This window comes from Hermetia illucens, chromosome 4 (genome assembly GCF_905115235.1).
Source record: "Hermetia illucens chromosome 4, iHerIll2.2.curated.20191125, whole genome shotgun sequence".
NCBI classification, from domain to species: domain Eukaryota; kingdom Metazoa; phylum Arthropoda; class Insecta; order Diptera; family Stratiomyidae; genus Hermetia; species Hermetia illucens.
Window position 1 is genome coordinate 32,622,059 of NC_051852.1, and position 63,421 is coordinate 32,685,479.

Genomic DNA, 63,421 nt, shown 5'->3' on the forward strand with positions numbered 1-63,421 from the left:
TCACTGTCAACACGCTTACCGGGCAAAACGGTCAACTGAAACTGCTCTGTATTAACTGGCGGATACACTACGGGATGCCACAGAAACAAAAGAAATAGCATTGTGTGCGGTGTGGATATCGAGGGAGCATTCAACAACACATCTTGCACAGAGATACAAGACCCCCTGAGCCGCAAAGGAGTGGGAAACACCCTGGCATTCTGGATGGGCAAAATGCTAGAAAGCAGGCAAATTGAAGTACTGATAGGCACAAATTGTATTGTCATGAACAATACTCAAAGACTGGCTTGCGTGCGTATCAGTGGGGCAATGAGGACATGCCCAACGACATCCCTGGAGGTCCTTCTGGGATAAACCCCTCTCTATCTATACATGCAGATGCAGACAAGGAGGGCAATGTTCGGGATGGCCGATAGTATGAGAGAGGCGGGAAGCTGCCTAAATCGAAAGAAAATTGATATTCTTTCTAGGTGGGATACCAAGGTATAACATGACAACGAGGTTTCACTTCGATAAGAAGTTTGAAACACGTTGGAGTAACAAGGCAAACTGGGAAAGCGTGGCTGCGATATACGGCTTAAGCCAACAACTGATTACTTCAAGATCATTGTCCTGTGCAGTAAGTCCCTATGGTGAGACATATCGAGCGGAACAATTTTTGTAAGTTGAAATAGGTTCTGTTGGCTGCCAAAAACTGGGGTACATTTCATCGTCGTAGCTGTTATCGGTTCTGATTCTCCACCATTTTCAACGGTTGTAGTCTGGGTGCCAGTTTTCCTACGGCTACAGCATTTCCACGATAATATTTTGTGGCCTTTTTGTGAACGGTAGACTTAATATCTTCTGGGTCTTCATATATACAATCACATTTAAGGTGAATGGGAGAATCACCCAACAAAAATCGGAATTGCTACTCCATATGTAAGATTCGCGGGGGGTTCTACTTCACCTTTACCAACCATTACCCTTCATTGTTTTTCAGTGACTCTCCTCTCATCGCTCTTCGATATTCATTATCTTTTTTCCGGTAGATTGAGTTTCCTTTTCTCGTCCTCCGTCTACCATACTTACCAGAAGATTCATAGTACCTTACGATACCAAGTGCACCCTTTTATCAACACTAAGCGGGGGAACATGTGCACCCACCTCCGACGGTAAGTGGCAAGGTGGAGCAAAACACTGCTGGCGCGAGCAATCTGCGACTTTATGCCAGGCCTGCAATATTTGGGTGTCCGTCGTACTATCGATACGCTGGTGTTTGCCGCTTTCTCGAAGAGACAACGTTAAGAAAGGATTGTACCTCGGTTTTTAGAGAGTTTTGCAGAAGCTGTATTTCGTTCGGATAAAGTCAAAGACAAATCCACTGAAATTACTCTTTACGAGGTAATTCGCACGGTTGAACGGTTGCTACATACTAGAAAATATACCTTAGCTACTTTCCAGGACATTGAGGGAGCATCCAACAACGTTAGATCCAAAGCCATCAAGCAGGCTCCAGAATAGCATTGATGTGGGATCTAACGCACTAGATAGCGTCCATGCTAAGAACCGGGATAGTCCACTTTGATTTGCTAGGTAGTCATGTAACCAGAGATGTAACATGTCCCTCAGTGGTGTTCGTGAGCTGAGCACTAAGAATGCACTCCAAAGCCTTCTCTGCTTGTCCTAAGAGGCTACCAAAAGGGATAGGAATTGGTGAGCTAGCAACCTGCAATTTCCAAACTTTATTGCTACGTTTCGTCATAAACGCGTCGGATTGGAACTGATTCCACGCCGAAGATCTTTGGCCATCCAAAACGGAATATAATTGGTTTCTGGCATGTGTGCACACTCCTCGGCAGCGGTAGCGAGGGTCCTTTGAATGCTCGCTTTCTGCAACTTGAGCAGAAATTCTAGCAATATAAACTTGACATTCTGGGCTTAAGCGAAGTAAGATGGTGGAACTATGGAGACTATTCCTCTCTCTCTTCCGGTAATGTGCTTTTCTGCTCTGGAAAGCCAAATGGTAGCAGACGTGAATCCAGAACCGGGTTGCTTCTGACAGCCACCGCAAGGTGCGCTTTCTTGACCTGGAAGACTTCTAACTGCAAGATTCCGGTTCAAATTATTCGAGCAGAGAGCTTGCCAGGGTCAGTTCAGTTTTAACCGACCGACATTGTGCGAGTAATCAGATCAGCCACTTTGCGATCAGCAGTAGATTCAGGAGTTGTCTCCTGGATGTGCGTAACATGCAAAATGCTGAATTCGGCCTCGAAAAAGACCACCATCTAATGGTCGCCTACGTTCACTTGCATATTGGATTCTCCACTTCTCGGAGCGTTGCGGAATTGTGACCCCCTAAGTTCAACATTCATCCCTTTTATGCCCAACTGTTGCACGACAGTGAAAGAGCTATCTTGTTGATCGAAGAGCACAAATGCTGGTAACTCACCCCAGAATATCAATGAACAGCCGCCATCAAAAACTCTCGGGTACTACACAGATCATCGGCTACGTCCCAAACGGGTATCATAAGATCCGGCTGACTGCAGAATCTTGGAATGGATCGATGAACGGAAGGAGTTGAAGTTTCGACTGATTGCTGCAAGGGGTGGTGGGCGTGACGCGCGAACTCCAATACCGTGCGAAATCCTGAGATGTTCAGCGCAGTGTATGCCGTTGTAAGGGATAATTCGCTATTTTGCTGGTCAAAGAAGCGGAAGATGCCTCAGAGCGTAATGATTTCAGAAATTATATACCACATCACGAAAGAGTTTTCGATGATTCTGTGAAGAACGTCAGCAGTCGACTTCTCATCCACGATACTGAGCAACTGAAAAGGCGGATAGAACGCTTCACCACGGTTCTTAACTGTATCACATGAGGTTACTCCTCTTGTGAATGGAATGGCTAGTCATCGTAATATTCGAATACCGACTCCAAACAGAAGAGACATCATTTTGATCATTAATGTACTCAAGCGGAGTAAAGCCGCTGGACGTGATGCTCTCCCTGCACTGCTAATTATCGCTGCGCATGTTGTTACTGCAGATCTGCTATTTTGACTTGTATGGAAATCTTGAAAATACGAGGCCTTTCGCATAGAAGGGAAGACGGGGGTGATCGTCAAAGTTCCAAAGTTCCCGTTTTAAGCGTGAAAATTGGAGCGATATCTGCGTGCTCCATACCATCGCTATGATAATAAATAAAATAATCCTAAAACGCATCGAAGAACATCTCGATAGGTTGATCGACAGAGAGCTTGCTACTTTCCGCTTGGCATCCTCCTGCATTGACCCAACAACACCTTACGAATTACTTTGGAAGAGTTCGCGCAATTTTGATCTTTGCAGCACCTGCTCTTCATCAATTTCGAGAGAGCGACATATGATGCCGCAAAATATCGGAGCATTTTCAGTCCGCCAGGGTTGTATCCTGTCACCGATATTATTTCTTCTTGTTATCGGTGATGTTCTTCATACTGCCTTGTCCGAAGAACTTGAAGGAGTTCAATGGACGGTACGTGACATCTTTCCTCGAACTCCTACGACTACACCGATGAGATCTGTTCAATTGCTCGCCGGGTAATAGACCTTGGCCAAATGGCCCTGGATTTGGAGAGAAAAGTAGAGTTAGACGGAAGATAAACACAAACAAAATCAAGGTTCCCAGTCTGACCATTGCGCTCTCGCTATCTGTGTTAATGGGCATCGAAAGCGTCGAGCAATTTGTAAGGAAAGCATAATGAGCGGCACCGGACTGGATATCGCCCGACGCATTAAGAGCGCGAGATCCGCATTGGCTGGCTTGTCTAAAATCTGGAAACACAGTTATCTCAACACCAAAATTAATTTGAACATTTTCTGTGCTAGTGTAGGATGTAGGCTGAAGGTAACGCATGGAAAGTGAACCACGACTGTTACTCAAAAGCTCCATGCTTGCCTCAAATACCTGTCAGCGTCGTATCATCGGAGTGCGCTGGGCTGACAATATCTCAAATAAAAACTTGGTCGACACGCAGGCTTAGCATTTGTATGCAATATGATAGGAAGGCGACAGTGGCAGTGCATAAGTCACTCATTAAGGAGGGGTGACAATTGCATTGCGGGCTCAGAATCCATTCTCCAAAATGGCCGACGAGTGGGTCGCCCCAAGTGCACTTGGCGCAGAACAACAGAGGAGGAGTGCAAACTTCTCGGAAAGTTGTGAAGGGGGGGGGGGGGGCGGGGCTGAAGCGCATTTCAGGTAGCCACAAACGCTGGCGCTCCAAAAGAATAGCTTGAGGATGCCATGGAAGAAGGGGAACCTCAAAGGCCGCGCCTCACAATACGTCTGAGGTAGGAGGAACAATGATCGGGAATGAGATCCATCGTGGATCCTTCCTTTCGGTCGCGCCACTCGGGTCCGAAGTTTCGCAGCTTCACGCGCGCGTCCGAGACGCTATTTTCTTTTTTTTTAACTTCTCTTTCCAGTTCAACCCTCGTGATGTTTTTTCAGTAAACTCGCAAGAATCTCTCTTTTTGTGGAATTTTCAGGATCCGGTTCGGACAGGACACGTGAAGAATTCCTCCACATTCCCAAGCCTGACTAGCGCAGAGGCATGCAAGCCCATGTCGAGGGCGCACTTCGATGGAGCTTCAATATTGGTGGGGGGCCTGCACTGTCAATTTGATCACCTTTGTAGATTTTTGGGATAGCTCTACGCTTTTGATCATCTCCCAATACAGGATGGTGATAGACCATCGCACAATCTCATTTAGTCTTAACATTACCGGTGAACCAAGTTTAGCGGGAGCTGAATACTTTTTATATTAATCCACAATGCGTTTGGTGGATAAATTGTTCGTAATATCTTTTCATGCGCTCCAGAGTTTTTGTATTTATTATTTTGGGAACTGCAGTAAATTCGAAATACCCTATTAGGCATGGCACTTAATGTAGACACCTTTCTTGGGATTTTTCAAAAAACAAATCAAAATACTATTATTCTACACTATCCTTCCATGCAATGTCGTCCGTCCTGTTGCTCTCTATGGTTCTGAATGTCAGCCGATTATAAAAGACAATGAACGGCGTCTTGCGGTAATGGGAAGGAAGATGTTGCCTTACACTAGTGGCGTGACACGTTTTGATCATATCCGAAATGAGGATATCCGCGATCGATATGGGGTTGCGCTGATCGTAGAAAACTGCAAAAGAGGCGTCTTCGATGGTATGGTCACGTAATTTACGCTAACAAGAATTCCCTTGCCAAGATTGGTCTGAACATCGAAGTCGATGGTAAACGACGAAAACGCCAGTCGAAATAACGGTGGCGTGATACGCTGAATGAGGATTTAAAAGCCTCGCTATTGCATCCAGATCAGGCATTTGATAGAACCAAATGGCAAAACCGATCACAACGAGCCGACCCCGGTTGTGAAACGGACAACGGCTGAAGAAAAAGAAGAAGATTTCTATTAATTGAGAATGCATTAGTTTACAAGATTTTCTAATCCATCTAATTTAAAAAGAATGTTTTACAACTGAAAAACTGAGAAATTAAAACTTTATCGCTTCTGGGTACCTCATTTAAAAATGAATTTTGCTTCAATGTTTACCCTTGCTCCACTTTCAACGTTTTTCTCTTCCTTCTCTTAAACCTCACCTCCTATGGTTTCTATCTGATAAATCTTTATATAAAACGCTCCAAACATTCAGTAAAAGTTGAAAACCTACTTCAGTAGTTTAAACGATAAATCGAACTGCATCCCCTTAAACCTCACCCCAAAACCCTTTCGTATCACATTCACATGTCTAAAGTGTTCATGTCACTTACTTTGATTGTAAAACTTATATTGAAAGCCACTTCCGGGATGGTCATATATTGGTGTACTTTGGTCACTTGAAGAGTGAACCCTTGTTATCTTGACCGAAGGGTATTTTCGATTGAATATGGACACGACACAACTGTTGCTCTCTAACTTTCTCCAAGATTATAGACTGAGGATACGACAGAAGAATACGAGAAGGGGAGCTTCAGGAAAGTGTCTTTCAACAATCGGCCGGGATGTCTCCGAGGGAATGTCCATGATTGAATTCTTGAATGAGTTAAATTGAATGTTTTGAAATGTAATTTCGGAGATTTTGAATAAATTTACAGGAGTCTTCGTTGCCAGGGTGGGTTGCACATGTATCTCAGGAATGAGTGAATAACAAATGGTTAGGGTGGTGATGACAACAAGAAATGGGAGTATTTCAGACAGTAATAACTGATGGAGTTCGAAGAGACTGGGGTAGTTCTCAGCAGACTTAAATTGTGTCAGACGTCTAAAGTCTAAGAAAATTAAATATAAGGAAGTCAATAAGTCAGGTATATTTATTTTTTCGAGCGACAGATATCCATCTAAAAAGATGTGGAACTGTTAATAAAGTTTCGTCAATATTCACCACACAAAATCCACTTCTATTTTTTCCGTAAGTCTGGCCCGCAGTGTTTTTCGAGTTAATTTTGGCGCCTTTATTGGTACCATACGTCAAGAAAGGACTATTTCCATATTTCTTTAACCACCTTAAATGTAACGAGGGTACAGCTGAATTTAAATAAAACGGAACTTTTAACCGACCTCAATGAAACAGGCATGATGACAACACCCTGCCGAGAACTGAACGAAGTAATTATTTTGGACCAATGATGAACTGTGCCATCAAATCATTTTAGACGGAACCTTTTGTAATTGGTGCATCAACGAACGTATCAAATTCAAACTCTACCGGGGTATCATTAGGTCAGCTACTATCTATGCTTCTGAGTGCTGGCCAACTGTCAAAGACAATGAACGGCGTCTTGTCGAAATACCGACGGAGGTGCTTCGTTGGATAAGCGGCGTAGCCGCTATTAGGAGATAGATCCAAAATGAGGACATCCGCAATCGATGGGGAACATCACCGAAGTTCTTGTGCTACGTACGAAATATGAAAAATTACAGTGACCGGCACCAGGGAGCTCCAAGGCTTAGTTAACACTCGTATGCCTTATCGAGGTAATCTGAGATGAAACAATTGAGGCGTTTATGTTGCAGGACCAAACGACCACTTCCGACTTTATGGATTATCTAGACCTTGTCCAAATTTCCAAGAACTCTTGGCTCGCAAGATCATTATTCTCCAAAAATAATTTTATGCTTGAAAACCGACACCATCTTGCTTCCGATGTTGATGTTTCCACATTTTACACTGGTCATTGAAACCGCTTTGAACCTAGCTGCTGGTAGCAGAACATCGACTGGACACATCACAACCGAGAAATTCATGCGACTGACACGTTTCCCGGTGTCAACGTGAAGAGGTTCTTCTCTGGGTACTTAGCCAGCCTAATTTTAAACGACACGTTCTATAAAATGAATTCTTTTTCAGGACACAAGGCCTGGTAAAGACAACCGCAGAAAGTTGTCTTTCGATGGAAGAACATTGACGAACTGACAATGAAAGGAACAGCTAATTCGTTTGCAAATTCAGGAAGCCGACTTCCATAAATCACTGTTATACATTCCTTGAATTTGGACCAAGCAAATGCCATGTGCAGGAAAGGTTCACAGTTATTAAAGGAGCGACAAGTTGACCCTAAATAAAATATGGTTACTCTTCGTCGCTCATGGGGTATAGCGCATCAACCACACTTACGCACCATCGTTCGTGTTTATCAGAAATGCGTCTCAGTTCACCACACAACTTCATTCTCTACTATTCTCATGCTTGACCTCCTTAATGCTTGACCTATCTCCTACCAATCGCCTTTGAATCACAATGACAAGGCTTGAACCTTTTGAGTAACACTGGGAGTTACTCTCCGAAGGCTACTTCGAGAAAGCAACGCAGAAAGAACACCAGCACAGAATGGTCTCAACTCTTTATATTTGTATCAAGCAGAGGAAGATCTAGCGCCGTTAATGCGTCGGTGGCACGGTTGGCAGAAACCACACTTCCTAGATATCCAAACGCCTTCGTTGCTTTGCCCATTAATACCGATAGAGAGAGTGTGAAAACCCGACAAACAGAAATACTTGATTTTCGTGGTATCATCTCCAGTCAAACGCTAGAAGCCTCTCTTTCCAAATCATAAGCCATTTGACCAAGGTGCATGATAACGAGAGAGAGCAAACAGACGTCATCACCTTAGTCGGGGTATTTGAGAAAAGATGTCATACTATATTGAGCTCCTCCACGTCTTCCAGACAGGTCGGCAAAAACGTCACTGATAACGAAAATAAATAATATCAGCGACAACATATAACCCTGGCAGATTGACCTTTGTAAATTCCTCCGAAATTTTAAGTCGGTGCAGCACCTTACATTTCGCGCGATCCTATGTCGCTCTGATAGTAACTATTAGCTTTTTCGTAATGTCCCTCCTGCTTGGATTACTCCAGACTCCTTGTTCACGCTTTCAAAAGCTTTCTGGAAATCGCTTGCTGTTCCAAAATCATCCGTAAGGTGTTAAAGCGGTCAAGCGGGAAGGATCCGGAGAGAAACCCAGTCTGCTCTCTGTCGTTCAAAATTGTTGACGTGTTCCTCGTTGCATTCCAGGATTATTTTCGCTATTATCTTTTCGTCGGATACCCCCCAATTGCCACGTTTAAAACGGGTGTCTTTCTTTGGAACTTATACGACTATCGCCTACTTCCACCTTCTAGGGAAAGTCTCTGATTCCTATGATTTCCGTATGAACAGACGTAGCAGATCTGCGAAAACTGCGGGCGTAACCATAACTAAATCTGAAGGAGGACCGTCGAGCAAAGCGGCTTTACTGGGTTTAAGTGCGGTCAAGTGTTCCTTCGACCTCTTCAACACGCAAGTGAAGATAAGTGACTATCAGATAATGATCGCCTTTGAGGTCGATGATGTCAGCGCCTCTCTTGTTTTGTATTTCGTCCATCCATGGTTATACGGTGTCTGTCAGTTGAAACCCAACTGACTTTAAGGTAAACTCTGTGCTTACAAAATGTGTCACCACGGACCAGGCGGTTTAAGGTGCAGTGATCCAAAAATCATGACGGTTTCCCAGATCATGTTTCCTGTGCTGTGTTGCTAGAGTCCGACTTGGCATTCAGATTACCCATTACGATCACAATGCCACCTTCAGCGCGTGTAGTTAGACGTTGACGGCATCATTTTCCACTATATCGAACACTCTCCTTTGGTGTATATATCTATAGGGCAGCCATTAATCCATTGGTGGGCTATAGCACGTCAATCACACCTACGTGTCATTCTTCGATGTTACCCGAAATGCCTTCCAGCTCTCCGCATGATTTTCCGAGACGCCCACTCGTCGATCATCTTGGTAGAATGGATTCTGCTGCATGGCGTAGCCCTCAATGTAATTATCGCTCCTCTTTAATGTGTAACCTATCCACTACCACTTCCGCATATCCACTTATCCTCTGCCCAACTCTACTTGCCTCTTTTTTCAAATCCAGAGCCATTTGGCCAAGGTCCATTACCCGGTGAGAAAGTAAACAAATGTCATCTGCGTATTCGAAGGAGTTTGAAGAAAGATATATTCCTCTTCCGGATAAGGCACCATGAAGAGCGTCACCGATAACAAGATGAAATAATATCGGTGACAGGATGCAAACCTGCACTTTGCTTTGGACCTCAAAATCCTCCGAGCTTTTACTTCGATACAACACGTGCTGTTTTGCGCCATTATATGTCGATCTGATGATAGCTATTAGTTTCTTCGGAATGGCCCCCTTGCGTAGACCGCTCCAGATATATTTCCTATTCATGCTATTGAGAGCTTTCTGAAAATCTATGGAAAGCAGGAGCATTGAAGGTCTAAATTCCGCGTATTGTTCCAAAACGATCCGTGCGGTGTTGATGTAGTCAATGCAGGAAGATCCGGAGCGGAAACCAGCGTGCTCTATCTCGATGAAGCTTTCTAGATGTTCCTTGATGCGTCCTAGGATTATTTTAGCTATTAATTTTTTGGGATAACGGGGAACACAGGATGAGTGATTTACGACCAAGATCTTTCCTGATGGGGTACACATTTCTGCAATGGTTGCGAACTGCGGCATCTTCCTTTTCCCTGATCAGCGCAATGGCATATTATCTTTTGTCTCGACGTACACTAGCTAAACTTCTCGGGATTTGAGTCCAACCTTCATTGATATTTTCGGGCGGTTTACTCAGTATATCTGCCGGTCGCTCAGCAAGATAGCGTCAATGACGAGGTTTGGAACTGCAGAAATTCACAGACCTCCCACCAGTCAAGGTGTTGTTAAAACCGACATTGGTATTGAGATCATCACAGCACAATGTCATCTTTAGGAAGTCTCTCCTGAGTTGCATGTAATTGCACGTAAAGAGCATCATACTGTCAGAATCCTGTCAGAAACCGTCCCCGCTAAAAAGAGCCGAATTCGCGAATCAGAAGGTGGGCATTATGGCGATTCTCAATAGTGTTGTCGTGGAGCATGCGCATATTCCAGAAACCAATAATTCTTCTTGTAGTCCGGATAGCTGAGTGGTTAGAGCGCAAGGCTGTCGTACGGAAGGTCGCGGTTCAAATCTCGCTGGTGGCAGTGGGATTTGTATCGTGATTTGACGTCGGACACCAGTCGACTCAGCTGTGAATGAGTACCTGAGTCAAATCAGGGTAATAATCTCGGTCGAGCGCAATGCTGACCACATTGCCTCCTAGTGTACCGTTACGGTCTTGAATGAAGTGCTCTAACACAGTTCAAGGCCTCGATCCAACAGGGATTGTTGCGCCAATGATTATTATTAATAATTCTTCGTTCTCGATGCCCAAAGATAATAGCTGGTCTGTCCCTATTAGAGACGTTGTTGATGTTACGGTAGCAGTAAAATTTTGTCATTTGTACCCTACCCTAAAAACTTCACTTTTGGTCTCATTTCACGACAACCAAGGAAGTATATTGAGCGTATTCTTAAGCCCCAGCGCATAGGGATGCAAATGAGATTAATACAAATGATTTTGTGTCCCCGAAGATGGATTTGGTAACAGGCAACAGCTTATGATCACTCTCTCCCCTGCAGGTGAGTTCGTTTTACCGGCTGATGAGTGGAGACATAACGACGCCAACTGCTATCTTACTTAGTTCTTACTGTTTTCTACATGACTTGGATTGCCGATGTCACCGAAACATAACTTTTGACAACCGAGAAGAACTCACAATTTGAGGCGATCATTTTCCGAGAACAGACCCAACTCGCTAGCCTCATGAAAACTCAGGCAGTGCCCTATTAAACTTTTTTGGGGGGACAATTTCACAAATATCCGTAAAATTTTATGAATCAGAGTTTATCATCAAATATGAAGCACTGCTTGTAAAACCTGCTAGAGTACATGGAGAACTATACGCCCAACTATCAAGATCAAGAGTGCAGGAAAGTCTTTTAACTTGCGCTTAGGCTTCCATTTGTGTCGACAGGGTGAAGATTGTAGTGTTGAAGAAATTCTGCCATCAACAGGCATAATTCGTCTAAAACCAGCTTAAGTTCAACTCCCTTGACCTGGCTAGGAGTCAAAAACCCTGCAACATAGCAGGCTTAAAAGAACGTAATAGACATCCTCTTAGTCCATCGAAATTTATATTAACTGCGGATCTCTCCTAGGCCAAATATTGTCATCATTAACGACGCAACAACCGATATCCGGCCTTGGCCTGCTTCGGTAAGGAATTCTAAACATCCTGGTTTTGCGCCGAAGTTGACCAATTCGATATCCCTAAAAGCTGTCTGGCATCCTGACCTACGCCATACTTCCACCTCAGGAAGGTCTTCTTTTCCTACCATAGATATTGCCCTTATAGACTTTCCGGGATGGATCATACTCATCATCCAGGCGACCCGCTCAATGCAACTTATTCAGCCGGATTTTATCCACAACCAGACGGCCGCGGTATAGCTCCCAGATTTATCTCAGAATTCTTCGTAGGATTCTTTTCATGAACAAGACCAATATATCGCATTTTTCCTTGCTAAGAACCCAAGTTTATGAGGAATACATAGGGACTGACAAAATCATTGAATAGGCTCTGTTAGCAGCCAACAGTTGTGCGTGGATTTCATCATGATAGCTGTTACCGATTGTTATTCTCGACTCTAGATAGGAGAAATTTTCAACGGTCTCAAACTTATAGTCTCCCATCTTTATCGTTCTCGTTTCACCAGTGCGATTCAATGTTGTTGGTTTTTTAGTTTTTCATGATGACGTTGCTACAATGTACTTCGTATTGCCTTCATTGATGTGCAGTCTAAGATCTAGCGCCGCCTTCTCGATCGGGATGAAGGAAGACTATATATTTCAGCTTATTCTTTCTATAATGTCAATATCGTCAACATAGGCCAGTAGTTGGGTGGATTTGAAGTGGATGGTGCCTCTCGTATTAACATCTGCTTCGCAGACCACTTTTCCCAGGGTTGGTTCTCCGAGACTTCCTTCTTCCGGCCGTGAAATCGCTTCTCCGCTCGACGGAGTTCGTGATAAGTCTCTGTTCGTGCCCGCGTTCTTTGAGAATGCAACATTACCCGGTATGCAGCATTCTTCAGTTCCGTTGCTAGCTTACATTCATCGTCGAACCCGCCCTTCCGACTTTTCTTCCGGCTATATTTGTTGCCTTATTAATGATAACGCTCTTCAGGTGGTTGTGAAGACCATCTGTTGATGCTTCATCTCCAGGACATCTGATAGCTGCAGTTATTGCGACATCCATTTCCCCCTCATAAGTATTACGGAGGACTTTGTTGTGGATGGCTTCAGTATCCACTCTCACCTGATAGTTTGAGGGGATTATAGGCGTGTTGTAACTCGAGCCCGAAGCATTATGCTAACGAGTGATCCGAGTCTATATTGGCTGCCCTATATGTTCTGACGTTTATCAAGATTGAGAGGTGATTGCTTTCTTTCAATAAGTGGTCAACTTGGTTTAAAGTGATTCCGTGTGGAGAGGCCCATCTATATTTGTGAATCGCTTTACGTGCAAATTAGGTAGTCTTTACTTAGCTGTGAAAATCTCCAAGCATGGTTTTGATGTCATACTTGGGACAGGCTTAAAGGGTCCGGTCAACTGCCTCAACATATCCTTTTCCGACTCTGCAGTCTCCTCTGTTCGAACGTGAACGTTAATGAGGCTTATATTTCTAAATTTGACTCATCTCCAGGAAACCAGTGCCTGTCCGATGGATATCTTCCTGTTACATAAGCCTTATGTTGGGATAAGGTACCACCTAGCTGTTGAGCGGCATTCGGTCTGTACAGAGAGCACACGTTTCATGGGGAAATGCGCAATTGTTCCGTTTTCGTTCCGGGTTCGTCGTTGTAAAATCCATCCTGGGTCTTACTTGGGACAGGCTTCGAAGGTCCGCTCAACTGCCTCATAGAAAGTATCCTTCTCCCACTCTGCAGTCTCCTCTGTTCGAGCGTGAACGTTAATGAGGCTTATAGTTCCGTTTTCGTTCCGGGTTCGTCGTTGTAAAATCCATCCTGTTCAAGGCTCCCTCCGCGGCTTCGTAATGTCGGTTTGCTACGCAGGGTTGTCAGCCCTACCCAACGACCAACCTGGAGGACCAGTTGAAATAATTTGCCCCGTTTTTAGGCGCGGCAAGCTCACCTTCATCCTTCTCCGCCTGTAGTTTTCAATCAAGAAAGAACTCCCAGCGATCACTACGTGGGGGCGGAATTAGGGATTATTAGTAGAGCTGTTGGTGTTGGTTCAGCAGGGGTTACTCAGATTTTATGCTTCATCGTGGGTACTAATCCATTTTTCGCTCTGGGATGTATAATACCATTTGCCCTCCAAATGATTGAATATCCTCCTGAAAAGAAAATTTATAAAACCAGCTAGTGAAGAGATGATTACTTGAAAAGTTTGTTCCAGTCTGCCACATTGCTTTGCCTCAATTCTCCAACATACCTTAATCAGGAGGAAAGTAGAGTAGGTGCTCATGTTTGGTCCGTGTCAATTCCCTTATAGAGTATAGGATATCCAAACAACACCTGCCTCGAATAATTATTTTCTAATTTTTTCAAGATCATATTTTGGTTTCATTATTATCGGAGTTAACACTTCTTCTTTTTCTTTAGTTTTGGTTGTGTTCGGAAGCGGGCTCGGCTCGTCGTGATCGATTGCGCCATTTTATTCTGTCAAAGACCCGGATGCAGTCGCGTGGGTTTCAAATCCCCATCCAGCGTATCAAGCCACCGTTGTTTCGGCCGGCCTTTTGGTCGCTTTCCATTGATTTCGATGTTCAGGCCAACATTGGCAAGCGAATTCTCCTTCGTGACGCCTCTCTTTCGCGATCGGTGAAATCCCATATCGATCGCGAATATTCTCATTTTCGATGGAATCAAGGCGGCGAACGTAACATTTTCGTCTCCATTACTGCGAGAAGCCATTCATTGTTTTTTATAATCGGCAAACATTGGGAACCATAAATGACGATAGGGAGCACGACAATGTGGTAAATTTTAAATTTGAGACGTTGGTAGATACGTCAATCACAAAGAGCACCAGTTGTGGAACGCCACTTCATCCAGGTTGCGCTAATGTGTGAAGCAATTTCATAACGCGGTTCTCCATTGGCTGATAGCATTAACCCTAGATATCTAAATCGGTCAGTCTTGGGCAGGTCTCTACCACTGACATGGGGATTAGTTAACCAAAATTCATGGGGATTAGTTAACCAAAATTCGGTTTTATTTAGATTCAATCTGAGACCGTGTTGCATGGTGCGATCACCCCATTTTTGGACTTATTGGTCGTGATCATTTTTGCGCTAGGAAGGACGCTAGGAAAACATCGTGTTCAGGGCGCTGGACATTGAATGTCCCGGGTGACAGTGTCCATAACAAAAACAAAGAGCAATGGTGAAGGGGCGCTGCCTTAATGAACACCGACAGAGAAATGAAGCAGTTTTAATTCACCTGCCATACTTCGAACTTTACTTACTACTTTACTTACTTACTACTGTACCAACGAAGCACCAGAAAGGTGACAAGGTGGAATTTAATCCCGAAGAATAAAGTCAATATATTGTACCGTTGATTAATGAGTACATAGAGGACCTTCTTGAAGAAAGTATCAATTGAATCTATTCAATAGGAATTTGCGGATTAATACATGGACCCGACGTGCTCCCATATCTTCTCGAATTTACTCATCAACCATTTCGCCTAATTTCGTCTTATTAAATATCCTTCGAACTGATGTAATTTATAGTCAACTGCAATGGACCATCACTGACATTCACTACACGGAATGTATCCATCCACAATGCGACAACAATCAGTTGACCGACGACGGTATTTGCTTTCACCCTCCTAATCCTCCATTGTTCGCATTTGGTATCCCGCACAGGAGTACTAAACAGACAATATTGAAATGGACCGACTCCAGTCATACACGTGCAATATATGAAAAGTTCATTGTATCCACATCGCATCCTGACAACAATATTCGATGTCTTTTCTGAACACCATCGGACTCGGTGTCATATCGCAGGCATTTTATAGTTTCGTAAATGACCCAATTGGACACACTGACATACAATATCCGTCCAATATCCCAAAACTATGTGGAGCTATCTCCAGTTCCTGGGCACACACTATAAATGGATAGACGATATTGCTCCTGATGCGAAAGGAGAGACATCATTTCATTGTCAATAGCTTCCTGGAGACGAAAAACGAGCAGAATGCGAGGGATATGAAGGTTTGATGGACGCCTCCGTCAGGGGAAGAATTTTATTGGGAATGATGATACCGACCTTCCAGTCATATCTGGTTCGTATGAACCGAAAGGACTGAAACTAACTTGGACCGCCATCACCTATGGATGAATCGCATTGGGAGTAATTGTATTCGTTGTCTGTCGTTCGGACAAGAAATTACATTTATTGACCAATTGACCGCCTAGTGAATGCCATCAAGGATTCTAATCTCTGGCAGGATAACATTGCTGCCAAGTATTCTCAATTAAACACAACTGTGGATATTGTGATGTATTTGGACACATGTGACCGATTTTGTTTCGTTCTTAATTGGGAGCTCGGATAATTATTGATTCCAAAGGATGTGGGGGTCTAGGAGGAATGCATCTACATATGGTAATGTGGAGAGTACGGTATATATAATCTTAGGGGATTTTAGTTTATGAGTTTCTGCCTGGGCTTAAATTACACTTCGCTCGTATCCCGGTTACTTCAAATAGTTATCCCAATTTTAGTTAGCTCGAAATGTAGGACACCTTTCTAAGGGAAAATGACCATCAAATAGACAGACTGATGGGAAAAACTGTCAGCCAATTAGCTGGAAGCCTACAAATGACTAAATTCAATTATCTATTATCCCATGGTCTTCTCAATCACTTGTCTGATGTCAAGGTGGAACTGATCTCCCCTAAAGCATCAATTTTCACGCCCGCTTGAAGGAAATTCCCTTCGAACTACTTAAAAGCAACCACCCCAGTCAGTCTATCTAAAAAAGTAACATTTTCAGTAATTAAAAATTACGGAAAAGAAACTGGAAAAAAACGTCGAGCAAATGACAACATCATTCACTCCCTTATCAAGTACGTAAGTCGATACGGCTCAAGTGGATGATGTGTTTCTATCATCGTCATCAAGGACTTTCCTATAATCCGCAAACACTTAAATCGCGGCTCTGGCATTTTTTGCTCTTTTTTTCGAGCTCGCATTACTCCCATGCCACCATGCCGCTTGATGCTCGACTTTCTTTCCAATCTCCTTAATTAAAAATTTTTAGATATCTGTCGGAAGATGGATGGATTTAGATGCATCTTTCTTGTCCTTGTTGTCATGTGATTCACGAGACAGTTTCTACTCTTCTTGGTCCTGATGGTTGATGGAGGGTGGGGGTGGATTCAAGGGAGAGTTGAGTGCCTCGGTTAAGGTGGATGGTCAGATATTATAATATTTGAATATGTTCACGTAAGAGGGATGTGGTGGTGACAAATTCGTTTGATAGTGAGGCTGGGAGACATGTAGTGGGTCATTGCATTCATTCAAGACTTCACTCAATGAGAGAACCTATAAAGAGACGCGTGGTCTCCTGCTAGTATATGAGATTCAGCGAATTCTGTAGTGTAAAATTAACTGAATTTTCGTTATCCGCCCTTCACTCATTAAAAACCACGAAACAATCAAAAAGGCCAAAGAGGCGGTTAACTGCCAAGCTCGAGATGCAAGCAATACACAAGACCATTATCAAGTGTCGCGAAATCTGTGGCAGTTACTTTCCACAGGCGCGTACCAAGATTCAAAACATTCTCAATTTTAATAGCAATATCATTACGATAACGTAGAAAAAAAAGGTCCATAAAAAAGTTCATACCTAGACTTTGATGGTTGGTCCTTGATACCCTTAAGCGCATAATGACGTATTCGAGACGTAGATGAAAAAGTATCGTCCCCTTGTCCGCTGATTCACCACCACCACCGGATCTAGGGATGAGTGGTTATTCGGATTTTTAAATAAGTACGTATCGAGTGAATACGGCAGCGAACTGCCTGCCTGCCGGCAATGAAGTAAATTTTCATTTTATCGGTAACTTGAAGGACGATATCGCATCTCAATTAGTGACGCGACTAATTGGAAAGAAACAAGCAAGACGGAATCGTGGAAAGGGAGGAGCGTGACGAGGAATTGGAGGCAGACTGAGTGCTCAATTGATGGTTGATTTCAAATTATAGGAAGTTGCGGTGAAAAGGAACTTCAAAGGGGTTCATTTTAATTAAGGGAGGAGTTTCGATTGATCTTTTATTCATGTGACAGTTATAATTTGAATTGGTTCTGAAGTTTTCTTTTGAATGATTTTCATATGCAAGTATTCAAGTTCTTCGTTATTTGTGGGGACTCGGTTCTGGATGGATATGAAACCGAGAATATCAGAAATCTGTGAAAGTAGTGGAATGGTTGTGAAATGAACGAAAAGGGTTGAACGTGACAATACAGCCTAGCTCGGATTTCATTAATAAATCCAAATAATTGGACTAGATGACCAAAAATTCAAATGATTTGTACAAATTATCTTTTAAATTTCTATTAAATGAAATAAATAAAAATAGGAAATTTGGACTCCGCCGTAGCCAGTCTTAATCCCGGTTCTGAAAGAAGGGGGGATAGATAGCTTCAATCTGAATGGCTGTACGCCATAGCAGCGTGCCAGGGGGTAGCTGAAGAAAGTGCAGGAACTTTGCAATCTTGCAGATTACCCACTGAGGAAGCAATCACCACACCTCGCACTTAGGGATAAAATTCAAGTCCATTAGATAAGGAGAAAAAGAAATTTCAGATCCGGTATGGATAACCAGCGGGAGTCGTCTAACAGGGTGACTGTGTCGGGCTCCCATAATGAACAGCTCGGCGTCGAAACCGCTAATCGTGAAGCGGTTCGACGCCACGATGACCAGAAGTATTGCTCCACTTGCTGCAGCTGTTTTGTCACAATCTTTGATAGCCCCTTCAGCAGGGTCATGTAGACAGCGGATGAAGTAAATTGTAGAAATGAACCTCTTCGTCATCCGCTCCTACTACGAAATAACGCTTTCGCGTTGTTTGGGTGACTGAAGAGATCTACCATGAAAAATTCGTCTGGAATGTTGGCGAGACTCACTTAGGGAAAACATTGCTGGGCTGATTCAAATCAGCACCCTCAATGCCAGCCGACGGGTGAAGGATAAAGTGCAAAGTGTTTGCAGGAATAATAAAGTGCAAGGGATTGCAGGAAGCAAGCGAGATACCCGTAGCTGAAATTCTGGACATACTAAAGCAGAAATTTTTCGTCGTATTCAGTTGCTTGCGACGGTATGGCGATACAAACTCCAGACTTGTCCACAATGCAACGTACGCGAGGAACCAGCGGAGCCTTTTCAGATTTTTCAACGAATCCCAACTGAGCGTCCAGATGGTGTAGTTTTCGGTGATGGAAAAGAAAAAGTATTGGGGTGGACTTTGGGGGTTACCAGCCCAGTATGCTGAATGGATCACCGCCGAAGACACCTACCATGCCACTATGCCGAGCATGAATTTTGCGGATGTTCCCGAAGAGGAGGTTCGACGACCCACACATAGCTGGAAGAACTGGCGGAGTCCTGGTCTGGATCGGGTTCAAAGCTTCTGGTACAAAAAGTTCACCAGTTTGCATGGTCGGTCGGCACACAACATAAATAAGGTCATGCGTCGGCCGGAGAAATTTCCACCCATCCTCACTGCGGGGATTACCTGCCCTATCTCCATGAAGTATACGGTACAGGGCCCCACAGATATAAGACCGATTACTTGCTTACAAACCCTCTACAAATGCATAATGTCCATTATTAGTGGAAGGTTCAGTGTGCACCTCAAGACCAACAACATTCTGTCCGTGGAGCAGAAGGGCTGCTGAGTTGGGTCAAGGAGTTGCAAAGAGCAACTCATTATCAACTCAGTAGTTGTAAGCCAGGCAACTAGAGGCCAAAAAAATCTCTTTAGTTCCAATATTGATTATGTCAAGGCTTTCGACAGCGTTCCGCATACCTGGCTGATGGATGTCCTACGTCTGTATCGCATTGATACGAAACTAATAAAATTTTTGGCGACAGTCATAGAAGCGTGGTACCCAGCCTTATCAGCGAGTTCATCTGAGGGTGCCAATAACTCAGAGGCCATCCATATACGGAGAGGCATCTTCTTCGTTGAGTCCCCTTTGGTTTTTTGTGGCACTGAACACACTTTCATGGCTACTGAACGACGCTAGAGGGCATGGTTTTGCAATCAGATATGGCCTACGTGCTAAGTGCGAGTTGGCACACTTGATGTACTTACTGACGACCACCCTACAAGTCTGTTGCGAATAGTATACATGTTCAGCCATGATGTTCGGATGGAATCGAATCCAAGCCATGCGCAATGGTCATCACGACCCGCATGCCGAGCATAGTATTGGTCGTCTCCACATCCAACCTATGACCGAGACAGATTTCTACAAGTACCTAGGAATTATGCAAGGGATCCACGCTCGAGTTGGTGATCTGATGGATGCTCTTTTGTCCGAATTAATGCGACGTGTAAAGCTAGTACTGAAATCGCATTTCTCGGGGAAGAATAAGATAAGCCCATTGAATGTATACGCTATCCCTTCACTCGTTTATGAGCTCGGAATATTACCGTTGCCGAAAACCGATCTGGAAAATATCCAGGGGCGGATACAGACTAATATGTTAAAATTCCGAATGCGTCATCTAAACTCTGCAGTGGAGCGGATGAAGCTGCCTCGTGACATCGGAAGTAGGGGCATGGTTAATGTGGGGGCACAACATCGTCGCCAAATCGACTCATTGCGTGCTTATTTTTGCAGTAAAGAGCAGGCGAGTTCCTTGCATTCGGCTGTCTACAAGGCAGACTGTGGATTGACTCCACTTAACTTGCAGGATCGATCTTTCAATCCTCTGAGTGGGGGAAGTCGGACCATGAGCGGATCGATGAATGAAAGTCGAAGGCAATGCACGGTAAACACGTGAATTGTTTTTGGTGGCTATTTGTCCATTTGCATTTGTCGAGCAGATGGTTGTGTGCTGGGGAGCTCTTTGCTGCGATGGAGGGGTTTATGTGTACCGTTCAGGATGGCGCAGTTGCCACCCGAGCTTTTAAGAACGTCGTTATGAAAGAGCGGGTGGAGAACCACCAGTGCAGAATGTGTGGTTCGGCGCTAGAGACGTTGGACCATCTCATTTTTGGTTGCACTATAATGGCACCGGTTCAATAGGCAAATAGGCATAATGCTGTATGCAAGGTGATTCATCAAAACCTTCGAAGCGGGCATGGACTGATTACAGGAACATGTTTGGTTTAGCAATATGAGCCGCAATTAGTACTTGATCGGTCAGCTTACAGCGTGTATTGGGACAGGCAAGTTCTAATTGATCACCACATACCGCACAATAAGCCTGACGTACTGTTAGTTGACAAGACCGGTCGTTCCGCATATATTGTTGATGTTGCTATTCCCCTTAATAGCAACATTCAACGGATTAGGTGAACTATGAGCCACTAGCTCGAGAAATGAAAGAAGTTTTGGTGTCTCGAGAAAGTAATTATAGTTCCCATAATATCGCTAGCTACAGGTATTGTACCTAAATCCCTCACGGCTTCCCATGATGTCCTGGGACTCTTACACAGTCTGGTTCAAACCACGCAGAAGTACACCATTCTGCATACGTGCTCAAACATAGAGACAGGACGGTACGCTGACGGCGACTCAGAATCGCTTTGTTCACCACAATCCTCGCAACCTTCCAGCAAGAAGGAAACACACCAGCTGTCAAACATGCATTGAATGCGCTGAATACCAAGTCAGGCTTATACTTGCATGCGAATTTGAGCACTGCGTGGGAATGTAATCCGATTCTGGTGCTTTTTTGTTCTTGATGGACAGGAAGCGCTCCACCAGTTCCTTTACACTAAGAAGTGGGTATTCCTCAGTGCTCACCCTCTCATCGAGAGCAACCGCTTGGATGGGAACAGGAAGAAAGTATGGAGGATTTCTTCCATCTTCGCTGCTCCCATGGAACAGGGTAATCAATGAGCACTAAGTTTAATGGTAATCGGCGTATGCCCTAAGGCTTCATGCTCTCATTTTACGTGGTTAATTAGCAGACACAAAGGACTTCGTAGTATGGATTACGGCAAGGTTAACGGTCCAACCAGGGCGTTTCAATGTCGAAGTGCTACCAATATTTAGGACATTAAGCCATCTCCAAAATTTGTGTACCTTGTATATCTGGTTGAAGCATAACCTTTCTGAGGACCCTGGTATTAAAGTTTCTTCAAACTAGAACTTTCTTCCGTGTTTCGAATCTTGTCCTCCACGGTAATTAGCTTTATTTGAGAAGCGTATGTAGAGTCGTTTGGTTTGACGTAAACGCTAGAAAAGTTGCTTTAGCAGAACGAACCCAAACGAAGCCATCTCCTCGACCATGTGCTCACACTCGAAAGTTAACTGTATCTCTCACCCGGATGGTAATAGTACCAGATATATCCGGATATCATGGCGGTGAGCTCCTATCTAGGTACTGCACGCTGAGAAGCAACAAATCAACTTTTTTTCTTGCACCATCTGCCCAATCAGGTCGTGAGAAAGCATATTCGCATGCAAGATGTGATTCGTGGTGCTTGACTTTTCACTTTCTGTAACTCTTCTTTGAAGACCTGACACCATCCGGAAACGGGAGCATAAACTACACCCTCTTTCTGCAGACCGTGGTGCTTACAAAGAACACAGAATTTCTCTGACTCTCGTAACTCTTGGCTTTGTGCGAGTGGGTTCGCCACACCACACAACACTAAGTGGGTCTGCCCTGCCCTTTGCAAGCCCTTGCTATGTGCCGATATTTCCAGCACTTAAAACCGCGTGCAGTAGTTGGTTCGCTCTCTTTTTAGAGTAGTGACAATGAGCAATTTTTACGCCTTAAAGTTGACAGATGTAACTCTCACCTTGCGGTTGCTCACATCTGGATCCCTTTTTATTGCTTCTTCCACCTCTTCAGTTTTCGTGAGAAAATCCTCCTTATTTTAGATATGAATATGGGTTCTAGGCTGAAAATCACTGCTTTCTTGGGAAGGCTCTGCATCGTCTCACAGAAGGTGCTTTTCTTCTCGGTCTTCCACCCAAGCTCGACAAGTGTATTGCCGGTTTGAGTCCACCAGATAGACGGTCTACCACAACGTCTTCTAGTTTGGCGTTGTTGCGGACTTCTCGAAGAACTTTCACGCCTTCGTTCGGGTGGGAATTAGAACGAAGTTCGGCCGTGCCTGTCCCTTTTCTTTTTTTTAGCGCTGATGTTGTCGTCGTAGTTCGACGCTGCTTAACCCCTTTGATTACCATCTCCCAGAATTTTTCTTTCTGCGTTCTTGGTTCGCTTTTTTTATCGATAGTTTGTTTGTTGTTTGTGATCTGGCCAGCTGAGGGCACTACATTTTTTTGCAACTAAGGGCTGCCCTATCGAAGTGTTTTTTCCTCAACTCCTATTCGGCTGCCTTTTAGGAGTTTGGCTGATATGTAATGAGGTGTAGCGGCGCTTCCATTTTCATTATGCCATTTTTGACAACGACGGTGATGTTTCGATGGACAAGAGTAGTAGCCTTCATTTTCCGGAGGACCATCCGCATAACGTTTTTTCTTCTGATCTTGCTTTTAGGGCGTGGTCTATCCTCTCCGGTGAGATTAGTTGCATTACCAACTGATTGAAGAGTTCGTCAATTTTGTTTCCCGACAAAGCAGTGTCACGCAGCTCCGAGCTTGCGATCTTTTCTCGTGGCTTTTTTTCCGGTTTCGAATTCGATGGCGACATTTACCCTCCACGGTGCCACTCCCTTTGTCACTACTATCCACTTTTGCCGTTGGGAAATTGGCCCTTTTGACTTTTTCAGTAGGTTATGGTCGTGACTTCGCGCTTCTTGTAAAGGAATATATCGTGAAACCTCCTGGTGCATTGCCGCTCTTTCTGAAAATTTCGGCTGTTGCCGATTGTGTCGTCGTAATTATTGTTGCTGATGTTGTTGTTGATGTTGCCATTGCAATCGGAATTGCATTTGCAAGCCGCTGTGTCCCCTAGAAATTAAGTCGCCTTAAATGATTCCCGTGATTGTCTATGCGGGAAGGGAGGTCACGTTTGGGCTGACACAAACCTGATGGGAATTTGTATTTTGACCGGACATGCAACTGTGTTTTAACCTAAGGAACACTGAGATTGACTATTATATAAGCTACCTAACGCTGGGGTGGTTGACATTGCTTATAATAGAAGGTGGCTTCCTTTTACGGAACAGATCAAATTTATATGCCATGTTGAATTCCAGCAGTAACCACAAGCCTGTTTTTTTACAATTTATGAATTTAAATTTTATTTTGAGCCATCACATTGAACTCAAGATATTTTAGCCTTTGCAAATTTTGTCAGCGATAATAGTTACTCCTAATTCACATTTGCAACATTATGTAGTTACCTGCTCGAGGGGGTGTTTGATGCTGTCTATCTTGAGAAGAGGTCGATCACCCAACTTCGCAAAAAAATATCGAAGCTCGGGTCAATCATCTTTTGTCGTGGGTGCAGAACTACTTAAAAACTTGTTAGAGATTAGGCTGCAACATTTTGTTGGATCCCAATCTTGAAGACTATTATAAATAGTTTTGGGCATCGAGTGCACCCCGACAGCCTCTTTCCCGTGCAGGTTACATGCCAAGACTGTGTCTACCAAATGGGAGGTGAGGCTTGGATTTGTCAGTATTTGATTATTGATTTCTGCTCCAATCTAGAAGGTCTAATCTCTTTCCAATTGAAATATTTTGTGTTTGTTTCCATATCTTTTATTTGCATTTGATTGTCTCGGAATATTCCTATGCCGATTTTTACTGCCGACTGTACAGAGGGCAAATAAAACCTATATTGAAGTTCGATTCATGGAATTCCAGCTCCCACGATCTATCTACATGTGACATTATTAACGACAATTATTGATTGTACTCGAAAATAGTAGACAGTTGAAGAGGGAAGCAATCTGAACCGGTTGGAAATGGGTCCAGCTTTCGAAGCTTTCTTCCAGTTTTAAATGAAGATTGCAAGAAAAATCTCTTCTCCGCTCGGTCGTAAGTAGGGCTAATGACTGCTTTGTTAATCTTATAACGCAGCCCACTCAACATTCGACTACATATAATAACCCGACAAAGAGCTTTTGTTGCAAATATTCTGGAGCATCTGTAGCTGTGTAATACCATTTTTCACATAGTCACTTCCAGAGTATCAGAGCTCAGAGTTTATCAATCTGAGAATCTCGTCGACTGAATTTTTGTTGATCATCGCTAGTAAATTCCTCAAATTGACCGCTCAATTAATTGGTTTCAGTTCTGCCTCTAATCTGGTCGGATCCAGCCTCCATAAGATTTCTGGAGAAGATGAAGTGCTCACTTATTTGTTTCCTGCTTGTGTTTGCCATTGTGAGTAATTTTATAATACTACATTCTCAAGAATAAAAAAAAATCCCAGAGAATTAAAATTTCTTTCAGTGATTCAGAAAAAGTGTCTGGAATTAATTTTGAATTGTTTTCAGGCGTCAGGCTCTGACTGGGAACCAAAAGGCAACGAAGAGCTCGTCAGCATCCGAGATGAATGCTTCAAATTGGAAAATGTCTCTGAGGAAAGTGCAGCCAAGATCCTGAAAAATGAGTACCCAGACGAGCCCTCAGTTCATTGCTACGTAAGATGCACTTCAGCGAAAGTTGGTACGTGGGATGACGAGGCAGGCCCAGACATTGACAGAACACTAAGGCAGATCCAGAAATCGGGTAATACCATCACTCGGGAAGAGCTGGTTAGGTGCAAACCTGAAAAACAGGAAAACAAGTGTTTGTGGGCATATAAGGGATTGATGTGTATCTTAAAAAGTGAAGGGATTAAAGATGATTTAATTAAGTAATCTAGGCTAATTTTTTCGTGGAAACTAACTCGCCATCCCCAATAGTCGTAATAGTTCGTGTTCGAGTGGGGATAGTTGGAAGATTGTTCGAATGCTGCGTGTTGATGCATATGAACTGATTTCCGCCTACTACGCAATGTGCATTTTATAATTTTATATTTTCTGGTGCTCAAAACATTTTTCGACTTCGCAGTAGCAGTGACGCAATATCTGCGTTCCAGTCATCGATGATATACATTAATTGAATCCGCACACTTAAGACAAGCCTCCAATCCTTTCGTAATTCTCTTTTATCTGAAGGGATTATATCTTTCTTGGACTTCGACTTCCTTCCATCATCCCCGAAACCAAGAAACTCTTAAGTGCTAGTTTGAAATCAGAACATGAGAAGTACAACCGAGCGACTGGCATTTCTTACAGAAAACGCAGAGTGAAAAAAACCTGGAAAAATCTAAGAAAAAATCTTTTAAGGAAATTCAGAACTCACGCAGATTTATAGCTTGAAGCGATAACATTAAATTATCGTCAGGAAAGTGGTCTCGGAACTTTTCCATTTTTCTGCCCTTCGAGTGTTCTCCCGCATGGTCACCTTCTCATTCCATTCATCGTCACTTCCTACAATTTTTGGACCCACTCTCATTTCCTTTTTGGCTAACATTTCTTGGAAATTCCTTCGAATGAAATCCATCTAGGCAAAGAACACCACCATCGGAACACATACATACATCCCCAAATGAGCAAGCGGCACGCATACACACTTACATACCCATGTAAAATAGAAAGAGTGAAAATTCTTTTCGGAAAACGAAACTTGTTCAGTTTTTATCTTCCTCATTTGCCTCGAAGAACGTCGAGTCGACCATTTGTAGCATTAATTTTTCCGGGATGACATTTTTTTCCTATGTATGTACATAATATGGAAAAAGTATAATTTTTTCTCGAATCTTGATATCAGAGAACGAGAGTTTTTCGCGGTTCCGTGGGGGCGGATGGTGGTGGGAGTGAGCTCCACTAATGATGAAGAAAAATTAAGGAGAAATAAGACAAAAAATCGAGAATTTTAATTAATTTTTTCGTTTGGATATTTCTCATTCGTTACACAGTTTCATGGTTCATTTTAAGTGCGGATACACAGATTTCAAATATTTGATAACAAGACCCAAAAGGAAATGGCCAGTGAAATGGGGATGAAACGAAATGTCAGGGAATATGGGCTTGAAATATATTAAAAAAAACTTGTAAAGGAAGTCGGCACTTGGCTAATAAATGTGACTATGTTGATCTGATGGTCTCTTGAAGCTGGTTAGTAGCCATTGATACTGCAGAAAAAAAGTATCTTAAATTTTCAAAAAGTATATATAACTCTACCCCATAAGCATACTCAAAGTTTCGTTATGGGCTAGCTCTTGCTGGAGTCAAAGTTTTGTAAATGAAATGCATAAGAGCTTCCTTCTTCTTCCCCCATTTAAGCTGTTTGATTACCAATTGCCCAATGTCCCTTACATGTCGGTCACAACTTCTTCGAAGTGCCACGGGTAAACCTATCCGCTCCAAACATTCCTCTTCCTACGGTATTAAGCGACGTCCCAATTTGGACGGTAGTCAAATCTTGAATTACTGACGGTATCTGGCTAGCTTGTTTCCCCAGTGACAATAAGCAAGCCACCGAGGTTATTCCATTTAGTGCTGCGTAGAAGTGCTAACTCAAACGACCAAATAGTACATTCTGACATTGACTGCCTGTACAAACTACTATATTCCAGTGAAAGGTTATATGGTGTTACAGCAATTGAACTATTTCCTAGATTGTCAACAGCTTTGCCTGAAAAACACTGGTGTGAGCCAAGAAACTAAAGACTGCTAGAGGAATGTGTCACCGAAAGGACCCCGCAGTCAATTTTATCCATCAGTGGGGACCACAGTGTCAACATATACTATAACTTCATTATTCTTCTATTATCCATACGCCTTCTTAGCTGAAATATTTGCCTCCAGTTCAATAGGCATTAGTTCCAGGAGATTACCACGTCCAGTAGGCTTGGCCGTCCGTTGTCCAGATTCCCGCAGTCGAATTGTGATTCACTGTAATAAAAAATTCATAACCTTTACTGGGCATGACTAAAAAGTACTTGTGGTTCCAGGACTGCCTTTGGTCCGTACAGGATACCAAACAACAATGTCGTACAGAACCAATTTTTGTTGCAGCCCCGACTTTCAGTTGAAAGTAGTTATCTCTGTCCACAGTGGGATGATTTGTTTTTTATTCAGCACCACGCCAATATACTCTCACAATGATGGACAGGGTTAATCTCGGGTGGTTCAATCTGGATATTCCACAATCCGGTATTTTAGCTTTCGTGGGGTACAGCATAATGTGCTTTTTATTTAAACTGACCCCACAGCTCTACATTTTTCGGACAAAATCTTTCTGAGTCGTATTGAGTTGCTGATCCTTTCAATGTATTCGGAAAGCTTTGCCAACTCCTCTCTTGACAGTCTTAATGGGCTTTTGTTTATTTTAAGACAGTCCTTCCACGACTGCTGAAATTTTCATTTGTAGCCGATATTGAAGATCTACCTAGTCTACCAAATTGGTGGGGTTTTATTACCGTCTTTCTTGTTGCAAAAGACCATGTAAGCAAACTCCATAGCTTGCTCCATGATCTCTTCCCTTGAATCCAGTTTTCCTGGACTGTCAATAACAGAATTGGTTGTCCTCGGCTACCTGGATCTAGAAACTTGTTTAGATTTCTAGAAGGCTTCGGAGGTACTGTGTGTCCGGATAGCTAAGTGGTTATCTCACTGATCTCACTGATGCCAGTGACATTTGTATCGTGATTTGACGTCGGTTGCCAGTCGACTCAACTGTGAATGAGAACGTCAGGCAAATCAGGATAATAATCTCGGGCAAACGCATTCCTGACGGCATTGCATTCTACGGGGTGCTGTAAACCCGTAATGTACCGTTACAGTCTTGAATGAAGTGCTCTAACCCACTTCAAGGCCCTGATCAAATTGAATTGTTGCGCTAACAATTATAATTATTTCCAAGTTGTCACAGTATCGGCGGATGCTGACCTACTTAAATTATAAAGAAGCGCTGGTGGCAATGGCTGGTGGTAAAGGCTGGTGATAGGTCAATGGGTTCACGTGTTTGCCGTGCATTTCCTTCGACTTCTATTCATCGATCCGCTCTCGGTCCGACTTCACCCCACCCAGAGGATTGAAGGATCAATCCTTCAAGTTAAGTGGAGTCAGCCCACAGTCTGCCTTACAGACAGCCGATTGCAAGGGACTTGCCTGCTCTTTGCTGTACAAACAAGCGCACAGCGAGTCGAATTGGCGATGATGTTGCGCCGCCACGTCAACCACGCCCCTATCTCCGATGTCACGAGGCAGGTTCATCCTCTCCACGGCAGACTTTGGATGATGCATTCAGAATTTGGACATAGTTGCCCGTATCCGCCGCTAGACGTTTTCCAGATCGTTCTTCGTTCACGACAATATTCCGAATGCATAAGCCAGTGAAAAAATATCGAATCCACCCAATGCGCTTATCTTATTCCTCCCCAAGAAATGCGATTTCAGCACCAGCTTGACACGTCACAGGAATTCTGACAGCTGAGCATCGTTCTGATCACCAACTCGATCATGGGTTCCTTGCAGAATTCCTAAGTATTTATAGAAGTCCGTCTCGGTCATAGCTTCGATGTGGAGGCCACAAATGCTATGCGCGACATGCGGCTCGTGATGAGCTTTGCGGATAGCTTGGATTCGACCCTAGTCTAATCCAAACTCTATCCGAATATCAAGGCTAAACATGTCTACTATTCGCAACGGACTTCTAAGGTGGTCGTCAATACCAGCATATAACTTGATGGCATCTAAGTACATCAAGTGTGTTAGTTCGCATTTAGCAAGTAGGCTATATTTTATTGCAAAACCATGCCCTCTAGCATCATTCAATAACCATGAAAGTGGGTTAAATGCCATGCAAAACCAAAGGGGGAGTCAAAGAATCCCCCTGGAAGATGCCCCCCCCCCGTATACGGATGGGCTCTGAGGTATTAGGACCAGGTGGTATGCCACCCTCCCATAACTGTCGCTAAAAAGTTTCACATCAATACAACACAGATGTAGGATGTCGATTGGCCAGGTATGCGGAATGCTATCGAAAGCCTTGGCATAATCGATATAGCAACAAAGAGGTTTCTTTGGCCTCTAGTTGCTCCTCCCACAACCACCGAGTCGATAATGAGTTGCTCTATACAACCCCCGTTGTTGGTTTCAAGGTACGCATTGTCCTTTCCACTAATAATGGACGTTATGAATTTGTAGAGGGTTGGTAAGCAAATAATCTGTCTTATGTCTGCAGGTTCTTGCACCATGTCGTTCTTAGGGACGACTCATGACCTGATTTACTGTATACTGTACGCCAACCGACTGTGTATGCTGGTAAATTTCTTATACCAGAAATTCTGCACCCGATCCAGACCTGGGCCCCTCCAGTTCTTCAAGTTTATGGCTCATCAAAATTCCTCTTCGCTAGCATCCGCAAAATTCATGCCAGACGTTGTGGCATGGTGAGTGCCTTCGGTGATCCACTCAGCATTCTCAGCATGCTGGGTAGGTAACCCCTGAAGTCCACCCCAGTGTTCTGTTGCTTCCGTTACCAAAAACTACGCTGTCTGGACGCTCTGTTAGGATTCGTTGAGAAATCTGAAAAAGCTCCGCTGGTTCCTTGCCTAAGTTGCATTCTAGACACGTCTGGAATGATTTTCGCCATACCGCCGTAACCGACTTGATATGACAGAAAGTTTCTGCTTTAGTGTGTTCAGAATTTCAACTACGGGTGCCTCACAGGGGATGGCATAGTTTCTGTTAACCGTCTACACTTTAATTCTTACCCGTCTGCTGGCATTGCCAGTGCTGATCTAAACCAGTCCAGCAATGTGCTGCCTTAGTCTGTCCCGCCGACGTTCCAGACGAATTTCCCATTGTTGATCTATTCGGTCACTCAAACCAATAACACGAAAGCGAATCTTCTGACCGTGCAATCTAACAACCGTAACTGCCCCACAATACACAAGTAACTGTAATTGCACCAGCGACTTATCAGCACACAGTCGAGATGGAATCTCATCATTGATTTGAAATAGAATTCTCGGAGTTTCTAGAAATGCATAGAGCCTGGGAATACCTGGTCTATGCAAAGGATCTATTTCCGATAATTGTATACACGATCTTTGGAATTCGTCCCGAACTTCTTCGGACACCTCAACTGGACTGTGGAGAAGAGTGCTTCGGCGAGTACTGAAACTGTTGCCTGGAGTGTAGCGTGGTGTTGTTGATGCCGCCGCCTCTGCCCCCATCGACCCTCGGTCACCAGTTTCCGCGATGACCTCAAGTCGGGAAACGCTCGACGAATCTCTGGTGCAACAAGGGCGGTAAGATATTGTACCCACCCCCGCCGTTATTTCGTAGTAGAGGCGGATGATGAAGAGGTTTATTTCTTCAGTTCACTTCATGAGCTGCCCACGCGAACCTACTGAAATGGTCACCACAGATTGGTGCGAAACAGGCGGAGCAATGCCCGTTATCGTCGCGACGCCTAGATGTCTAACCGCCCCGCGACTAGCGGTTTCGATGCCGTCCGATACGAGAGCCCGACCCAGTCACCAAGTCAGACGACTCCAGCCGGTTATCCGTACAGGACCTCAAGTTTCTCCTTCTTCTCATTAAATAGATTTACATTTTATACCTAACTGCCAGGTGTAGTGATAGCTTCCTCATTGAATAACCTGCACGATTGCAATGTCCTACACTTTCCTCACCTACCCCCTAAGACGCTGCGGTGGCGTACAGCCATTCAGACTGAAGCTATGCACCCTTCCTCCTTTCACAACCGGGGTTGGGACCGGCTACGGCGAAGTTATTACTATTATTATTATCTTTTCAGAGTAGGGCAGGGCTTCTCAGAAAATTTTAGACGAAGCAAAAAAACGATAAATATGGCGCACAAGGGTGACTAATGTGTAATCCACATCCATATATATATCTAAAGTGAATTTTTTCAGCAAAACTGAGAACATCGTTGTATCTGCCTTCGCTAATCAAGCGTAAATATATTTCCTAATCTGATCCGATTCTGGTACAAATGTCGGTTTTATATCAAAGATTTCTTTTAGAAAGGGCAAGGACGTGAAGCCGAATATTATCAAATGATCCTTTGCAGTAGGCAAGGATATTTACGATGTCCAGTTGACGAGGTCGGAGATCCACCTGTTACTGGTACCTTCTCTGCAGCCTATCATGGAGTCGTTTAGCGTTTTCCAGATCATGTGTGGTAACCGTTATAGCGACGGATGCGTCGATTCTGCGCTTGCGCGAGGAGGGTCGACTCTACCGATTTATAGAGTGCAGCTGGATGCTTCGAAGCGGTGGCAAAACAAACTTTAATTTCGGGTCTGCGTGGATCTTTAGTGAATGTTTTTCCATCATGGATTCTAGTAGCCACAGTGAGATAATGATTGATTGAAGTTCTTTAGTATGTGCAGTGTATTTCAACCGGGTTTATCGTTAGAGGAAGCATCATGACAAGCAATTCAAATACTCGTAAGCTGAATCGTGGAATAAATGTGGTCTTTTGAATGTCCTCAGATGTGACTTGTGCTCTTATTATGTTTGGTGAAACGATGAATGTATGCGATTGGTTGCTTGTAAGAAATTGTGGAAATTGTCAAATAATTTAGTCCCATCGTGAATTGCGACGTCCTTACTTACCAGCTGAAGAGGGTTGACTGTAAGTTTTTTGGAGTTTCACATATCCTTTTCGTGAGCTTACGCTCTAAAACTCTCTAGGCGTAAGAGTGTCTGGGTCGATAGTCGTTGCACGTTTCAAAACTGGTCAACCTCATTTAATGATGTAGATACGCATCTACCATTTTCACCTTCGATAACTTTGGAGGCTTTGAATTTTGAATTCTTTCAGGCGATCTTAGTACTCCATATTATTTTATATTGACGGGACGGTCAGCAGTGGTTCTTGTGTAATACCCACGAAGATGCAGAATTATTCGGTTTCTAGCCCTCTTATTGCAAATTTTGGCGAAGGTGATTGCTCGGCAAGGTTCGGGAAATCAGTTCCTGTGCATAGGCTGAATGACAACTGTGAGCACATATTTCTGACAACGTGGAAGGCTGAGTTTCAAACACTCCTGAAAATGTAGATAAAAGCTAGTGCAAATAATTTGAATTGATTCGGATCCACATTTTTTAGTATAAAAGAGCTAGAAGTGATATAAATACCAGCTTCAATATCGATAAGCAATTTTAAGCGAGTCCTATCTGTAATGGCAAAAGAATCTTACGTCCGCCCTTCCCTTCATCTCAATATAAGAGAACGATTACAGTTTCTTAAATTTGGGCGATCTTTCCAATTACATGGTTCGGCATTGTCTCAAGATTACCGATCAACACGAGAGTAATTTGCCTTAGCCTGATTGACTTAGAACTTCTCCCTTCCGTTCCTGACAATGGTTTAGATGAGTTTTATCTAAATTTCACTCTAGGCAATGTACGAACCAAAAGAATTAAGTAATCTCATTTATTTGTTGTAGCATTCTAAGGCATTTAGTAACTCTTGCACTAGCTCTCTCTACTGTGCTGTAGTTATAGATACTATATAAGCGCAGCCTAGTTGTCATACTGTCTTGTGGTATCACTAGCTTGGGATACCGTCCTTCGCATTCTGCCTTACGTATACCTTCGAACGTTTCGAAAATTGCTCTGTTCGCCTATACTCGTATGGGTAAATAAAGAAGGATCTTGACTAAGGGGATGTTGAAATAAAAAGAGTAAAATTAGTAGACTACTCACATTGGATCCTTGTGGTATTCTGGAGGAAGGGCAAAAGACGCAGCATGATGAGTAGCTAAAAAGCTAAAGGGCGAGCCATTTTTTGAATGATAGGGGATCATTGAATGACGTGAGTTTCGTCCGAATTGAGATGTTATTTACAAAGTCGAAAGCCTCAGAGACGTCCATGAGAGTAAGGTGCACTTCCTACCAAAAGTTGAGACATTTGCCCACGAAGCTTATGATGTTTGGTAGGTTGATAGCAGTGAACGTTTAATAAAGCCATGTTGCTGATTAGCTATAGGGTGACCCAAGTGGAGCAGGAAAAGGAATAGAGGAACGAAATGCGTTGGTAATCTTCATCATCATCATCATCATCAACGGCGCAACAACCGGTATCCGGTCTAGGCCTGCCTTAATAAGGAATTCCAGACATCCCGGTTTTGCGCCGAGGTCCACCAATTCGATATCCCTAAAAGCTGTCTGGCGTCCTGGCCCACGCCATCGCTCCATCTTAGGCAGGATTTGCCTCGTCCTCTTTTCCTACCATAGATATTGCCCTTATAGACTTTCCGGGTGGGATCATCTTCATCCATACGGATTAAGTGACCCGCCCACCGTAACCTATTGAGCCGGATTTTATCCACAACCGGACGCTCATGGTATCGCTCATAGATTTCGCCACTGTGTAGGCTACGGAATCGTCCATCCTCATGTAGGGGGTTCAAAAATTCTTCGGAGGATTCTTCTCTCGAACGCGGCCAAGAGTTCGCAATTTTTCTTGCTAAGAACCCAAGTTCCCGAGGAATACATGAGGACTGGCAAGATCATAGTCTTGTACAGTAAGAGCTTTGACCCTATGGTGAGACGTTTCGAGCGGAACAGTCTTTGTAAGCTGAAATAGGCTCTGTTGACTGACAACAACCGTGCGCGGATTTCATCATCGTAGTTGTTATCCGTTGTGATTTTCGACCCTAGATAGGAGAAATTGTCAACAGTCTCAAAGTTGTATTCTCCTATCCTTATTCTTGTTCGTGTTTGTGTTTGACCAGTGCGGTTTGAAGTTGTTGGTTGATTCGTCTTCGGTTCTGACGTTGCCACCATATATTTTGTCTTGCCTTCATTGATGTGCAGCCCAAGATCTTGCGCCGCCTGGTCGGTCTGGATGAAGGCAGCTTGTACGTCTCGGGTGGTTCTTCCCATGATGTCGATATCATCAGCATAGGCCAGTAGTTGGGTGGACTTGAAGAGGATCGTACCTCTTGCATTCACCTCAGCATCACGGATCACTTTCTCGAGGGCCAGGTTAAAGAGGACGCATGATAGCGCATCCCCTTGTCGTAGACCGTTGTTGATGTCGAATGGTCTTGAGAGTGATCCTGCTGCTTTTATCTGGCCTCGCACATTGGTCAGGGTCAGCCTAGTCAGTCTTATTAATTTCGTCGGGATACCGAATTCTCTCATGGCCGTGTACAGTTTTACCCTGGCTATGCTATCATAGGCGGCTTTAAAGTCGATGAACAGATGGTGCAACTGTTGTCCATATTCCAACAGTTTTTCCATCGCCTGCCGCAGAGAGAAAATCTGATCTGTTGCTGATTTGCCTGGAGTGAAGCCTCTTTGGTATGGGCCAATGATGTTCTGGGCGTATGGGGCTATCCGGCCTAGCAAGATAGTGGAGAATATCTTATAGATGGTACTCAGCAACGTGATACCTCTATAATTGCTGCACTGTGTGATATCTCCCTTTTTATGTATGAGACAGATTATGCCTCGTTGCCAATCGTCAGGCATTGATTCGCTGTCCCATACCTTGAGCACAAGTTGATGAAGCACTTGGTGTAACTGGTCGCCTCCATATTTAACCAATTCGGCTGTAATTCCATCGGCTCCTGGCGACTTATGATTTTTTAGCCGATGAATTGCACGGACTGTTTCTCCTAAACTTGGTGGTGGCAGTATTTGTCCGTCGTCTTCAGTTGGCGGGACCTCCAACTCGCCGATGTTCTGGTTGTTCAGTAGCTCATCAAAGTACTCAACCCATCGCTCTAATATGCCCATTCTGTCGGAAATCAGATTTCCCTCTTTGTCTCGACAGGATGAGCATCGAGGTGTATAAGGGTTCATCCTGCTGACTTGTTGGTAAAACTTCCGCGCCTGGTGTGGTTGCTCCCTGTACTTTTCTAGTTCACAGACTTGTTGGTTCTCCCAGGCTTCCTTTTTCCGTTTGTAAAGTCGCTTCTCCGCTCGGCGGAGTTCGTGATAAGTCTCTGCGCGTGCCCGCGTTCTTTGAGAATGCAACATTACTCGGTATGCGGCATTCTTCCGTTCCGTTGCTAGCTTACATTCATCGTCAAACCAGCCGTTCCGACTCCGTTTGCGGCTGGGGCCAAGTATGTTTGTGGCCATATCCATGATAACGTTCTTCAGGTGGTGGTGAAGATCATTAGTTGATGCTTTATCTCCAGGTCCTCTGTTGACTGCGGTTATTGCAGCATCCATTTCCCTTTTATAGGTGTCGCGGAGGGCTGTGTTGTGGATGGCTTCAGTGTTCACTCTCACCTGATTGTCAGAGGGGATTCTAGGTGGTATTGTTATTCGAGCTCGGAGCACTATGCCAACGAGATGGTGATCCGAGTCTATATTAGCCCCCCTATATGTTCTGACATTCATCAAGGCTGAGAGGTGGCGGCGTTCGATCAACACGTGGTCAATTTGGTTGAAAGTGGTCCCGTCTGGAGAGGCCCACGTATGTTTGTGGACCGCTTTCCGCGTAAACCAGGTACTTCCAACAACCATTTCGTGTGACCCTGCTAATTGAATAGTCCGCAGTCCGTTATCATTTGTTTTTTCGTGTAAGCTATGGGAGCCAACGTATCGCCTGAATACGGGCTCCTTCCCTACTTGGCTGTTAAAATCCCCAAGTATGATTTTGATATCATATCTGGGACAGGCTTCGAGGGTTCTTTCTACTGCCTCGTAGAAGGTATCCTTCTCCGACTCTGCAGTCTCCTCTTTAGGGGCGTGAACGTTTATGAGGCTTATATTTCTCAACTTGCCTCGGAAGCGCAGAGTGCATAGCCGTTCGCTTATGTTTTCAGAGCCGATAACAGCAGGTTTCATTTTTTGGCTGACTAAGAAACCTACTCCGAGCACATGGTTTACTGGATGACCGCTATAATATATGGTGTAGTGGCTCTTCTCCAGGAAACCGGTCCCTGTCCATCGCATCTCTTGTAACGCTGTTATATCAGCCCTATATTGGGACAATTTATCGGCTAGCTGCTCATCACCTTTATCTCTGTACAGGGAGCACATGTTCCATGAGAAAATGATGCGCAAAGCGTTAATCCGTTGTCGTTGCCGGGTTCGTCGTTGTAAAATCCATCCTGTCCGAGGCTCCTTTCGTGGCTCCGTAACATCGGTTTTCTGTGTAGGGTTGTCAGCCCCACCCAACCTCCAACCTGGAGGACCAGTTGGTACAGTTTGTCCCGTTTTTAGGCGCGGGAGACTCGCCTTCATCCTTCTCCGTCTGCAGCTTTTCGTCAAGAAAGAGCTCCCAGCGGTCACCACGTGGAGGTGGAGATAGGGTTTGGTAGTAGAGCTGTTGGTGTTAGTTCAGCAGGCATTTCCCAGGTTTTATGCTCCATCGTGGGTACCAATCCACGTTTCGCCCCGGGACCTATACTACCCTTTGACCAGCTTGGTTGGTTGGTAATCTTCAGGGAGAATAAAGTCATCATCTTTGTGTGTAAAGCTTATGGTAGCTTTTTACCGCATACTTGGAGAGTGGCAATTTTCAAGGTTTCTGCTAAAAATTATGCAGAAAGAGATTACGGTATTGACTGATTTTGTTGAAAAGAGGTTAAGAAAACTACCCAACATTGGCGTTAAATCTGTCAAAGGGATACTTGACCAAGAGAGAAGTAAGGAAGGGCTTGTCAGGCGGAGATACAAGAAGAATGATAAAATGGCGTACATATCGAATTAAGATAATTACATAATAAGTTACCTTATAATTAAGAGGAGTCAGTAGAAAAATCTGTGAATTAGGTGAAAACGAAAAATGGTTGCTGGTACCACAGATGTGAGACCAAAAGGACTTGAAATTTCTAAATACAGGGTGCGGCAGCATAACTTCCTTTTTTCAAAACTCAATAAAAGCTATTGTACGCATCGGAAAATATTTATTTATTTTTTATAATGTAGGTACATGTCTAAAGATTTTATTTACATTGTTTTGAAGACCTGTTAGGTGACGTCCCCTATTCTCCATACATTGCGTAAACCGATTTCTGGCGTTTGTCATGACTCTTGTTAGCATAGCAGGTGTTATGTTGGCAATTTCTTCTTGGATGTTGGTCTTCAAATCTTGCAGGCTTCTTGGACGGTTCACATAAACACGGGATTTCAAAAAACCCCAGAAAAAAAATCACAAGGGGACAGATCGGGAGGGCGTGCCGGCCATTCCAAATCGCCTCTAATTGAGATAAGGCGCTCCGGAAAGTGTTCCCTCAAAACAGCCATCGATGCTCTTGAAGTGTGTGCTGTTGCACCGTCTTGTTGGAACCAAGTGTCCCCCAAATCCAAATTTTCTAGCCGTGGGAAAAAAAAATTCGGTAGCATGTTTACATACCGGTCCGAATTCACTGTCACTGTAATCTCATTTTCCTTAAAAAAACAGGGACCAATAATTCCAGCTGAGGAAATTGCACACCACACTGTGACTTTGACTTTGGGTGAATGCAAAGGCTTTTGATGTAATTCTCGAGGGTTGGTGTCAGCCCAGTAGCGCATGTTTTGTTTGTTAACCGACCCACACAAATGAAAATGGGCTTTATCGCTAAAAAAACAATAGCACCCTCGGGAACGACATCAAGAAGAAGCTCACACGCGTTCATCCGAGAATTGAAGTCACGTTCTGAAAGTTCCTGCACTATCGCCATCTTATAGGGATGAAAATGAAGATCATCACGAAGAATTCTTCTCCCAGAACGATCGGATAGTCCAAGGGCAGATGCGTAGTTGCGCGCAGAACGCCGTGGCGATCGCAACATTGACGCTCTCACTGCTTCAATGTTCTCAGGTGATTTAACGGGCCGAGGGACTCCAGTTCTTCCTTTTGTCGCACTTGCAGTTTGTCTGAATGTAGTGACCCATGTAACAATTGATTTGCGGTCTGGGACGGGAGCCAACGGGGCTAAATTAAAGCGACTACGAAATGCACGCTGTGTTGCAATAACCGAACATCCGCTTGAAAAGTAAACCTCAACGGCAAAGGTACGCTCCTCACTATTCCAACGCATGATGGCGACTGAACTGTGTCGGGACAAAACTTTACAGTATCCCCTCTTGAACGAGACCACTAGCGCTCCGCTATGACATCAACTAACTGAGTGGCGCGCATTTTAAAAAAGGAAGTTATGCTGCCGCACCCTGTACCAATGCAATCCCAAAACTGGTAAGGATCCTAGTGATCGGCGAAAGGTTCAAGCATAGGATTTAAGCGGAAGGATATCAAAAACGGCGTAAGGAGGAGCATGTAAGACGAATTAAATGCCCACACTGGCGGGTTTGAGGTTTTAATTCTTTTTTGTTAAATTGAAGATCGACACAGGTGTTCATGAAGGTGGATGAGGGGAAGAGAAAATATGAGTTCAAACACTCATTTGAAGAATTTCTTGCTCAGGGGAGAGTGATTGTGAGAGAGTAAATACACGGAGGAAATAGTAAATATGCTTATGTCGAATGGCGAAGTTTTTTGGGTGTCACAGTTTTCAGGGAAAAAGGAGGGAGGAAATGTCTCTAGTTCTGGTAAAAATATCTAAAGTGAAGAAGAGGTTAATTTGTTTACGGTAAGGTGGGCAGATTTCATGAAAATTGTGTAGGAGTTTATTCTTTTGGCAATATATGTAAGCCTTACACTCATAAATGGTGCATAATGCATCCTTTATTAGAGTTTAATTTAAACCACCTATGGCCAGAATTCATAGAAACATGCCGATTGATGTCGTTGTTTTTAAATTACATTCTTGTCAGCCTTTCGTTGGATGGGATGCGATTTCAGCATCTGCTATAGACGTTTCAGATCACCTACTCGTGCATGGGTACCTCGCAAAATTTTTAGGTACTTTTAGAACCCTGTTTCGGTCATAGCTTGGATTCGACACTTGTCTAATCCAAATTTCATCCGAATATCTAGCTCGGTCTGAAGTCATCAAATTACCGGACTAGTCAAATGAGCAACACAAGTACTCCACCTGTAAAGCCTTCCAAGAACCCAGTAGTCAAGAGAAGCTTAGTAACTGGAGATGGCGACCCAATTTATAATGAGGCTTTGACCGCATTCCAGGTCGCATTCACAGAATATGCTGAGATTCTCCAAGACGCTAGGCCAAAGATCGCAAAACTAAAGTTTACTTTGCCAACTGCTAAAATCATTGCTGCCGTTGATAGAATTTTGGCTGATCGTTTGGCTAGCGAGCTTACTGCTACAAAGGTTCACCGCCTGATCTACGTTGCAGCTGCCACGGTTATTCGCTTCCATAATCAAAATCTTGGAGCGAATAACAGAGATATGCGCAGGAGGACTTTACCCTTCTGGGTATTTCGGCTCAATAAAAGAGTCGAAAAGTTGAGAAAGGAGATTGGCCGTGTCACACAAGCACTTCTTGGAAATTCATCACCACATGCCAATCGGAGATATTTTCGAGGTGCTGAAGTAGAAACTTGCGGAATGTTCCAATCGCATCCACAGGTATCAAAATAGCTTTCAGCGAAGGACAGAGAACACCTTGTTTTTTCAGCACCAACGGGGATTTTATAAAAATCTCACCAACTCAAGTCGGGAAAGTAACCTCGATCTGGATCAGGCATAAAACTTCTGGAGAAGTGTTTGGAGCAAACCTAGCCGTTGCAACTTAGAAGCAACGTGGCTCCCACACCTTATGCGTTCATGCGAGGCCCTCTCCGAAATGACCATGCCTAAGATTACTGAAGCTGACGTAAAAAGCAGCCCTTAAAAAGGCAGGTAATTAGAAAGCGCCAGGAGTTGATAAAATTCATAACTTCTGGCTGAAGCGGTTCAAGAGCACTCACAAGGCATTGACAAATCATATTAGTTAGATGGTTGTCGATCCGAAATTAGTTTCACAATTTTTCACCAAGGAGATAACTTTTCTCATCCCCAAAGAACATGGTGCCTCTTGCCCTTCAAACTGTCGATTAATTACTTGTCTTCCTACCATCTGCAGAGTCTTGACTTTAGTTTAATGCGCGAATATCTCAAAACATCTTGATGTTGATAAATTGATAGGTGAGGAGCAAAAAGGATGCGTAAAAGACTCCTGGCGCTGTAAAGAAAAGCTTGTAATCGATACAGCCACTGTAAAGCAGGCTGTCTAATGAAATATCTCGACAGCCTACATCGATTATAAATCAGCCTTTGACTCCATATCACATTCGTGGTTACTACGCTTGTACAAAGTCAACCCGAAAGTCGTTCTTCTCCTCAGAACAGTGATGAAGAATTGGAGCACGAAGCTATCGGTATCCTCACAAACATCAGGAGAGATATCAATCAGGCGTGGCATTTTCCAAGGTGACTCTCTAAGCCGACTGTGGTTTTTGTTTGGCTTTGAATCCGCTATCCCCCGAGGCAGGTTCATCCAATCCACGGCAGAGTTTGAATGATGCATTCAGAAATTTGGACATAGCAGTCCATATCCGCCATTGGACGTTTTCCAGGTCAGTCTAATTCCACGGCAGTATTCTGAATACATAAGCCAGTGAAGCGATAGCAATCGAATTCAATGCACTTTATTCTTCGTCGAGAAATGCGATTTCAGCATCAGCTTTATACGTCTCCATGAACGTGGAGCTTGAATGTGGATCCAGAAACTTGCCTAAATTATATCCAGTCGATTCTTCTGGGATTTCTACAAGACTTAGGACCTACTATGTGTCTGGATAGCTGAGTGAGAGCGCAAGGCTGTCATCCGGAAGGTGGCGGTTCGAATCTCACTGGTGGCAGTGAGATTTGTGTTGTGATTTGACGTCGGATAGCAGTCGACTCAGCTGTGAATGAGAACTTGAGTCAAATCAGGATAATAATCTCGGGCAAACAGCTGCAGCAGGCGGTACCATTCCCCTGGTCATCATAGCGTCTAGACGTCGGATCGCTTCACGATGAGCGGTGCTGTTCATTATGGGAACCCGACCTCGTCACCAAGTCAGACAAAGTTCCTGCACTTTTCTCATGTACCCTCTGAGATGCTACGACTGAAGCTATCTATCCCTCTTCCTTTCACAACCGGGCTTGGGACCGGTACGGCGGAGTTTTATTATTTTATTAATTTAAATATTTTAATTTTTCTTTCGTTATTATTTTCGGTTTCCTTTCTTAATTTTGTCTAGTTATTAGTTACTGCTGTTTGTGAACTTTAATTTACCATTTTGTGTAATTTGAGCACTGCCTTCTTCTCTCGTCCTCCTTAAGCCTGCAAATCCTTATTAAAAAGGGGCATCATACAATATAATAACCTGCAGATGCGAAGGCAGGAAAAGAACCTCGAGGGTCGCGCCTCATCCTCAGGAGGAACATCGATCGAGGATGTGTTCCGTCGTGGATCCTTCGGTACTATTCCACGCACGCGTTTGGGCCGTTATATTTTTATTTTTAACTTTTCAGTTTTAGTCTGCATGTTAGCCATTCGGTAGGTTCGCGCGAGTACCCTTTTTTGGTTATTTTGCAAGATCTGGTGCGGACTCACGAATCGGAGAGGGAACGTGAATTTTTGTAGAATGACACATGACGCCCGAAGTGTTCGAAGCACCCCCATATTTGTGGGCCTGGCTATCGCAGAGGCATGCAAGCACGTGTCGACGGAGCCCTTCGATGAGGCTTTAGTGTTTGTGGGCGGACCTTCACGGCAATTTCGCAATCTTTTTAGGTTTATGGGAATGATGTCCCTTCTTGGTCGTCTCGGACTATTCAAGATGGTGGGAGTGATGTCCCTTCTTGGTCGTCTCCGGCTTTTCGGAATGGTTGTTGGATCATCGTCAATCTCGTTTGTCATTACAAATATTAAGTGTCCATTTACCAATACCCAACAATGCAACTATCTACTAACTATCAGGTACCGCTAATTGATGGACTTTACAGTAGCAGCAATATTGGCTGCTTCCTCTGTTTTCATACATTCCTTATTGATATCATTGTGATTAAATATTTATGATATTTAAATATTCCTCGCACTTTTACAGAATTTGTGATCAATTCGAATCTAGAGATTTAAGAAATAACTACAGCAGGTTCTCTCCATTTTGATCCAGCTTAGAATAGATAGTAGAATACAGCGTTTCTCTTATTACATCCTTGAGCCTGTTATTGGATAATTGGTTGCAAAATATGGCATTAAGATATGCATTCTCCTGTTAGCAAGATCATTAAAGACTGAGCACCGAATTCTGGATGTCCTCGCATTTTCACGTTTGCTGGAACTCTCTACACCTATGAACCAAATATTTTGGAGACAATTCTGCTTCCAAAATCGTAAGGAGATACATCCTGCCCAAGAAATCTTTGAGTGGTTCAAAGCACGTAAATGTTGTTTGTTTGGGGGCTTTCTTTTAGATTTTCTTGGTAACAAGCTTTTCCCTGAACATGTTGTTGGCCTGTTTCTCGGACTTCATTTGTGAGTACCAATGTTAGTATTTCTTGTAGCCTGTGGCAACATTTTGCGATCCATTTTTTGTCGTCTCCTACCATGCATTCCTTAGAGATTACCAGCGTGCAGACTTGGACAAAGCCTAAGATATAAAGATCTTTATAATGACAGAATAGATACCGTCTTGGCTGAGAAAGCCTGTGTGGAAACAATTGGAGGACAAGTTAAAACGGAGGTTCAAAATCATCCAAAAATTGATATACATGGGCAGAACAGCTGTAAAAAGTTCTGGATTTTGCGGATCCAGTTCAAATCTAACGGAAGCTATATTCAAGTACTCACTCTCACCACTATCGCACTACAGTACATAGTTTCCGCGTACTGGAATCACTAGCAGATTCCACTCGTTTAAATCCGCATACTTTTTAGTTGTATTTGTAAATAACAAAGGAATGCATCAATTTGATAAGAACTAACCATCGAAATACTTGCGTAGTTATTTCTGATAACGGGTTTAAAAAGTGTAATGGTATTTTGGTTACATTCTGGCAGGCACCGAAGAGAGTACGCTTTGTGTAATGCTCCCACATTTCTTATCGTGACCTAGTGTTGTAAACTTCGCTGCCGCCAACATGAAGCTCTTCTTAGTATTCTGGACAATATTCGCGCTGGTAATTATATTTCAACAAGATACTGTCAATTTTTACTTGTGTCAACTAAATAGTGAACATTATTTAAAGGTTTCAGCGGAATGGGTACCAAGAACCAGTGATCAAATGTACAAGGATCAAGCGGAATGCTTCAAGCAACTAGAATTGACAAAAGAAGAACAGGAAAAAGTGAAGAAAGAAGACTTCCCTGACGAGCCAAAATTCCGCTGCTATTTACGGTGTATACTGATGGGCGGCCAAATCTGGGACGATGAAAAAGGATACAACCCGGAAAGAGCATACGCGGAACTACTGAACATACACATGACAGCAGACGTTGAGAATCTAAGAAAGTGCAACACCCAAAATTTACACCATTCCGATTCTTGTACACGAGCGTTCCGAGTTGTGAAATGTTTCGCTAACAATAACTATATCACAAGTATTAAACCCAAAAGCTAATTTATTTTATAATAGGACAACTGTAGAGACTAAGAAATTGATTTAATTTGTAAAAATAAGATGATATTGTGATTTAAATAAACGACGTAAAGATAGTGGTAACATGTATGTGGTGCGTTGTATTGCTCTTCAATAGTTCCAACCAAAACTGTTTAGAGATCAACTTCAAAGAGAGGAAGGTGAAGCGAAATTCCAAAAGGTAGGCATTGGCAAAAAACAACATGCGTTCATAATCTATCCATTGCAGACACCAGTTCAGTAGATAGCAGAGTGAAAAAAGTTCATTTTTCCAGTGGGAAACTGATTTCAAGGCCCTTGAACCGCCTGTCATTTCTAAGAAACGTTGCCCCTAAATGTTATGTTTTGGTAACTTTTCTGGGAATTCTCTACTGGGCCACGAGCGCTCTCATCTAAGAGCGGCTCTGTCAGCTCCAGATAGCAGAAATTCTTTCCCTGCAGCTGATAATAACACTGACCAACAAAATTGAACAGTTTTGAAAAGATGCCAGAAAGGTAATTCGTTGTATTTTGAACATTTTCTTTCAGGGAGTTCCGTCAGGATCTGTGAGAAGACATACCCAAATTATTAAAAAAAATAACTTAAATTGGAAGCTTAGGGTTCCCAATCTTCTATTTTTTGTCAAAAATTTTTAAAAATGTTTCCTGCAATATAGACGCTAGTCACAATTTTTCCTTTTATTGAGAAATACTCTAAAATTTGTTTTTCGTCCCCCAACGAAGAAGAAATAGTAGTGGATCTCTGTAGGATATTTGCCTTCATAGCGGACTTCAGCTAGCGGGATGCACCGATGAACTCTACGCACAACGGCAAAATTAGCCGTTAAAAAATCTGAACGGGAATTCCCAACGTATAGTGTATTTTTGAAAAAATACTTTGCTCAGGTTTTTCCGATGAATACTTTATAGTGCTTCACGACAATGGATTATTTCCAATAAAATGCATTTCATTGTTTTTGGATTATAAACCTCCACTTTTGACTCGCCAACGGCTATTTGTAAATATGGCATGTTATATTCCATGAGGGCTCTATGACAAACTTGCTTTGTCGAAGCCTCTGTGGGCTATAAGACCCATCACGACATTGCGGAATTAACATTTCTATTTCTAGGATAAAACATATTTTATATTTTGTGTAACTGTCAGAATTAGTTTTAACTTTCGCAGCTTCAAAATTTACTCATTAAACGAAAATATCCTCATCTGTTAGGAACATACTATTTCATTTCGCTCTCAAATATCCAGTTGAGTATTCCATGGTGCATTTTGGAACGATCATCCTCAGGATTCTGTGGGAAATATAGCCGCTTTAGGTGTGGTTTTTACGCGGTCTTTATCTTTAACTATTGCGTATCATGAGAAAAAACCTCGTCCAGATTTTGAAGGTCCCATACATTCAGTTCCACTTAATATTCTACGTGCAGATATTCCTAAGTAGACAGTTTCGTACAAACTTCATAACTTCGTATTGATTTTTCAATCAACCATACTTTGCAGGCTTTTATTACTGATGTTTGACTGCAGAAATTTATTCCTTAAATAGATTTTTCTTTGTGAAAGTAGTATCCCTACTGAAGTTTCCTGCCATTATGGCATTCTCTTCAAGTCTATAGTTTTCAACGATCTTTTTTCCTAGTTTACTGAGTGCAACCTATGGGATTCACACCCTGCCTTGATATCTCAAGGGAATATTGTATATGAAATGAGAAAGGGTTTCACCTTATATTCTGGATACGAGATATGAAGAGAGACCGGAACCCTAATTTTGACGGTTTACACCCTAGGTGGGTGGGGCAGAAGAGGAATGTGCAAGATGCAATCCCTCATGAATTTGCTTCAATTCAGTTTACTGACCAGCTTCGCTTTCACCTCCTATGTACTGTCTATATGCAAACCATTCGGAGGGAGGAAGTCGTTTACTAATAAAATCAGAAATTTGGATCTTTCCTTTTACTTTACTAACAATTTATTTTTTTCTGTGAAAGTGGCCTCCTCAGTGCTAGGATGCGAATGTTGGCGAGTGTTTGGTTTGCACTTATGGTGGTTCTCATCGAAAGGATTAGGATAAGCGCAGCATAATTCGATAGAAACTTCTATAATTAAATTAATTAATGAATTCAATAAGAACTTCATCCTATCAAGTTATACTTTTTACATCGGGTGTACGTCGTGAATGATACCAACCTGGAAATGTGCTTTAATGCTTGCTTGCTTTTGTTGAAATAAAAAATACAAAAACCGTTGTTTTTACTTTACTTTACGGCTGAGGATATTGCTAGGAAATTTGGTTAGAACATGTGGTCTATGTATTCCTTTACATATAGGAAGTGGCCTCATTTGATGTTCAGTATAAGGGCAGCCTAAAAGGTTGCTATCAATTGCAGAAATAGAAGGAGGTCTTTCTAACAAGCAATTCGGACATCGTAAAGCGAGATCAACCGTTGACGCAATCAATATTGTAGCTGGTCTGGCACGTTCTGTAATAGACGGAAGCAAATCCTATGCTGCACTAGATGTGAAGAATGCGTTTAACTGTGCAATATTGAAAAAATTGTCGTAACACTAGTCAAACTATAGGCCGGGATATACATTGTTGTTGAATTTCTCCCGGGGGCAAGGCGGTATTGCGATTCGGGTGATAGATTGAAAATATTCCCGACAATTTATGGTGTGCCACAGGGCCACAACGTCCTAGGTCCTTTTGCTATAGCTTTTCTTTTGACTGGGGGAAATTGACCATTGATACGCATCTGGAATCTAAAACACGCATGCCGGACTCTTACCGACTAAAACCTTCCATATTTTCTCCACACTCTCCCCGCGGGACCACCGTCCTGGTATTGCTTCGCGGGACTGTTCATTCTGAAGGAGCTGGTACAGCTTTGCGTGGCATTAATTACAGTAACTTCCCTTCTACGTCTCCGTTGCGCTTCTGCTGCTTTTAGTTGCTGGTGGATGCGTTTCACCATCGCAACTACCGCGTCCCGTGCTGTATTTGATTGCACCGTATACCTTGTTAGATTTTCCACCATTAAATGAGTATTTAATACTGTTTCAAGCTTTCTCTTTGGGCTTTCAAATCGTGAGCAGGCAAAGAAAACGTGTTCTGCATTTTCGACTGCGCCTTCAACGTAGAACAATCGAGCGATTCACCTAGACCACTGTGTCCGGTTAAGAATTGAGTCAGATCGTACCGTGGTACCGGATAGACCGCATACTTATGTCTGGGAGAAGCCTTTGTGTCCACTGGCCATCTCTGCCTGGTCCCATGCTGTTTGCCATGCAGCCAATGACTGCATAAGCTCACTTTGCTTGTCTAGGCTCGCTTCCTGATTCTCGTACAGACGACTTGCCTCATCGAATAGAATATACACCTGGATCATCTTGAAATCACGCATGCTGCCTCATAAGATGTTGTTGGAGAGCGCTTTACCGCCGCTTTGTAAAGAGCACCAATTCCGTCTTGTGCTCGGCAAGCTCCAGCCTGTGGTCTTTAAGCGAAGACTTGATCGTTCGTATAAACTCGTTCGCATATATCTGTATTTCGTCGGGGTGATTAGATATTATGACGACTCCAACGTCATCTGCGAATCTGACGAGAACGGCTTGTTTAGCTACTGGGAGCTGTAAAACGCCATTATACATTAAGTCCCCTAGCAGAGGGTCCAAAACAGACCTCTGCGGATGTCCTAACATTATGGCTTACATCTTCGAATCTTCGTCCGAATAATAAAGTAGCTTCCGCTTTCGGATATTTTGGTATTTGTACCGCGATGAGCGCTTCGATGATTTGGTTCCAGCTGGCAGAATTGAACGCGTTCTTGACGTCAAGAGTCACCAGTGCGAAATATTTCCCTTCGTCGTAGGCTTTCCTGGCCTTCCGAAACCAAAACTGCCTATTTGATAAATAACTGCCACTATCAATTTTGGATATAGCCGGTTATTGATTACCCGCTCGAGGACCTCGCCTATTGTAGTCAAAAGACAGATAGGTCTCTAGGATGTTGGTTCACCTATCGGTTTACCTATCTTCGGGATCAACACAAGCTTTTGTATTTTCTACGGGGAAGGATCCTTCTTTTAGGCAGTCTGTAAATACCAGTGCGAACATGCTTGGTGCCGTTCTCATTGCTAGTTTCAGCGTCTTGTTGGGAATTCGATCAATGCCGGAAGCTGCAGTATCTGGGACCCCTTTCACTGCGTCCAAGACTTCGTCTGTGGTTACTGGGGGTATGTCTTCGGCGCTCATTGGTATCGGGAAGATTGTTTCCAGATGGTGGGGGAACGATGTCGAATACAATAATCTAGCTCACATAATAGGAGGCGACCTTTTGCCTTTTATTGCCAACATAACCGACTTGTACGCTCCTCATCACAGAGCCGCTTGAAGCAATAATTTTTACTTTTCGTGATGGTCCACTGCAACTTTTTACGTGCCTGTTTATATTCGAGGTACCTTTGTTCATACTCTGGCGTGTTTCTTCGGCATTCACACCGCCTTCTTTGCTATTTCAGCATTCCACCAACCATTCGGGTTGCGCTTCTCAGAGTGTGCACGTCTTGGCATGGAAGCGTTACATGCTTGGTATATCTGTTGGGACAGCTGAGATGCTTTTTCTATGGCCGTTCCTGTAAACTCGGTGTTCCACTGCAATACCTCCAGAAATGTATCCTCATCAAGTCCTCTTGATGACGAACCTTCATCAATTGAGGATTAATTGTTCAGGGTCCCTTATCAATAGTAATATATATCGCCTGGTAGTCGCTATGCATATATTCTTCGTTAACATATCAGTGTTGACGCTTGACCAGCGAATCACTTACGAAAGAAAAATCTACAATGGAGCCTAGCTCTCCACGCCTAAAAGTGTTTACGCTTCCGATGTTAACCAGGGGACGGTTAGGCAGGAGAAAACCTCGACTAGGATTCTTCCCTTTTCATTTGTATTCTGGCTTCCCCACTCCATTGCCCAAGCGTTGAAGTCGCCAGTAATAATTTTAGGGATGCGATCTTTGGCGTCTCGCCAGTCTATCTAGCATGTTACAATAATCTGATATTGTCATACTTGGGGCGACATAAAAGCTGTAAATGTAGAGGTCATCGATCTTAACCCTTACAAAATCGTGTTCGCGTTGCTTCATTGCTTGCTGTAAGGCTCGATTACCGCAAGCCAACATGGCCTTCCTATTTATGTCTGTTTCCCAAACGCCGTGATGGAGGCTTTTGTATTATTCGCTGTCAATAGCAACATGGGTTTCTTCCTCATACACTTTCTGTGCTAGCAGGTCCTGGGCAGCCTGGTAGTGATTAAGATCGAGCTGGATGACTTTCATTTACGTGGGACACTTAATGCGATCTTGTAGGCGGTGCTTCCCGTAATGTGGTTGCAATCACGATCTTTGGTTTCCATGCATAGAAGGAAGTGAGGGTTTTTACTGGAGTCCTTCGCCAAATGATTTTCCTCTCCGCGTCTTCGACACAGTTTGGATCTATCAATGGTGCTAGTGCAATCCTTCGCCATATGTCCGAATCCGAGGCATTCAAAATACTTTTTAAATGGAATCTACCACACCCATTTTTCTCGGAAACGGTTATAGTGATTGACACCAAATTCCTTGGAAAGGTGGGAACTGTGAACGCTCACGCATACGGTGAATTACATCATTCTAGTTCAAACTAAGGGGGGGGGGGGCTTCCATATGTGCAAAAGGAAGTGAAATTTTTTTACCAAATAAAGTCATGTGGGAAAGGTCTCGATTAGTACTTTTGGATGCCGATCTTAGTTTTGATATCTATTGGAAAGGTGGGCGGTGCGGGGGCCGAAATTGATCATCGTATATGAAATGAAAAAGGGTGTCGCCTAATATTCTGGGTACGAGATATCAAGAAAGACCGGGACCCTGAATGGTCACGGCTTACATTTACCCACATAAGGCAGGAGAAGAATGTGATTCACCAGGCAATCCGTCATGAATTTCCTTCCCTGGATCGCAGCCCTCGGATTCAGTCCATTTTACTGACCAACTTCGCATTCAACACCCATCGACACGTACATGTACATGTACTGTCTAATAAAATCAAAATTTGAATCTTTATTTTCCTTGTACTTTACTGACAATTTATTTTTCACTGAAAAATGGTTTCCTCAGTGCTAGGATGCATCTGTGACGGGCCTGCGACTCTTGTTCAAAATTCTTTTTTCCACAACACAAAGGAAGTGGACCTCAACCAAAGGTTCGACAGGACTTCTGGATACGCGGGTGACCGAGGAACTACAAGAGAACTGTGGACAAATTGGGGATGATAAGCCCCCGGGAATGGAAGAGATTCCGAATAAAACCGTAACAAGTCGGGGAAGGTTTTCTTTTATAAATACATTTGAGTGTGCATTTGTCCCATTAGTACCTAGCACGTAATACATGGGTGGTTTTGCAGCCAATTACTAAAAATTATAGTAATATACTATTATATATTATTAACTTTGAACAGAGATCTGCATAAAGGGTATTTCGCAGCCTAGGCAGCCTCGTGGTAGCCTCTTGATTTTTTCAGATATTTCGGTTGGATAGTTTCTAAGAAGGGTTCCCTCAAAGAAATTATCATTTTCGACCCCCGCACTCCCTACCTTTCTAACAAATGTTAAAACTAAGACCGGCTTCCGAAAATATTAACGAGACCTTTCATTTGATACCCTACATGACTATATTTAATGAAAAAAAAAAATACGGGGGGGACTCCCCCTAAATTCGACGCAGAATTATGTAACTCACTGAATGCGTGAGCGTTCACAGTTCCCACCTTTCCACCAAATTTGGTGTGAATCGCTACAACCGTCTCCGAGAAAAATGCGTGTGACGAACAGTCATACTTCAGAGCGGCAATATGGGTTTCGGTGAGCGCTTGGGCGGCGTTGATATTTAGTAAATGTTGCGCGCTGGTGACGCTGGATCTGAGGAATGCCCTTAACTCTGCCAACTGCGGTTGGATTGGAGACATCCTAGCTAAACTGAGTGTCCCTGGTTACTTAACTCAGATAATCAGGACTTACTTCTTTGACGGGCCAATATATGTTGTGGCGGCAGGTGTTGTTGAACGTTACTTTTCGGGGTCCCTACTGTGGAACATAATGTATAATGGTGTGCTCGGCGTCCCTTACTACCGATTGTAGGAAAAACAATATCGTCAAAATCCGGGTTGGTAATCATGACGTTGTTCCAAAATCAATCATTAAATATCTAAAGTAATGGTCGATTCCAAGCTGAGCTTCAAAGGGTACCTAGACTACGCGCGAGAAAAGGCAGCGAAGGCTAGTTCATTTCAAACAGTTGTGGCGCGGCAGGATTCGCAGCATTCGAAATTTATTTCGAATGTTGCAAATGCGAACGAATAGATGGCGCGGATCTATCCACTTTGCGGAGCTCGCCACGGGAGTGGAGGACCGGCGAGAAAAGTGTGCCATGAGTTCGGGGCAGAAAAGAAACACATGAAGTGAGAGACTCTCTTCTGCCTCTAACGAGCAAACAGTCACAGTCACACAAATTATTTAATAAAGTCTAATGGTTAAATCTATCGAGTATTGATTGTAAAAACCCAGTCTATGTTCCGGTGTACCTAAAAGTGTGGTTTGCAAAGAGATTAATATTAAAGTTAAACAGTCATAATGCCTAATATTGGAGGGCAAAAATATAGTCCCCTTATATTGGGGGGCAAAAATATAGTCACCAGCTGCTTATTAATGGATTCCACCCATGCTGTTATACGCAGCTTTTGTCGCGACAGGAGCACTGAACAACACGGTGCACCAAAGAAAGGTGATTTCAGCATACCAGCCAATCGCGCCTTGGATTCCCTAGCGAATGAGGCACACTATCCCTACCAGATAAGGAAGGCGAATCCGAGCGATGTATTTGAGGATTTCCGAAAAGCCATAAGGAATGAGTTGTGCAGAAGACGGCAGCAATGGTGTGATAATGCCGGAAAAAGCCGCTGAACCCAAACACTGGTCCCGTGTATTGAACGATGGGCCGAGCTTAAACACGAAGAATCTAATAATCACCTAACACACAGTATATACAGGGAAGTATTTGCTTCGCTTTGGATTGAACGAGTCCCCCGACTGTGTCGAATGCGTCGGTACACCCGGATGCGGGCCATGTTATGCCAACAGCCGAAAAGAGCGAAAACCCACTAGAGTAGGCCCTAGGTAAGACAGAGGATTAATGCCATACATGATTTGCAAAGTACACCAAGTCGTGGTGAAGCCCCCTTGCTTATAGAGTAGAAAGGTGATACATAGGCAAGTAATCAAGCAAATTCCCCTGCTATGCATTCACTTTCGCACTACGGGTGCCAGGAACAACACAACTATTGGTCCTCTGAAGGTGTTGTAATTATCATCCTTGGATCTCATAATAAAATAAGAAGGTTTGCAGCATACAGTAGAACAGCATGTGAGCGCCTGTACACCAAAGTGGAGATGACGATACGAGGATTGTAATCATTGGAATGATCGCCACTAGAGGAAGCACATCTTGCATTAAGCAGACGGATCTAAGGTAAATGGCTTGACGGAGGTTGGAAAGAATGGTGAGAACCTTAGGTACGGCAAGCCACAAACTCAAGATCAACCTACCCCTGTTTTGCAGAAAGAGGTGTTGAGCCATAAAACTGTGTTACGGATAATGCATGGAAGAGTTGTTAAAAATCCATGCTTCCTCGAACAGTCAAATGAGATTTGAAACCACACGATCAACCTAAACCAGATCTAAAATTAACTAGGTATGCCACTAACAAGGTAATGTTGAAATGGATACTAGAACACAAAAATATTGTATTTGTTGATAATGAGAGGATTAATAGACCTAAAAGTAAGAGATGTGAAACATCATATTTAGGACCAAAGCCTGCAGCTGTGTGTACTATGCGAGAATACGTGCTCATAAAACTGGTCCATCGGTAGGAAACATCTCAGGATTATATCATCATCATCAACGCCGCAACAAACGGTATCCGATCTAGGCCTGCTTAATAAGGAACTCCAGACATCCCGGTTTTGCGCCGAGGTCCACCAATTCGATATCCCTAAAAGCTGTCTGGCGTCCTGACCCACGCCATCGCTCCATCTTAGGCAGGGTCTACCTCGTCTTCTTTTTCTACCATAGATATTGCCCTTATAGACTTTCCGGGTGGGATCACCCTCATCCATACGGATTAAGTGACCCGCCCACCGTAACCTATTGAGCCGGATTTTATCCACAACCGGACGGTCATGGTATCGTTCATAGAGTTCGTCATTGTGTAGGCTACGAAATCGTTCATCCTCCTGTAGGGGGCCAAAAATTCTTCGGAGGATTTTTCTCTCGAACGCGGCCAAGAGTTTGCGATTTTTCTTGCTAAGAACCCAAGTTTCCGAGGAATACAGGCAAGGACTGGCAAGATCATTGTCTTGTACAGTAAGAGCTTTGACCCTATGGTGAAACGTTTCGAGCGGAACAGTCTTTCTAAGCTGAAATAGGCTCTGTTGGCTGACAACAACCGTGCGCGGATTTCATCATCGTAACTGTTATCGGTTGTGATTTTCGACCCTAGATAGAAGAAATTGTCAACGGTCTCAAAGTTGTATTCTCCTATCCTTATTCTTCTTCGTGTTTCACCAGTGCGGTTTGATGCTGTTGGTTGATTCGTCTTCGGTGCTGACGTTGCCACCATATATTTTGTCTTGCCTTCATTGATGTGCAGCCCAAGATCTCGCGCCGCCTGCTCGATCTAGATGTACGTCTCGGGTGGTTCTTCCCGTGATGTCGATATCGTCAGCATAGGCCAGTAGTTGGGTGGACTTGAAGAGGATCGTACCTCTTGCATTTACCTCAGCATCACGGATCACTTTCTCGAGGGCCAGGTTAAAGAGGACGCATGGTAGCGCATCTCCTTGTCGTAGACCGTTGTTGATGTCAAATGGTCTTGAGAGTGATCCTGCTGCTTTTATCTGGCCTCGCACATTGGTCAGGGTCAGCCTAGTCAGTCTTATTAATTTCGTCGGGATACCGAATTCTCTCATGGCCGTGTACAGTTTTACCCTGGCTATGCTATCGTAGGCGGCTTTAAAGTCGATGAACAGATGGTGCAACTGTTGTCCATATTCCAACAGTTTTTCCATCGCCTGCCGCAGAGAGAAAATCTGGTCTGTTTTGATTTGCCTGGAGTGACGCCTCTTTGGTATGGGCCAATGATGTTCTGGGCGTATGGGGCTATCCGGCCTAGCAAGATAGTGGAGAATATCTTATAGATGGTACTCAGCAACGTGATACCTCTATAATTGCTGCACTGTATGAGACAGATAATGCCTCGTTGCCAATTGTCAGGCATTGATTCGCTGTCCCATACTTTGAGTACAAGTTGATGAAGCACTTGGTGTAACTGGTCGCCTCCATATTTAACCAATTCGGCTGTAATTCTATCGGCTCCTGGCGACTTATGATTTTTTAGCCGGTGAATTGCAGGGACTGTTTCTCCTAAACTTGGTGGTGGCAGTATTTGCCCGTCGTCTTTAGTTGGCGGGACCTCCAACTCGCCGATGTTCTGGTTGTTCAGTAGCTCATCAAAGTACTCAACCCATCGCTCTAATATGCCCATTCTGTTGGAAATCAGATTTCCCTCTTTGTCTCGGCAGGATGAGCATCGAGGTGTATAAAGCTTCATCCTGCTGACTTGTTTGTAAAACTTCCGCTCCTGGTGCGGTTGCTCCCTGTACTTTTCTAGTTCACAGACTTGTTGGTTCTCCCAGGCTTCCTTTTTCCGTCTGTGAAGTCGCTCCTCCTCTCGACGGAGTTCGTGATAAGTCTCTGCGCGTGCCCGCGTTCTTTGAGAATGCAACATTACTCGGTATGCAGCATTCTTCCGTTCCGTTGCTAGCTTACATTCATCGTCAAACCAGCCGTTCCGACTCCGTTTGCGGCTGGGGCCAAGTATGTTTGTGGCCGTATTCATGATAACGTTCTTCAGGTAATTGTGAAGATCATTTGTTGGTGCTTCATCTCCAGGTCCTCTGTTGACTGCAGTTATTGCGGCATCCATTTCCCTCTTATAGGTGTCACTTGTGTCGTTGTGTTGTGGATGGCTTCAGTGTTCACTCTCACCTGATTGTCAGAGGGGATTCCAGGTGGTATTGTTATTAGAGCTCGGAGGACCATGCCAACGAGATAGTGATCCGAGTCTATATTGGCTCCCTTATATGATCTGACATTCATCAAGGCTGAGAGGTGGTGGCGTTCGATCAACACGTGGTCAATTTGGTTGAAAGTGGTCCCGTCTGGAGAGGCCCATGTATGTTTGTGGCTGTTAAAATCCCCAAGTATGATTTTGATATCATATCTGGGATAGGCTTCGAGGGTTCGTTCTGCTGCCTCGTAGAAGGTATCCTTCTCCGACTCTGCAGTCTTCTCTGTAGGGGCATGAACGTTTATGAGGCTTATATTAGTCGCCTCGCAAGCGCAGAGTGCTTATGTTTTCTAAGCCGATAACAGCAGGTTTCATTTTTTGGCTGACTAAGGAACCTACTCCGAGCACATGGTTTACCGGATGACTGCTATAATATATGGTGTAGTGGTTCTTCTCCAGGAAACCGGTCCCTGTCCATCGCATCTCTTGTAACGCTGTTATATCAGCCCTATATTGGGACAATTTATCGGCTAGCTGCTCATCACCTTTATCTCTGTACAGGGAGCACATGTTCCATGAGAAAATGATGCGCAAAGCGTTAATCCGTTGTCGTTGCCGGGTTCGTCGTTGTAAAATCCATCCTGTCCGAGGCTCCTTTCGTGGCTCCGTAACATCGGTTTTCTGTGTAGGGTTGTCAGCCCCACCCAACCTCCAACCTGGAGGACCAGTTGGTACAGTTTGTCCCGTTTTTAGGCGCGGGAGACTCGCCTTCATCCTTCTCCGTCTGCAGCTTTTCGTTAAGAAAGAGCTCCCAGCGGTCACCACGTGGAGGTGGAGATAGGGTTTGGTAGTAGAGCTGTTGGTGTTGGTTCAGTCGGCATTTCCCAGGTTTTATGCTCCATCGTGGGTACCAATCCACGTTTCGCCCTGGCACCTATACTACCCAGACCAGGATTATATGCACCCTGAAATTGAGCAAACGGAAACAGAAGGTGTAGGTTGGTCAAAGAATTGATCTCCATCAAAACATCTGCTCCGGATGGAGACCTATTAGAAGATCTAATATATGAGCAATTAGTAATGTGATATGGTATGCCCCAGCATAAGCACAATGGTTGTGACTAGATTCAAGAATATCGAAAGTAACGCTTACCCCCAACGTCGTTTATTTAGCCATTAAATGATGGACCTCTAAGTGTTGGCGGGGGGTCATATATTATCCTTCACTACTTTGAAATTTCAAGAGCTCCTATGTAGAAGCTCCAATGTAGAATGTGCAAGCATCATTCATGAGAAAACCAAAACTGACGGAAGACCCCCGCAGTCAGCAACTTTTACTCAATTAATTTTTTTGCTGTCCCGTTGAATTAATCGGTAGCGAATGATCTTCCTTTGCCAGCGCTGTGCGGAAAATCAAGGATGTCTAGTTTTCCAACTGCTTTCTGGCATCGTCTCTTTCAAATCAATAAATCTTAAATTAATGTCAATAAGCTTTGCAGACCGTATAATTCGTGCCGAATTGATTTCGGTAGTATCATGCATACGCATAACTCGGCCTGATACAAATGGGTTTCTGCCATTAATCTCCCTTTTGCCCAGAAATCATTGATCACTAATGGCATTCCATTGCTTTTCATCTTAGGTTTCCTCTGTCAAAACAGTGTAGATAACGCGTAAATCAACGATTGACAAATGTTCCTCTGAATACATTTCAACTATAACCTCTGAGAGCTTAGTCAGTCCCACATGCAGCCCATATCTGCATCGTTTCGGCCTAATCGTTGGACACTGTCTCTCCGTCGTATCCTTTTGCCAAGATATTGGATATCATCCGGAGAAATATATTCAAAACCATTAAATCAAAGCTTGTGCCTAATAGAAACGCAAATCATAACAAGTTTTGATATATGGCGGACAGGACAACAGGACAAGCCAAATAGAATACGAAATTTGTGAGAAAGCTTAGGATCATCGTTCGGGCGGACAAGAAATGAGACAATCCTGATCCGGGGGCACCGGGACACTAAAGATACTCGTCTAAGGATATTTCGGATGATATGCAAATTAGAGGAGTTCTATGAGTACGGCTGCTTGCATTTCCTCGCCATAGTCGTCTTCTCTGCAAATCCACTGCGGAGGATGCGTGCGTTTATGCGATGCATTCATGTGACTTTGCGAAGAGTTGCATTCTGACAGACGAAATAGAATATCCTTCAAATCCGTATACGTTTCATTTGAGTGGAACCTTGAAGAGTCAAATGGTTGAATTGGATGGGGTGCGGTTGAGGGTGAGTGGTAACTGTCCCATTTGAGTTTGAGTGTCGTTACATGAAGTTGAAGTTTTAATCGCCTGCAGAGTGAAGTAAGTGAGATGTTTGCTATTACAGTTAGAATTTATTAGAATAGGGACCGTAACAATTTCCATATGGATTCGATGGGGGTAGTTGTCATTTCTGTGCGCAAATGAAGTATCACACCAACTTCTTTTAAATGAATCTTTTGGGCAATACGTGAAACCCTTACAACAAATACCTAAAGCAAAGGCATTGAATAGTCGAAAAATTACCTTCGAAAAAAAGATCTTAATTAAGAAAACAACCGTAAATCGTAATCTTGAACAAGATTGCCTAAGTCTGCTTGGAGTATATTTTCGCTCCCCATTAGCAAAAGGCCATTCATCACACAGTACGAACTTCCATTAACAATTTAGGGAAGTATCTGTAGTACTTTTTCTTGTCTCTTACTTTTCCTGCGACAAGTCCGATATCGCTAGTCAATGAAGAAAAAAAAAACTCAAAGAAAATGTCCTTATGGTGTTTTGGTTTTCATATATCACCAAGAGAGAGGTTTATGTGTTTGTATTACTTTTTTTCCAGGTTCTTTATAGGATTCTCGTTAGGAAAGTATCTTAATAGACTGGTAAAGACAGAAGCGGAAGGATAATCTCAAGCAGGGTTAATCGGAACAAGGAGGGGGGAATCCTTGGCAACGTAAAAACGTGGTAAGGAACGATCTGAGATGCAGACTTACCGTTCCGGAACATGAAATGCGTAACGTTTCATTGACCGCAATAGTTGATGCGGGTGTTATGCTTCACTGAGTTCTTCGAGTATTTTTTTTGCTTTCCGAGATTAAAGGGGCCGGAATCATTGATGAGGAAGGCTTTACCCTTTTCTATCTTCTTTTAAAGCGTTAGTAGTTTGTTTCTGCATGCTCAGCTTTTTTCAAAGAAAATTCTTAAAATGAAGTTTCAATCTTTTGCCCAAATCTTAGATAACAACGGAAATATCGACCTGCAAAATGTTCAAAGGCTTCCTTAATTTTTCGACTTTAACTTATATATAATCATTTTCCAGCGTTTTTCCTCTCATTTCATTCATACCTTTTTCCTTTTGTCTACTTTTCTTCATTCCCCATCAAGAATCGATGCTTATTTCCTGGCCTTTGTGTTCTTACAAGCTTCCTGACGTAAATGCCACCGAAATGCAGTGGGTCCAGCATTGGTAAGTTTTCTTGCTGCGCAAGTGTCACGCGCTACAAATAAACCACCCGAAAGTATTGATGAGCATTAGGCCACCGTCAAAAGTGTCTGTAGTTCTGTGGCAAGTTTTCGCCAATAGCAAGCCTTACTAATTCCGGAAACGTTTATGCGAATTGATGAACGTTAGGAACGCCATGACAGAAGCAATCGTACTATTGTGTTATCGATGGAAATAAAAGGTGCCTCAAATAATAACTCCCATATAAGGCATCAAAAAAAGAAGCGGGAAGTAGAGGTAAGCATTTCGATAATCTTATGAAGGACATCAACGATAGGCACTTTATCTCCATCCCCAATAGTATAACCTCTGGTGAACCTCCTCCAGCAGACCACTTTATCTCCATCTTCATTCGTATAACTTTTGGTGAACAACCTCCAGCAGAAGTGTTTTTATCATCAGCACGCTGAAGCAGTATTAAGAACCCGGGGTTGGCGGTCTCCTAGGGGAACTACTCCTTGTGTTCCCTGTAGCCTCTTCAGAGTTTCTATTTCCACTTATTCGTAAATACAGGGCCGCAGAAAGAAAATCCGGCCCCAGGGTGAAAATAATGCGGGTCCCTCTATTATCCCTTTAGCTTTAGTTACTATGTGTCTCTATTCAGGGTCCGAGGGAAATCACTTTTTTCCTCCCCCTTACATCAGGCCTAAGTACTCTACTTACAAGGATGGTGCACATCGCTTGAGTTCAGTATTCAGTGCTTACACCTTTTGTCCTGCGGATTTCTACCTTGACTTGAGCGCAACTCGACACCGTCAAGATGTTTTGTCATCACTATTAATGCTACTTTTGGCGTTATCCGCTTGTTGAACGTTAAACGTTATGTACATCAATGTACATGGCGTCCCTTAACACTGAAATACCTATGGAGGTCACGTTCTTTGAGTCCTGCACCAGTGTCGTGCCAGAGCCATGTTTGCTCTTGGTGCCTGCCGAGAAAACCAACTAGAGACGGGAATATCTTGTTCTGATAATTTGATGCTATGTAGATGACCGAATTTGATGCATTTCCCATTCTGCATAGTTTCAGCCATTCCGGTATTCAATTTAATGATCTCGGAAGTCGGATCGATTTGCGAAAACCAAATTTTCAATCTCAAAGGTTTCTATGCCATCAACCATGACCGCCTTGACTGTCACAATACGCACATGAGTCAGTAAGACAATGCTTGTCAGGAGGTTTATGAAGCTTGGGTATCAAAATAAGTTACTCCACTCCCAGGAAAGATGTTCCCTGCAATGCATGCTTCGGACAACTCAGCAAACATATCCGGCCTTGTCGTGACCACCAGCTGGGAGACCTCATTAAGTTTGCTTTGCGGACCCAAACTTTCGGTTCTGCATATCGTATTGCAAATTTCCAGTAGCTCTGAACTCTGATTCCTGTGGGTAGTACCCATCTCCTAAGACACGGATGACAGTCACGATTTCCTCTTTACTAGGGGAAAAATACTAAAATGATTTTCAGGAGAAGATTACTCCATGTGATCTGCGATCATGTGGCTTTTGAGTGCTTTATGCTTTCGTGATGTATTCATGCAAGATAAGGACGTATTTCAAGATCTCTGGGGAAAACCAATCTTTCTCCCCCTCCCCGTCTGGCCTTGGATGCCTACGCTTCACAAAGGACCAAACAGAAAACGTATAAGTTCGTTGCGATGAGAAGAGTGAAAATTGTAAAATATGTTTGCCAAGCTGTAGAGTAAGGTGGCTTAGAATCCATTATCTTTATTTGAGTTTATAGGCCTCAACTGAGTGAAAAAGTTAATCGTGTTAGAATAAGGCTCGACTTAGCTTTCGGAGCTATGCTCTTGCCAGGATTACGCCTACGAGCCAAAAGGTTATCAGTTGTTATCAGCTTGGTAAGCCTTCTGAGCTGTTATCCTACGAACAGAAATTGCTGCAATTATCTAACTGTTTTGAGTGGTGTTTTAGCACTTCATTCATTCACCATAACAATACCCTTGGAGTCAATCTGGTCTGTACTACGCTTGCCAGGGATTGTTGCTTCCATTTGACTCAGGCACTCAGTAGACCGCGAGATTCTCAGTGCCCTGTGAGTTGGAGCTACACTCCACGTCTTCCCTGTTTTTCGTAAGAAGCGCAGAAACGCAAATCCAGTGTCCGGTTGTTTCTGACTTCTACCGGAAGGCGCACTCTCTTGACCTGGGAGCCAGTTTCTGATAGACTTCTAACCACAAGATTTCGGGCCAAGTTAAGGAATATATCAATTGTATGATGCTATGCACTAACTTCCAATATAGTGGAGAGGGATGCTTCCTACGAGCAATTAGACACGGTTCAAGGGAGACCTTCTCAAAGCTACATTTTGATGGTAATGAGGGATCAGAATGGCAAGGTGGGAGCTGACAACGTCTTGCTCGGACATGTTATGGGGAAGTACGGTCTTAGCGACTGCAATGGTAAAGATGGGAGGTTCATGGATTTCTACAAATTCCGCCGCCTCGTCATTGCTGGCACATTATTAGACCACAGAACCTGCCATAAAGTCAGTTGGGTTTCCACTGATCAACGCCATACAAGCAATCAGCAGTAGATTTAGGAGTAATTTCCTGAATATGCGAATAGGCCTCGTAAGGGATTATGTGCATTGAGTCCGCCACTTCTCGCAGGTTTGGAGAGGCGCGATCCGCTACATTCATCATCGAGCCAGTTGTCGCTCGACAGCGGAATAGCTGTCCTGCTGATCGGACGGCTGATATACACAATAATCCGCTTGAGAATATCGATAAACACTGGGTTAGGTGTTACCTAGGTCGTCAGCCATGTCCTTGAGTGGTGTCAAGAGGTCTGGCTGACTGCGGAATCATGGAAGCGAAACAATTAACGAAAGATGTTGAAGGCTCGACTGACCGAGCGCGAGTGGTGACGTAACGTGCTCCAACTCTAATACCGAACGTTATTCCAAGAAGTTCAGCATCCGTCCGTCGTGACTTGTGAGAATTTTCAATTGCGCTGCTCAGGGAAGCGGAAGATGCCCCGAATTGCAATGATTTCAGAAATATATACCGCATCACAAAAGAGATGATGTGATGTGGTCGCAAATGTTTCGATGGTCCTGTGAAGGATGTCAACGTTCGGCTTCACATTCACGATGATGAAAAAATCGAGAGGTGGAAAGAACACATCACCATGGTTTTTAGCCGCATTAAAGAACATCTCGACACCTTGATCTACAGAGGGCAGACTGGTTTCCACTCGGGATCCTCCTGCATTGACCACATCAACACCCAACAAATCATTTTGGAAGAATGTCATATGTCAAATTTTCGCTGCGACCGCTATTCATCGATTGCGAGAAAGCTTTCGATAATGTGAGCAGAGAGTATATCTGGACTACTCTACGCAGGAAAGGCATTCCAGAGAAACTAATTGCTGTTATGAGCTACATATTATGTGCGTAAAGTGCCACATGTCGTACGGGGATAAAATCTCGGAGGATTTTGATCTCCGAAGCGAAGTCCGTTAGGGATGCACTCTGTTTGCGCACAATGCGGGCTCGGAACGGTGTCTACTCTTCAGAGCAGAACTGAAAAGAGCTAGGATGGGATTAACACGATTCGCATCCTGCAAATCAGTATGCAATGCAACCACTCACGAGTTTCTAGGGCAGTTCGCTGCGAAGACCGAAGCTCATTTAGTGCTCATCACTGAGCACTACCAATCCAGAACCCAGCTTTGTGGCACCCTGACATATCAGGTACCGCTGTCATCTGGGTTAAGGGCGGCACCCTCTTTAGGATTCTCGCCCAAGGCTGAAGGGGGGGGGGGATTCGAATTACGTCAAATGAGACGGACTTACGACGAAGTCTTGATGATTTGGAGGATGCTTGAGCACAAAGGGGTCGATCCTGGTGGGGGGGTGGGGGTGACTTCAATATCAGGGTATTTGAATGGAGCATGCCTCACCTAGACTCTAGAGAACAACAAATTTTCGAAAAGGCGGCGAGAATAGGACTGGTAATTTCAAACACCGAATCCATGTCGCTGTACGTACGTACGACCGGTGTCGCTGGTGAACGGGTGGCGCGTTCTGGAAGACGCCTCGGCAAGCGACCATCAATACATTGCCTTCGAAGTGGTTGGCAAAAACTCTCGGTGTGCGCCACCTCGGCGGTCTCTCTGGGCATGGAACATTGCGAGAGTGAACCCTCTCTTCGAGCAGGTGGGGCCGCCCTAGAGAGTACTCCTGGTGGTGGTGGCGCTGCAGCTGATACTGCTGTAAATTCAGTTAGGAATGAACAGCCGCCATACCCGATGGTATTCCAGCAACCGTATACAAACACATTCCAACATTGGCCAGACCCTACTGCTCGGCACATTCAACGCTTGGCTGAAAGGGGGCGTTCTCCCTTCTCTTTGGAAGATGGCGAGACTTATGCTGATCAACAAAAGGAAAGGCGACCCTGAGTTGTCGTCTTCATATCGCCCACTTTGTATATTTGACACTTCGAAAAGTGCTAGAAAAGCTCATCAGAAGTAGACTCGCTGAAGCGATGCGCACTGCCGGAGACTTATCTCCACGGTAATTCGGTCTTAGAGCAGGGAGATCCACAGTTGATGCTGTCATACAAGTCATGGAAGCCGT

General features: G+C 43.7%; 2 protein-coding genes across 3 annotated transcripts; both read left to right on the top strand.

The window, feature by feature from the left end:
* Window positions 1-24,580: 24,580 nt before the first annotated feature.
* LOC119654612 (general odorant-binding protein 99a-like) lies at window positions 24,581-25,474 on the top strand. 2 transcript variants are annotated; one of them, XM_038060084.1, is made up of 3 exons: window positions 24,581-24,632; window positions 24,889-24,980; window positions 25,094-25,474. In XM_038060084.1, exons 1-3 carry the CDS (start codon window positions 24,596-24,598, stop codon window positions 25,457-25,459), a joined length of 495 nt encoding a protein of 164 aa, XP_037916012.1. In that variant the 5' UTR covers window positions 24,581-24,595; the 3' UTR covers window positions 25,460-25,474. The 2 variants fall into 2 exon arrangements, with proteins under 2 accessions (XP_037916012.1, XP_037916013.1); XM_038060085.1 differs by lacking the exon at window positions 24,581-24,632 and adding an exon at window positions 24,691-24,751.
* Window positions 25,475-43,517: 18,043 nt separating this feature from the next.
* LOC119654613 (general odorant-binding protein 99a-like) lies at window positions 43,518-44,204 on the top strand. Its single transcript, XM_038060086.1, has 2 exons — window positions 43,518-43,655; window positions 43,725-44,204. The coding sequence occupies exons 1-2, from the start codon at window positions 43,617-43,619 to the stop codon at window positions 44,094-44,096; spliced, it is 411 nt and encodes a 136-aa protein (XP_037916014.1). The 5' UTR covers window positions 43,518-43,616; the 3' UTR covers window positions 44,097-44,204.
* The last annotated feature ends 19,217 nt before the right edge of the window (window positions 44,205-63,421 follow it).

Coding starts and splice junctions, on each gene's coding strand:
- LOC119654613 (XM_038060086.1), top strand. CDS start 43,617: ATGAAGCTCTTCTTAGTATTCTGGACAATATTCGCGCTG. Junction 43,656..43,724: donor TCTGGACAATATTCGCGCTG/GTAATTATATTT, acceptor CATTATTTAAAG/GTTTCAGCGGAATGGGTACC.
- LOC119654612 (XM_038060084.1), top strand. CDS start 24,596: ATGAAGATTGCAAGAAAAATCTCTTCTCCGCTCGGTC. Junction 24,633..24,888: donor AATCTCTTCTCCGCTCGGTC/GTAAGTAGGGCT, acceptor AATTGGTTTCAG/TTCTGCCTCTAATCTGGTCG. Junction 24,981..25,093: donor TCCTGCTTGTGTTTGCCATT/GTGAGTAATTTT, acceptor AATTGTTTTCAG/GCGTCAGGCTCTGACTGGGA.